This window comes from Delphinapterus leucas, chromosome 2 (assembly GCF_059928025.1).
Source record: "Delphinapterus leucas isolate spDelLeu-1000000601 "Yukka" chromosome 2, BTC_Dleu_Yukka2, whole genome shotgun sequence".
NCBI lineage: Eukaryota > Metazoa > Chordata > Mammalia > Artiodactyla > Monodontidae > Delphinapterus > Delphinapterus leucas.
This window is the reverse complement of record NC_143130.1, coordinates 64,906,057-64,975,818: the sequence shown is the minus strand read 5'-3', so window position 1 is coordinate 64,975,818 and position 69,762 is coordinate 64,906,057. Positions and strand designations below refer to the sequence as shown.

The following is a 69,762-nucleotide window of genomic DNA, read 5'->3' as shown; positions in this document are numbered from 1 at the left end:
GCTGGGAATGCCCTTCCGCCCTCTCTTGTACCTCGGCCTTCTGCTCAACGCAGGTATTTCATCTTGGAAGGCTTCCTTAGCGACTATGGAAGTCAGTCCTCCGGCTCCCTGCCCCACCCTAAGGTGAGCATACTGTGAAGGCAGCTTCAAGGAAGTAGTAGCCAGGATGGAGGGAGGTGTTGGCCCAGAGCCGAGCCCCATCATGCCCAGTGAGACCTTGCCCTGGGGAGGCTGCAGTGGGCTGCTCTGTAGTCAGCCCTGTCAGCAGCCCCCTCCTAGGTCCTGCAGGCAGGAAGGAAGCCCCTTGCACCCCATTGCCTGGAGGTGTGCTGAAATCAGCCGGCACTGACTCAGAAGAACCAAACTTGTGCATCTCTTCCCAATTCTGCATTCAGTGACATTGTGCTGGTAGCTTGGAATCAGCCATGGTGAGAGAATTAACACCATGGAAATTGGAAATGCTACAAGGCAAGGATTTCGTTTTCTTCAGAGAGCTACCACTGCCTTTGCCCCATCCCCACCCCCTGCCACCTGTGGCTCCCAGGTGTAATGGAATCCTGAGTGTGTTTGTGGGTTCGTAGCACAGGTTCTGACTCTGATTTCCCTCAAGAGGCAGGACAGAGTCAGCTAGATGGAGGGAGGTCAACTGGGCAGCATGGTGCCAAGGAGCCAGGGACCAGCGTACAGCTGGGAAAGCAGAGCAGGGAGGAACTGGGGCTGGAAGACAAGGCCAGGTGTGTGTGTGTGTGTGTGTGTGTGTGTGTGTAAGTGTGAGAGAGAGAGAGAGAGACTCCAAGAGGAACAGAGACAGCAAAGGAGAGACAAGGAGGGGAGAGACATGGAGAGATAAAGCAAACACAGACAAAACAAACAACACAAAAGAAGGGAAGAAGACAGAGTGGGACAAGGCGAATGGAGACAGAGGCAGAAAGGCGAGGAAGACAAACCAAAATGGAGAAAGCCAGGGGCCGAAATGGAAGAATCTAGAGACAGAGGTGAAAATTGGGAAGTGATGAGCAAAGACAGCAGCACGAGAGGACCCAGGAGGGCAAGCAGGCCCAGGCCTAGCTGACGATGAAAACTGCTCCCACCGTGTTGGACTCCTGGTGCACCGTAGGGGGTGGGGGGGCAGCTTGCTACCGAGGCCCGGAGAACCAGGTTCCCACGCCGCCCACCCCAGCCAGGTATGAATACCTCCTCAGGTGTCAATCAGCTCCTCGATTCAAAGATGCAAACGTTTGGACTTCGTTGGTGGCGCAGTGGTTGAGAGTCCGCCTGCCGATGCAGGGGACACAGGTTCGTGCCCCAGTCCGGGAAGATCCCACATGCCGCGGAGCGGCTGAGCTCGTGAGCCATGGCCGCTGAGCCTGCGCGTCCGGAGCCTATGCTCCGCAACGGGAGAGGCCACAACAGTGAGAGGCCCGCATACCGCAAAAAAAAAAAAAAAAAGATGCAAATCTTTGACTGCTTCTTCAATTTAGGCATTAAATCCCTCAGTAATTCAATAATACATTGCCCAATTACAGGACACAGGACGGGACGAGCGATTTTTAAATTAGGTGAAAAAAAATATTTAGGCAATTAAATTGCTAAGTGATCTGATTGTTGCTGAAAGAAATTCCCTCAGAAATGCACCCTTGAGTTTTTTATTCTCCCCTGTTAAATTGACCTGTGGATGGGACACGCTGATTTAGGAGTATGCTTGCCGGCTCTTCCCAGCTGAAACCAGCACATCCTTGAGGTTAGGGTCCCTGGATTCATGCCCTTCCCCTTGCTGGGTGGTGTGCTGAAGTCAGCTGGTGCTGGCTCAAAACAACAAATTTGCGCACCTCTTCCCAGTTCTACATCCTGTGTAGCATGTTGAGAGGCTGACATTGGTCATGGGGCCGGGGGGGTGGCGGTGGTACCATGGAAGTTGGCAGCTGCTACAGGCCAGGGCTTCCTTTTCTCCTCAGAAAGCCACCATTGCCTTCACCCACCTGCTCCACGCCCAGCAATCTATGGCTCCCAGATGAGCTGAACTGCGAGCCCTCCCGTGGATTTATAGCATTTGCCCCAGGTCCTGGCTGTGAGCCCCCTCGGGGGCAGAGCAGAAGCCCTGTGGAGGTGGTCAAAGCGGGCAGCTTGGTGTCTATGTGGACCTGCTGGGGCCTGTCCCGGGGCAGGCCTGTCCCTGAGCCTCCCCTCAAGGCAGTGCGGTCTAGAGGGAAGAGAACTCAGACAAGGAAATCCAGGCCCAGCAAGGGAAGTCACTGGCCATGTGTCGTGTGCAATGTGGCTGGGTGTGGGTGGGGCACAGGCAGGTCTCCTGTGCTCCAGCTTCGGGGCCTCTCTTGCAGCCTCAGCTGCTCAGACTCAGTCCCAGAAGGTTCGTGGTGCTACTTCTACATAGAAAAGTATTGTTGTTATTTATATCAGGAAGGTGTGCCCTGGTGCCTGGTGGCCCTTTGTGCTGCCCACCTTGAAGGATGTGGTGGGTAGGTGAACGGGGGGACCTAAGTGGGGAGAAGGGTGGAGAGAAATGTCAGAAAAGCATCTCAAGTGTTGCACTGGGGTGAGAGACCCTCCCTCTTCTAGGTCTTTCCACCCACATTGTCAGTAAACTCCAACTTGTTCTCTGAGTGAGTGAAACCTGAGGGGGAGGGGCAGTTTGAAGAGAAGGATGAGGGACCAGCCGCATCGGTTACACAAGGACGGGATAAAGTGGTTGAGGAGGAGGGCAGATGGGGACAGAACCACAGACATGTGAGAAGAAGGCAGGAACTTCTCTCTCTATTCCTCTGGGAAGCAGAGTGCTTGGGAAAACCAAGCCCAAGGCACATCCACAGCAAGTGCCTCAATCTTCCCTTGTGAGAAAGAAGAGGGATGTCTGGGCCCATGAGGAGGGGCAACTGAGGTCACGTAACTCAAAGGGGCCTAACCCCAACCCTCCAGCAGGTGGCTGCAGTGCTTTGGATCTGAGCTTTGCCAAACATTGGTCTACAGATCCCCCGCCTCACCCCCAAGCTGGAATGGCTCATAGGCCAATATCATGTATGTGGAGAAGACAATCGGAAAGGCCTGGAAGATTCTCTTCTGCAAGCCCTGTTCTCTGTCCCACCAGCTGTGATATAGTAGGGACTCCCCTTCAGAAAGAGACCCCCAACCAGCCATGGTTCCATGCAAAGCTGGCCACAGAGACCCAACCCTGAGGGCGAGAAGCCAGGCCAGTCAGGTGGGCACCTCACTCCCATTCATTCATATTCTCTCTCTCTCTCTCCCTCCTCCCAGCCAATCTGGGTCCTCACTCTCCATCAGCTAACTAGCCCATAGCAAACAGCTAAATATAGTCCCTTATTCCCTGAATCCCAGAAACCGCCACTGTCCATCAACATTCATTTCTCAGTCATTCCAGCCACGAGCCAGCTGCTGCTCCTGGAACCTCACTGGCTGCTCTCAAGCCCATTTTTTTTGGGGGGTGGGGGGGTGTCTGCATGTAACGAAAACACAAGTTTGAGAGGGCAGCTTTAGAAGGTGTGAAACCGGCATGGACTTTGGAATCAGGGAGACAAGGGTTCGAATCTTACCTTCACCACTTCCTAGCTGTGTGACCTCAGGCAAGTTACTTAACCTCCCTGAGCTGCCTCAGCCTCATCTGTATAATGGGACTAATACTGCCTGGCTCACACGACTAGGACAGAAACTAGAATTATAATGCCTGCCCAGAAAATGGTGTTATTGAGGTCTGTAAAATCAGTGGCTTTGTTATGGACAGAGTATCTCTCCCTATGCCCTGATCCGGGACTTCCTCTTTGACACTGGGAGAACCAGACACACACACACACACACACACACACACACACACACACCCCTACACACACACGAAGGCATGTGCACATTTATCGGCTCCGAGTACAGGCGCACAGAGGACGGGCTGACTGAGGCAAGAGGAATGGTCAGGGAGCATGCGGTACCCACCACCCTGCCAACCTGCCTCTGCTCTCCCCTCCAGGGCCGGGCCTGGGCCCTGGATGTGTGAAGAAGCTTTGGCGCCCTCTGCTGACGACGGTGCTACCTGCAGCCCACATCGGACCTAGCTAGAGCCTGTGTAACAGGCCCTGGGTGCCTGGGGGAACTCCCCTCCCTCTAGTGCAGGAAGAGGGAAAACAAGAAGGGAGAAGAAAGAAAGGCGATTCAGGACAAAAGGAGAAGGGAAGAGTGGAGCCTGGGCCCCTTCTGTCCCCAGAGCCATCAGGATGGAGGATCAAGCTATGCAGCCCCTCCATCAACCACAGCAGTTGCTCATAGCAGAGTCACCTCTTCAGATGCTCATCACGACCTTCTGGAGACCTCATGGTGACACAACAAGTCCCTAGGGAGTTTCTCAGGCTCTGTCTGTGATGCCCGAAAGTCCATAACGGGCCATGAAGACTTTTCTACTTTCTCTGGAAATGCCAAGGCTCAGACCTTCAGTCTTAGAGGCAGGAGAGCTGAATGGTAAAAACTTGTGGACTTGGGAGCCAGACAGACCTGGGCAGAGGGCCAGTACTGGCCCTCACTAGCCACGTGCCCTTGGGTTCCTAATCTTTCCAACTTAACCTCTGCACCCTCATCCTCTAAATGGATGGAAATAATACAGCTGCTGTGATGATTCAATGAAAACTCATATAGAGCACAGCCCACGGCCTGGCTCATAGTAAGTGGACAATAAATGCGAGCTATTATGATTTCTGTGATTGTTCCCCTTGCCATGGGCTTCCTGAGGGGTGAAGGCCACTGTGTCATCAGAGCTTCTGCAGCTTGTGTGGCACACTGGCAGGTGGAGGGCTGGTGGGGTCGTCAGAGCCCCATCCTTACACAAGACCACAGTGTCGAAAGGTCAGATGCCTGCCGGGAACACCAGTTGTGAATGCCTGACGGCACCGATCCTCTTCTTCCTGGGATGGGCCTTCCCTACTCCTCTGCGGAGCTGCCCTCCCCAACCAGGCTGACTGTCCAGGGTGTGAATCTGGCCTGACCCGACCAGTGAAGCCGTCCTCTGGGATTTTTAGACTTGGGACCACTGAGAGTCAGTTCTCTCTTGGGACACAACCTCCACGTTACAACACCTGGAAGCCGTCAGTGGCCATATTTTCTGTCTTCTGGACAAAACCTGTGTACAGTGAGAGGAAAGAACGAGGCTGACCTGCAGCAGGAAGGAAAAACGAAGGCTGGGAGAGGGCTGGTTCCAGATGTCACTCGTGCCCACCTGCATCACCAGCACTCCCCTGACTCAACTACTGAACTCTTACTTAGATTCTGTGAGATGCTCCGGGATCCCTCCAATAAGTCCCCACTTCTACATAAGCTAACATGAGTTGGGCTCCTGTCCCTTGCAAGCAAAAGGACAAGACATGCTCCTTGACCCCCTCGGTCCCCGGCCGATGGGCCTCCCCTCTCTGTCTCCACTCACAGAAGCTCCCATCCCCTTTTATACATTCCTTACCCCCCAAATGTTCCCCTTTTGCTTTTAAGAAAGAGTTTTTCAAGTGTAACACATTCATTGCAGAGTCTCGATTTGTTGGGGTATAAACATGAAATTGTTTTCTAACAACTAACCCCCCCTCACCCAGCTGTGTCCTGCTGAAAGCCCCTTTCCCGCTGGGTGGCAGGGCTCTTAATGACATCTTGGTTATATCGCACAACTCCCCTACCATTTTCATCTATTGGAACAGTCTCGTTTCAGCAATCAACACTCAGTCCTGTTCATCTCCCCCGGCAGAGCTGAGACCCCAGAGTGAGAGGGAATCCAGCTCTAGAGCCGTCTTCCTCCTCTCTCTTCTAGGGATCTCTGGGACTGGGGGGCCAGGAGAGGGGTGTGGAAGCAAATCTCACAAGCCTGTCCTCTCCTGGCTGCATTGCCATTGCTTCTCTGGCTACTCCGACCCATCCTCTGTTCAAAAGCTGACTCTCTAGGAGGGCCCGTGCATTTCTTGAAGCCTTAGAGCAAGGCCCTCCTGGGTGAGGCACCAGCATGTCAGCTTGAGCCCAGCTACCTCCCACAGTGCTCTGTCTCCCCGCCCTGCCATCTGTCTCCTATTTCCCTTTCCCCTCCCCAGGCAGTCCGGAGGTATATCACAGAGTCCACAGATGAAGCAGACACCCACCTGGGGATGACAAGCTTGTCTTGCCTTACAAGAAATTCCCTGTGGCTTCAGGGAGGAAAAGCACCTGGCCATCACCCCCCAAGAGGGGAGAGAGTAGCCTCGGCCATATGCACTGCACTCCCCACGTGGCAAATGACTCTCTCCCACCTGGCTCCTCTTCCAGTCACTGTGACACTCCCCACGTGGCAAATGACTCTCTCCCACCTGGCTCCTCTTCCAGTCACTGTGGGCCATCATGATGCCGAGGAGAGAAGAGCCTGTCCAACCCGCTTGCGAGCCCTGCGGAAGAGAGATGGTGTGAGCTCCCGGCACTCACTGGTGACTCTCTGAATGTAGGGACACAGGGTCCCTGGTGTCTTTTGTTCTCAGTTTGGGGTCTTAGCTTCATCTGGAATAAGACAAGTCCCACACAGCGGCAGGTCATGCTGTTGCAGGGCTCTCCTCCCTCCCAGAGCCCAGCTGAATTGATCAAAAGAATATAAAAGAAGGGAAAGCCCAAATAAATAAATATATAAATACATTATTTTAAATTGAATTTTAAAAAAGAAGGGCAAGCCTGAGTCGGCTTGGAAGCCAGGGGAAGCACATTCCCATGGCAGGAATGCTGAGGATGTGCGGAAAATATGTACGATCCGGATTGAAGGGAGACCCCGAGGGCCGCTTCACAACTCCGGTTTCTGAGAAACTGGAGAAACTTCCTTCATGAGAAATAAGTAGATGAGATCCTGGCAGCATTTGTCAACTGCCTCTGAATTTGGAGGGCAGGTGTGGGACGTGGGGCTTGCAGAGAACATGTCATTCGGAAGCCCTTTCAGTGCTGCGGGTCAACAGCGTTTGGGAGGAGCTGACTGGGAGGCCTTGGGGTGCATGTGGTTGCTAGGCCAAGTGGACAACTAGGGGGAAGCTCTGAATCAGTGTCTCCCTGATACCACGTTTCTCCTTCCCTGACGGGGTGGGCGCAAGTCTTATCATGGCTGCATCAATTACCTAGAGGAGTAGCCTAGCGTATAGCTGGCCCCCGGTGCAGAAGCAAGATTCCCCACTGGGTCTGCCCCCAGCCAACTCCCATTCTTCCCCCCAGCTAGATCCCTGAGCTGGTAATGGCCCTTGGAAGGCTCTGCTTGAGTGGAGAAAGAATAGGACACACACAAACACACACTACAGCCAACAAGACCCACAGGTCAACTCTGGAGATGAGTGGGGGACATAGGACACGGGCAATTTGTGTTCACAGCCAGTTGGTGACATGAGTTTGCATTTACCAGTCCTTCAGCCTAAAAGATGACCAGACAGCTGGAAAAACATCCAGGTGGATGGTGAGCTAAAGAGAATCCATTTCTTTCCCTCTTGTTTTGGGGAAAATAATAAGATTTGACAAAACATTCATTTTTTAAGGAGGAGTAAAAGCAAACACCCACCCACACGCGCACACATACGTTTGCAAACACACAGAGTCTTTGAAAAGATTCTGTATCATGAAGGGAAAAGAATGAGTCCCTCAAAGGGCAGAGGAAAATAATCCCTTTGAAAAAGATTTATCACAGACACATAAATAACTTTCAGACCACATCTGCTTTGTGTGCACTTCATTTAAATAAAATGTGAACTCTAAGTAAGGAGAGTGGAAAAACAAGACGGAAAGAATGAAATGAGAAGGCTGCTGGCTGAGAGGTAGGTGCAAATCAGAAGCAAACCATATAGGAGAAAGAAAGAAAGGCTGTAAAGAGACTACAAAGGCAGCAGCAGGATTTAAAATTGCATTACGATGGTAAAGAACAGAACTGAAACGACAGAAGATTGAATCTGTAAACGTGGAGACAGACATAAGTCCTCTGACAAGGCAGAGGAAAAGCCCAAAGGGATAAAAACAAAGGGAGAGACCACAGTAGACATCGAGACCAAAAGAAGAAACCAAACGGATGAAACAAAAGCAAGAATCGCAAAAGAAGAGGATACTCCTGAGCTGACGGGAAGCCTGAGCCTATACATTCAAATGGTTCCTTTTTATCTAAGTCAAATTAATTTTAAAAAAACAAAACAAAACTTAGAAATACCATGCAGGATTTGGTCCATTTTAAGGGTAAAGAAATAATCCTATAAGCACCCATGCAGAGGGGAAAATGGGAGAAACATCTACAACATTCCTGAATAATGTTTAATTGGAAGAGAGTTTCCATTCCATGGAATGTTGGGAAGTACTTATGTTGGAGAAAAAAACTTCTGTCATAAAACAAACTTGGGAGATGCAGAGTGAAGCAAAACAAGACAAGATCCTATACTGAAGCTTTCTCAGGGCTTTTAAAGCATTTGTCAAATTAGTGATATTAGCAAGCACAGTTTTCCAAGCTTATTTAACGATAAAACCCGTTTCCATTGACTCTGTGGAAAGACAGGTGCTCTGTGGAACACACTTTGGGAACCGCGCTTCTACAGAATTTTGAGAGATCACAATGTTGTAACCTAAAATTCCAAAACTCTGCCAGGGGCACTCATGCACGAAGACAACAGAAAAAGACTTTCCTGCACTCCAGAGCTTAGGATACATGCCACGTGTTGTTCTACCTTTCACGGGGGAGAACCCTCAGGGGTGCCCTCTTAGCAAGCAGGAAAGAATCAAAATAAGCAAAATCATAGTAAACAAACAAACAAAAAATCAGTAATGGGGAAGCTGTTGTATAAAGATGTGGAAGTGAATATTAAAAACTTGTCAGACATATGATTATGTATGTATCCGTCAGAGGCCAGTCACGAGACAGATACCACAGCAGAAGCCACATCCTTCCCTGTCTAGTCCCAGGCCCCAGGGGGCTGACCCCACAAACCACATTCATCCCCCAGGCTTCCTGATCCTCCAGCTTCTGGTTGGATTCTGACAACAGGGCGCAGGGCAGGAGCCTGGAGGGCGGAAGGCGAGAAGCATTGCTATATTCTTCTTGCTCCCTCCCCACTTTAGTGCCCTCTCTCTGGCAATAGCAGTGTCCCCAACCTCAGCTCTTGCCTGGACCTATTCCCCAAGGTGCCAGCTCTCTCTGGGTTCCTCCCTCGTCCCCGCAGCCCTGGGGATGGTGGTGTCTCCCCACTAGTGCTAATTTCTGGGTGCCTCACTGTCCCTTGTTTGTTCCCTTCACCTTATCCACACTTCTATAGGGAGTCCCTTCATTAAAGTCTCTCTCTTTAAACCATTTGGGGGGAATGTTTCTTGCCAGGACCCTGACTCACACACTTCGCAACTCTTCTGTAAACCCAGAATAACCCTAATACTAAAACCTGACAAATGGCACAAAGAAAAACAGAACGAATGAATGAGTCATACACTAGTCTCTTTTATATAGATATAAAGTCCTAATAAAAATTTAATCAAAGTCCAAAGCAGTCCAAGAATGTATCAAAAGAGTGTGTCCAATGCTTTCACCATAAGCATCTTTGTCACAGAAATCTTTGCCGAAAGCATTTTTGCTGTATAACTAATGGGCCGTAAGGCGATTTTGCTGAGAAAGATCAAATAACTGGTTGACAGTTTTTGGTTTGACAGTTTGCTTTCCACGGGTTGAAATGTGTTAGCATTTCTTCCACTTAGCTACGTTATTGACAGCTTTATGGAGCTGACAGATGACGATGATTTGCACCAAGAATTGGTTTCTTATTCTGAAACACACTACACTGGAGGAGAAAGAGGGCTCGAGGGCCTTTGAAGGTGCAGAGTTGAGCCCACTTTTCCCCACACAAGCCTGGAAGGATGATCAACGGACAGGGGACATTATGGCAAGAACTAACGACAGTGTAGAGGCTTTCACGGCTCAATACAGGGCTCAGGTACAAATATGACTTGGAAACGGATACCTCTTCTAGTGAAGGAAGAAATTTTAGCCAGAAGGAAAAAGAGCGATGCCAAATGAGAAGTCAATAAGTGAAAGTATAAAATATTATGAATGAGGGCTTCCCTGGTGGCGCAGTGGTTGAGAGTCCGCCTGCCGATGCAGGGGACACGGGTTTGTGCCCCAGTCCGGGAGGATCCCACGTGCCGCGGAGCGGCTGGGCCCGTGAGCCATGGCCGCTGAGCCTGCACGTCCGGAGCCTGTGCTCCGCAACGGGAGAGACCACAACAGTGAGAGGCCCGCGTACGGCAAAAAAAAAAAAAAAAAGCTTAGTGGTTTAAAACAACAGCATTTATTATCTCACAGTTTCTGTGGGTCGGGAATCTGGGTACGGCTGAGCTGAGTTCTCTGTCTCAGGGTCTCATCTGAAGGTTCAAATGGGTGAGCTCACTCACATGGCTGTTGGGCTGAGGGCCTCAGTGCCTTGTTGCACGGGCTTCCCATAAGGCAGCTCACAACATGGCAGCTGGTTTTATTAGAGCAGGCAAGTGAGAGAGCCCGAGAGAGAAAGAGAGCTCCAGCAGGACAGAAGTCACAGTCTTTTACAACCTAATCTCAGAATTAACATTCCATCACCTTTTTCCACATTCTATTCACTAGAAGCGAGTCATTAGGTCCAACCCACACATAAAGGGAGGGGATTATACAAGGGAGTGACTACCAGGGATCATTGGGAACCATTTCAGAAGCTGCCTACCACAGATGCCATTGCCATGTTTCACGAAAAGAAGCACCAAACACATATATTCATCTATAAAACTTGATTGAAGAACAACAATTAAAAAGACCTTAATAATAGAAAGATACACCATGTTACTGAATGGAAACACTCAGTGTTGCGAAGAAGTTAATTATCACTACATTAATCTATAAATTTAATCCAATTCCAATTCCCAGAGGGATATTTTGTTTTATTTTTGTTTAACTTGGCAACAAAAAAAAATCTAGAATTCACCTAAATGACAAGCGCAAAAAGTAATTTTTGGCAGTCCAGTGGTTAAGATACTGTGCTTCCATTGCACGGGGCACGGGTTCAATCCCTGGTCTGGAAACTAAGATCCCACATGCTGCACGGTGTGGCCAATAAATAAATAAATAAATAAATAAATAAATAAATAAATAGGACTTGTGCTCTCAGTTAATAACCCTTGTTCAAAAGTCACAATTACTAATATAGGGCATATCAGTGTAAAAATGATCTGATAAGCCAATGGAACGGAGTAGAAAGCCCAGTCAAACAGAAGAATATTCAGTATGTGATAAAATGGACTTTCAGGTCACTAGGAATTCATTTATGGATTAATTTATGATTCATGTTGGGACAGTGGCTTAATTTGTTTTAAAGTTGTGTTCTTACCTCTCACCACATATGAAGATAAAATAGATTAAAGAGTTAAATAAAAAAGTGAAATGAAATTATAAAATCTTGAAATTTAATCGAAAATGTATACATACTTGATGAAGGCAAAGGTCATACAACGATAAAGTCTGAGATCATAAAGGAAAAATCAATAATTTGACAGCTTAAAAATGAAGCACTTCAGTATATCAGGAAAGTATTAAAAATACTGATGCAAATGACAAACTTCAAAAATTACTTGCACAATATGTGACAAAGTGATATACAAAAGGATGCTAAATATACTACATTTTATAAATCAATACTAAGCAGATGAACGTTACAACAGGAAACAGTCAAAGAAGAGGAACAGGAAATTCACCATTTATTCAACAAATGTTTATTGAGTGACTCAAAGGTCACAGAGTCAGCACGATGATTCACCTTTATTCAGGACAGTCACTCTGTTCTTGTCTGTTTACGTGTATCACTCTCACTAGACCGTGAGCTCTTTGGGGATCCCGCAGCCAGCACGGGACCTGCAGGCAGCAGGCACCCAGGGAACATGCTGACTGAATGAGCGGACAAATGGAGGAATAATTGGGAGAAACAGATGAGGCGGAGTAAGAGAGATGTGAAAGAACAGAAACGAATAGTAGAGACTGCAAGCCACTGTAACGGAGGGAGACGGAGAAAATGAATGAATGAAAGAATGAATGAGGAAATGGGGAGTATTGAAAAAAGAAACAATAAAAGGTAGAGTAACCCAGAAAGACCCAAATGGAAGTTAAAGATATAGAGGCAGGAAAACAAAAGCAGAGAGACAGAGAGAGAAAAGAGAGCTTCCCTTAACCTTGCCAGGCTGCTATTAGAAGGACTGGGTTCCTGCCTCAGTTTCTCTGCCAGTTCTCCAGAGTTTGCCACGCAGCAGCCCAAAGGACTGGCATCCTGCTTGGTCTCACCAGCTCTCTCCTTCGGGCAGGGGGCTCTGTTAACTCCTCCCTACCGCATGCTGGCTGAGTGCTACCCACCCCCCAACCTTGACATAAGGGGCTCTCCTACCCAGCAGGCCACACCCAACACCTTCGGCAAAATCCCTCCCTGCAAGGAAGGCCCCTGGGACGATATCCCCTCTCCTGTTCCTGTAATAATGATCTTCCCTGCCTCTGCCAGCTCTGGACCCTGGGATGGAGGGATGGGGGGTGGGGGTGGGGTGGAGTGGGGTGGTCAGGGAATGTTACCATTCAGCAGGCCCCGGAGCCCCGCCTGCCTCTCCCGAGGGGGAGAAAGTCAGGAAGGGGAGAAGCTGGCTGGGCTGGTGGCCGAGGGGATCAGGGGATCGAGGAGGCTTCCTGCCTCACAGAGCTTTGCCTCGATGCCCAGACGATTTTATCAACGCTGGTATTTCCAATTCCCCAGGGAACCTTGGAAGCTACAAGGAAAAACAGAGTAGGAGGTGGCCAGAGCCACCGAATTCCCCTGCGTCCTAGAGAAGGGTGGGTTCCTTCCTTCCCCCCCTCCCCTCACCCCATTCGTCCCTCAAAAGACTCTGACCTCACCTCCCCCATTTCCGGGCTTCTCCAGAGTTCCAGCCCTGAAGAGAGGCGCTTCCAAACCAAAGGCCCCCAGCCCCCTCCGAGGGCCCTTCCACGGATGCCTTCCTTGGTTCTGGGGACCAAAGCCCCCCTGCCTCCCCGACCATTGCACCAGATGTGGCTTCGGGGGAGGGGTGGGCACAGGGCCCAGCTGGCAGTGGTCACTTGGTGGTCCTTTCCCTGCAGAGTCAGCGTGTTCTGTGCCAGCTCGCCAGGCCTCCTCACTCAGCGCTTCCTCCAGCCCAATTCCTAGAGGCAGCGGCTGGGGCCTACACGGTCCAGTGCTGGCTGGGCTGGGGCTTCCGTCCCCAGTTCAGCACAAATCCCGTCAATGGCCTTTCCTGAGCTGCCCACCCAGGTGCCGGGTACCGGACCCAGCAGCCAGGGATCAGGGTGGGTGGAGGAGACCCAGGCCTGTCCCATGAGGGGCACAGAGGGCAGGGGCTCCCCGGAGCTTGTCTCATCGTTTTCCCCCAGCCATAGAAACATTCTGACCCACGGTGGGCCTCCTGGTCCTTTCCTCTGCAAAGCAATAAGGCATCCCACTGCTCCTGTCCTTTCTCGGCTTCCCAAACCCTCTGCTGATTGGGTCTAAGGCCTCCTCATTCCCCCACAGATTTTCCAGAGCCTAGAGTTCTAGCACAGGGCCAAAGGACACTGGCTGTCCCATGGGAAGCCCAGCAGCAGAGCAGCCCGGTCCAGAACATATTAGATTCTTAATAAAGTCACACACTACCAACAAACTCTTTCAGCCCTATACCCCAGCCCTCCAAGAACGCCTGAACCTGGCTCCTAGTGCCAGGGACTGGCAACAAGCCTCAACCACATGGCTAGGTCTTAAAACTGTGGGTGTGAACACAGCCTGTAGGGACTGGGCCTAGTAAGGAGCTGCCCACCACCCCATCACCTCCAGACAGCTCAGGCCCAGCCTAGCCTGGTGACTGGAAGCCCTCATTTGACCTTAGCTCTGCATCCTTTACAGCCTGCCCAGGTCTCTCTCAGACCCCCACTCTGCAGCTTCCAGTCAAAGGACGCCAGGACACCTCCAGCTCCTTGGGCAAGGCCTTGCCCTGTGCGGGGAGAGGTGGAACCAGGCAGGCTCCCCTGGGCTCAGAGATCTGAGGGGGTGTTGCCAGCAACTTTGGGAGACCCAGACTGGAAGAGAGAAGGAGGACGAGGGAGGGAGTGGAGAGGAGGGAAGAGGACAGGTCCCAGGGGTTCACCCTGAGCTGGGCACAACGAAGGATGCTGAAGACAGATAAAACATATGAAAGGGACAGAGAAAATGGGGAAGGGGGGAACACCTTTGAGGATGAACCCCTCCCTTCTCTCACCAGTCCAGAGGAAAGAAAAAATAGTGGCCACATGCCTGGTACTGTGCTGGGTAGTTTTCATAAAACCTCTTATTTCATCCTCCCAAATATACCACAAGAAAGGTATTATTACCCCCAAGTTATAGATGCAGACTGTAGCACCGAGAGCCTAACGGGCTTCCCCGGGGAGCATCTGGAGGCCAGGCCAAGACCCCAGGTCTCCAGTCTCAGCAGAGATGGCTGGCAGGGCCGCAGCCCTGGCCCCAGGAGCCTGCGCAGAGGCCCAAGCTATGCTCAGAGCAGAGTTTATTCAAACAGAGCCTAACAGGAAACTTGGCTCCTCTGACTCACTCTGATTCGACCTTATTAAGAAACAAGAAAGAGCAGCAGGAGCCAGCACTGGGTAGGGTTTCACGCCAAGAGCTGGCTCCCAGGCAGAGGCCGGCTGAGCACAACAGCCTGTGCCCTGATCTCCCCACAGCTCCAAAGCCCTGAGGCAGCCCCTGTCCCCTGCCTGGCTCAGGAAGAAGGGTTCTGCCTGCTCCACTCTGCCAGTGGGGCTCCCCTACCTCACAGCCATCCCATATCCTTCCTCTTCCTCCTCTTCCCTTCCCCTCCCTGCCTGGGGGGTACCCTGAGGCCTGTTTCCACTGCTCCTCCTCCTTTCCTGGCGCTGCTGCCCATCTGGCTGGCGGGAGGGCCCTACAGGACCCCAGGGATTCCAAGCAGCTGAGGCCAGCCCTGCAGGGGGCAGGCGGGCGGGAGGGAAAGCTTAACCCTCCTGGTCCCGGACCTCAGCATCTGGTTCGATGTCCTGAACCAAACCAGTTGCTCTTTGCAGGATTCCTGTCTGGAGTCTGAGATCAAACCCCATACCGGGGAGCTAAGGGGCTTGTGTTGAACTGTTGCTGGCTGGACTATGAGGGTAGACAGATGCACCGAGTCACCTGACCCGAGCCTCATCCTGAAGCGCAGTGCGATGGGGGAACAAATGCCGGCTGGCAAGGATGAGGAGGCAGGGGTCCAGGGTGTCTGAGGAATGTCCACTCTGGCTGTCCCCTCCCAAGGTGGTCTCCAGGCATTTCCAAAGTACAAGGGGAATCTGGAGAGACCAAGTTAAGGGCAGGTTCTTCCTCCTTAGCGTATAAGCACAAGAGGGAAATTTCTGTCCTCCAGTTCCCATGACCAAGGCTGGAGAAGGCAGTCCAGGGGAGGCATTCAGAGTGATTTCTTGGATACCAAAGTGTTCAAACTTCTGAGGCCCCTCTTATTTCTGCTGAGAGAATAGAGAACCTGCCAAAGCACTCTTGGGGACCATCTGGTCTAATCCTCCACTGATCAGATGTGACTGGATCAGAATGGGGAAAGGACTTGCCCAAGATCACCCAGCAACCTAATCACAGCAACTGGACTAGTCCCATTCTCCTGACTCCCCCTTTCTGCTATGTGCTTATAGCACATAGTGCCTCCCAATGACGCCTATCCCATATCAAAGGCAGCCCCTGAGTTTCACTTTATCCATGTGCACACTCAGGTTATTTCTAGGTTATACAGGACAGAAACCACACAGGATGGGCAGGAAGTTGATCTCCCCCATGATTTCACAAGTTCTGTTCAGCACAGGAGCATACTTCCGTTCTACAGACTGGGAGAGTTAAGGCCCAGGGATGTGCCAAGAGGGAAAAAGCTGAAGCTCCATATGCTTTGTGCTCAGGCCCAATGAACTAAGGTACACCCGAGGTCCAGAATTAGAGAATGGCTCAGCTGGGATTCAGCATCTTGCCCAAGAAGGCCCACCAACAAGGAGGGTGTCTGATCACTGGCTTTGGAGAATGGGAGCCCAGGAATCCTGGGGAGAGGCTGGAGTGGACACGAGTCAGGGGCTTATTCAAGCCCGAACAAGAAGCCAGTAAGGTGAGACCAAGGATGCTGGGTCCAAAGCAGAGAGAAATGGTCAGAATGGTGCTGACACCTCAGCCCCGTTATACCTGCCAGGGCCCCACTCACCGGGCCTGAGTCCCCAGAGGCCCCGTCCTACTCCCTTCTTCATTCCCTTCCTCAGAGGCAGGTCTGGGGCTTGGCTGGGAGCTCCAGGGACTGAGGGAGCACAGCAGCTGTGGGACAGGCCACATAGCTAAAACCCGGCGGGCCATAGGGCCCCGCGGAGGAGGCCCCAGCAGGCGGACCAGGCTGCCCGAAACCTCCCTATGCTTCCAGCCTGTTGCTTATTCATTCAGAGTGGGAAAGCGCCAGCCCAGCGGCCAGCCAGTGCCGGGCTGGCCATGTAAGGCCCCCAGGCGGTCCTGCCTGCCCGGTGCCCTGCAGAGAGCCTCGTGCAGCCCTGGGCACCGCCCCTGCCCTGCCCTGACCCCTTGGCCTCGAAATGCTGTCATCGGAGGAGCCGTCCCGCTCGGGACAAGGCCAGGATGGACAAAGCTAGAGCTGGGGCAGGCAAGGAGCCGTCCTGTCCTCGAGGCCGTGGGAAGAGAAGCACGCACAGGGGGCCACTCCTGAGAGCCTCTCAGTCCACCAGGCCTCTGCAGAAGGGCCACCATGGCTCTGGCCCGAGCCGGTTGGCAGCTGGGGGCCCTGGTGTGGGGCGCCTGCGTCTGCGTCCTGGTGCACGGGCAGCAGGCGCAGCCACGGCAGGGCTCGGACCAGGGACGCTGGCGGCAGCTGATCCAGTGGGAGAACAACGGGCAGGTGTACAGCCTGCTCAACTCGGGCTCAGAGTACGTGCCTGCGGGGACTCAGCGCTCCGAGAGTAACTCCCGGGTGCTGCTGGCGGGCGCCCCCCAGGCCCCGCATCGGCGCAGCCACGGGGGCCTCCGGCGTCGGCAGGCCCCGTCGCTGCCCCTGCCCGGGCGCATCGGCTCGGACACCGTGCGCGGCCAAGCGCGGCACCCATTCGGCTTCGGCCAGGTGCCCGACAACTGGCGCGAGGTGGCCGTCGGGGACAGCACGGCCATGGCCCGGGCCCGCACCTCCGTCTCCCAGCAACGGCACGGGGGCTCCGCCTCCTCGGCCTCGGCCTCGGCCTCGGCCTTCGCCACCACCTACCGCCAGCCGTCCTCTTTTCCGCAGCAGTTCCCCTATCCGCAGGCGCCCTTCGTCAGCCAGTACGAGACATACGACCCCGCGTCGCGGACCTACGACCAGGGCTACGTGTACTACCGCGGCGTGGGCGGCGGTCTGGGCGCAGGGACGGCGGCCGTGGCCGCGGCGGGGGTCATCTACCCCTTCCAGCCCCGGGCGCGCTACGAGGAGTACGGCGGCGGCGAGGAGCAGCCCGAGTACCCGCCGCAGGGCTTCTATCCGGCCCCGGAGAGGCCGTACGCGCCGCAGCCGCAGCCAGCCGACGGCCTGGACCGCCGCTACTCGCACAGCCTGTACAACGAGGGCACCGCGGGCCTCGAGCAGGCCTACCCCGACCCGGCCCCCGACGCCGCGCAGTCCAACGGTGGCGCCTACGGCGGCGACCCCCGCCTCGGCTGGTACCCGCCCTACGGCAACATGCCACCCGAGGCCTATAGCCCGCCGCGGGCCGTGGAGCCGCAGCCCCCCTTCCGCGTGGTGGAGCCTCCCTACCTGCCGGTGCGCAGCTCCGACGCGCCCCCGCCGGGTTCGGAGCGCAATGGCGCGCAGCAGGGCCGCCTGAGTGTGGGCAGCGTGTACCGGCCCAGCCAAAACGGTAGAGGTGAGTACGTCCCGACGCCCAGGCCCTCCTCCATCCTTTACCGAAGGCCTCCCCCAGCTGCTAAGTAAGGACCCCCACCCTCCTCCCCATAGGCAGCCCCAGTGTTTCCCACCTCCCGGCCTTCGCCCTGTCCACGCGTCATCATAGGTGCCAGGATTTGGCCAGGCAGGCCGGGGCTCTGACTTGCGGGGGTAGGGGGTGGAGGGACTGGACAGGCTTTGTAAAGAGACGCCTTCCAGACGTGGCTTGGGTCATCTGAGGACAAAGCAAAGGAGCCCCCCTCCCCGCCTCTCCCTCATTCCCATCAGGGCATGTCCTGCACGCTTGGAGGTGCCCCTCTGCCAGCCTCACAGGGTGAAGCAGGGAGCATCGGGGTCAGAAAGGCCTTAGGGGACGCCTCTGGAGGTGTGGCAAGTTCCCGGTCACTGGGCATCTGTGAGCTTGGCCTGAATGAACAGGAGGTTAGAAGAGAGAATCTGGGCTGACAGGAGTGCAGACTAGATAACCCAGAGTTCCTTCAGGGGCACACTGCAAGGCCCAGACTAGAGAGGCGAGTGGGGCACCAGCCTGGGCACCGAAAAACTTACTAATCGAGAGAAGTAATATTTTAATGTATTTTTAAATCAAAAATAATGCAAAAAAAATGAAAAAAATTTTAAATAGAATCAGTTATGGTGCCATGCCAAACTGTATTCAAGCCCGAGGCAAACTGAAAAATCAGCAATACTGATCATCTTTATTTGAAATTTTGATGTTTTGTTCATCACAGATATTTTTGTGTGTTAATTTTGATTTTTAAAAATATTGCCTGAAATGTTACTTCTCTTAGCTACTGAGTTTTTAGGCGCCCTCTTAAATTTTGCACCCCAGGCCAGGGCCTCAATCACTTCACTCAGTTCACCCTAGTCCTGGCCCTGGGGGAGAGTCCCAGGAGGCAGCTGTGGACAGGGGTGCAGGGGGTGTTGAAGATATGACCTAGTTTTGGGAAAGCCTAAGCCATCTACACACGAGGACTCAGTGGAAGGGGCAACCTTCCTTCTTCAGATGAGCAACTCCACATATGCTGATAGCAGGCGGACTACCTTGGCAAGGGCCCGCTAGTGGTCTGGCCAGGGCTGAACGGCCATTGGTCCTGCTGTCCTAGAATTCCCCTTCCTGCTCCTGCCTCTGCAAGTCCAAAGTCAGCTTCGGTCAAGGTTTTCCATTCAGTCCCCAATGCATATGCGTTCCACCCCAGCCTTGCCTCTTTCAGGCTGCGATTAATACCATGATTCTTTACTCGTGACTCTCTGCTCCACAACAGCGTTTCTGTGCCAGGCGCACCAGGTGAGGGCTGAGCACTGCAGGTCTCAGGGGCACAGGTAGCGTACCCCCAGCCTTTGCTCCCCTGCCTCTGTCCGCACGGGGACGCTTCCTTGTCTCCGGCCATAATGACCTTGGGTGAGAGAGGCTGCCGCTGGGGTGCAGGGGTGGGGACTCCCGTCTCTCTAGGGGCTGCTGGAGCCCAAGGCTAGGGGAGAGGAGTGCCCACACTGGCAGTACTCACTCCCTCATATTCAAGGCGTAGCACTCAAGTTGGGTGCTGAATCCCACTTTGAGAACCTGCAGGAGCTAGGACAGGAGCAAGATGGAAGGCCCTTCTGTGATGTGATGAAGGATGCATCCTCCTGCCACCGTGGCCTCACCCGGATCTGATCCGCACCAGGGCTTGCAGCATCCCTGCAGCAGGGTGTGTTACAGCTCTGCATCAACAGCTCCCAGAGCTCCGTGGAGGAGAGCATGTTTTACCTATAAGCTAAACTTTTGTGGTAGCTTTTCTTAGAATGCAAGACCACAGAGTGGGGCTCAGCCAGAAGCACTCCACCTCTGGGCAGTGGAGAAAACCGAGGCCTCAAATAGCAGTGCTGGCAGAGCCAGGCCTGGGACTTGACATCTACGCCCCAAGCCAGTGGGTTTTCTAAGGTCCTTCTTTAGCCTCTCAGTTCTTAAGGCTCAGAGGGGGATTGGCCAGAGCAAGGCTATGTTTGGAGCGAGGGGTGCTTGGTGCTTAGCAGGGCCTCTGGCCATTGCCCCTGAGCCCCAGTGTTCAATTGGGATTAAAGACATTTCTCCCCGGAACGCAGTATACTAGATGCCAAGCTGAATCCAGGCCCTGCCCTGAGGAAGGAATAGAAAAGGGGGCACCTCAGTGCTGTGATTGGGCAGGCGCTGGGGGAATGGGTTAGGGGACCCAGGGGAGGGGCCTCCCCAGTCGGGGGCACTAGGAACTCAGGGAGGACTTCCGAGAGGAGGAGGTGCCCAAGCATTGCCGCAAGCTGTCAGCACCCTCCAAGTGCCCCTTCCCTCGTCACGGGGGGGAAGGTGTGTGTGGGGCAGTGCAGGCTAAATCGGGGCTCACAGAGAGGCCAGAGAGGGAGCAGTACCTTCTCCCCCATCACTTGTTCCCCTTCCCACCCTGCTAGGCTGGGACCATGGAAAATCCCGGTTTGGGGAAGGCCAAGCCTTGTGCTTGAGATCAGACCCCCAGGCCTGGTGTGGGAGTCCAGAGCGGATTCTCCGAGACTGACCTCATTCCTCCTGGCCGCACACCCAGGGGTCTGAGGCTGGGCGCTGGCAGCCCGCGTGCGTGTGGGCGTGGACGTGGACATGTCCTCACAACACCAAACACATGTGCGTACCACCCACGTCCTCCACGTTTGGGCAGTTTCCAAGCGCCTGTCCAGAGCCTGGTTTCTTCCTTGGGTGCCTGCACCCCCTTCCCTCCCACCCCGGGGAGGGGGGCTGCCCAAGGCCTCCTGCAGTACCGTTGTCTCTGAAATGTGTAACGGGAGGGAAGGCGAGGAAACAGAGGCCCAGGTCACATACCTGGTCTGCCTGTCACAGCAGATCCGTGCAGAGGCCTGGAGGGTGGCTGCCTGCTTCCCAGGCCCTTGTGCTGTGCCCCTCCCTCTCCCAAGCCGGGCCCTCTTCTCCTAGCCTCCTTGTCCCTGTTCCTGCCTCCTCACAGCCTCAGCTTCTCTGAGCTGGTGGTACCGGTGCAGGCTAAGATGACTTCTGGCCCTAGAAGACCACGGCTTTTCTCTCAGGGCCTCCCCCTTACACCCTCAGCCTGATTCACTGCCTCTGGCCACCCTATGAAAGTAACGTGGAGCAGCCACCCTGGCTGTCCTCCCAGGGCATCTCTGATGGCTATGCCCACCTTGCCTGGCATGGGTCCTCCTTCCCTGTCCTCACACAACCAATCGGAGCTGTGACTGCCTCCTCCCTGGTCCCTTCCAGTCCATCCTACGCATGGGGCAGATACACCCTTTCATTGCTGACCATATTACTCTCCTGCTCAAGAAGGCTCTGTGGCTCCCAAGGCCTTCAGGACAAAATCTCAGCACCTTAGCCTTTTGCACCAGAACTTGAGGCACCTCCTTCCTCTCCCCTCCTCCTTCTCCCTCTCTCAGGCCTCCACAGCCCCCACGAGGATCGTGCTGCTCCTAGGCCCAGGTGTTTCATGTCCCTGCACTCACACAGCGGTGTTTCTAGGGTACGTCCCTCTCCATCCAGCCTCCTGCACCCAAGAGGCCAGACGGGGCCCCTTAGTCCTTGAGAGCAGCCCTGGCTCCCTGCTGCTGCAACCCCTACTTCCTGCCCCCATGACTCAGGTCGCCCACCCACCTCCACAAGGCTTGGAGTAGATGCAGGAGGCCTGGCCACCCAGAGCATCCAGAGTTAGAGCCTCCAGGCGAGGATGACGATGACAAGTTCAGCCATTGCAGAGGAGCACTTGCTGAGCTTTGTGGCTTGAATGTGCAACTTCATTTACCCGCACAGCCTCCTAGAGAGGTGGGGATTATGGTCCTCTGGTACAGATGAGAAAACAGAGACCTGGGGAGGTCTCACAGCTGGATGCAGCCGAGCCACAATTCAAACTGAGCCTGTCATCTCTGCATTGCACTCAGTTGACCCAGGAGGACCCTCACACCACCTGCAAGCCAGCTGGGGCAGGACTTGAACCTGGACCTCAGTTCCCCCAGCCACCTCCAGAGGGATAATTCTGTTAGCATACGTTGGACATTTTATACATCATCTCTTAATTCCCACAGCAACCCCACCAGCCAGATGCTGTTATCCATCCCGTTTCATAGATAAGGTGACAGGCTCACTTGCTGATTGTCACATGACCTCTTAGTAGTGAAACCAGAATTTGAGTCTGCATGGCTCTCCATCCTGAGTTTTTAACCCCCATGCATTATTTTTTTTTTCTAAATTTTCATGTGTTAAGGCTTACCTTGCACATCCATTTGGTCATTCAGCAGATACTTGACTCCTACCATGTTCTGGGCACTGGTTGCGACAGAGTGAGATGAACCAGAGAGAGTGCACAGCTTTGAGCACCTCCCCAGTGAGGTGTTAGCGTGAAGCCTTGTCATTCCCACTCTATAGACTCCAGAACATTTGTTTAACAAGCACATCTACAGCACCTGACACTGTTCTTGGAGCTTTACAACTAGTCGCTTAATTCTCATAACAACCCTCGGTATTGTTATTACCCCCATTTTGCAGATGAGGAAACTGAGGCCCTCGGAGGTTAAGCCCAAGGTTGCATAACTGGTGACTGGTGGAGGCAGAATCACAGCTCAGCATCCCTCCTTCCTTCCCAGAAGTTGTCTCAAGTTGCTCCTTCAGAAAGAAATGGAGTCTTCAGGCCGAGGAACTTGGGGTAAAGGGTCAGACTACTATGGAGATAGAGGGACCTGGGTCCTCTTGTTACTCCCCTGTTTGGCAATGGAAGGTCACTAGTGTCAGAACAAACAAGTCGTGTCCGAAGCAACCTCATCGCAGGCAGATTTCCCGTCTCCTCTCGTATCATTTAGTTGCAAGGCCACATCCTCTCTCCCCTGTTCTCAAACTGGACCATCCCTGCAAGAAGAGACAGCTCCCATTTTAAATAATCATAATAGCCACTGCTATTATTGAACCCTTAATATGCACCAGACACTATGCCAAGCATTTTGGTTTTATTTCCTCGTTTAGTACCCCCAGCAAGCTTGTGAGGTAGATGATATTATACCCCCATTTTACAGAGGAGGCAACTGAGGCTAGAGAAGTTCAGTAACTCATCCAAGGTCTCAGAATTCATCAGCAGCCAAGCTCAGACCTAGGCTGACTCTCTCCCCCACTGAACCATCCCAGCCTTCCCTCTGCTTCTGCCCCTCAGGGAAGGGCATGTCTCCGCGTTCATTGTTTCTCTCAGGTCTAAACCCCCTAGGACACAAAAAGTTGGATTTTTTTTTGCCTTGAGTTCACAGGCCCCACAGAGCCTTTTGGGATGGTGGCTGAGCAGGGTGGGGAGTCCTTCGGGACTTACAGGCACCAGGCTACTGCCGCACTTGGCCCAGGAATTCTGGCCTTTCATCCCGGCCTTTCGTCTCCTCTCCTCCCTCTCTCCCCTCCCCAGGGACCCCCATCTCAATCTCCTGTCACCTCCAAAGGGGCACTTCTCCCTAGTAGTCCCAGCCCAAGTCCACCCCACTCCTGTCCAAGCCAAGAGCACATGGAAAACTCCCCAGGGCAGTGGCTGGAATGGCAGGACAGGAAGGGGTGGGGGAGGAGCGGGTGGTCCGCCCAGGCAGCCCACACCTGCTTCCAATTCTGTGCCCGGCATTCCTGTGGAGTAGCAATCCGCTTGGGAGGAGGCTGGAAGGAGAGGCTGGGTCTCGTGCCTCCCCTGCCCTGACCTAACAGCTTCCTCACCACAGGCGGTTGGACCCAGAGGGCCTTTTTGTCTGGATTCAGGATTACAGGGCTGGGGCTGCACCTGGGTCCCTCTCTCCCTTACTCATGGACACCCAGAAACTGGGCACTTAGGTATCACCTGAAAATGGGAAGAGGGTGTCAGAACACCAGAGCAGGAAGGTACACAAATGCGGAAGTCGAGGCCTGAGGGGCCTTTGCCACCAGTCTCAGGAGACAACCCACCCTTCCTCCCCCTTGTGGGCCAACTGGAACCATGGGTTTTCCAACCCCAAAGCTAATCCTTTTTCAAAAGAAAGGGCTTTTGGAGCCTGTCCCAGCCTCTGCCTGATAATGAAGTCTGTGCTCACACAGGCAGTGCCAACAGACCCTTTGTGGGGTGCCAGTATTTGTGCTTGTGCTCGCTGAGGGCTTACAGGTGCCAGGCCCTGAGCTGGGTACAGGGATTCAGGGGCGCCCTGGACCCATCCCTGTTCTCACCGAGGTCTCAGCCCAGCAGCAAGAGACCAGGCAGGCAGGATGCCGCGGCCCAGACCCACTTCCATCTCACCCAACTCGCCAGCTCTCAGAACACGCTGTGCAGCTGGGCGGCAGGCAAAGGACAATCCCACCCTCCCCTTCCCCCAGGGGCTCTCGCCTGGCTGAGGAGAGCAGATATCATCTCATGAGGAAGTTCAGCCATTCAACAAATATTCATGGAGTGCCTTACTTTGTGCTGATGCTGGTCTAGAGCTGGGTATTCATTAGTTTTAGAAAAGAGACAAAATCCTTGTCCTTGTGGATCTTGTATTTTCATGGGTAAACATAATAAGTAAATAATAGAAGGGGTAAGTACTGTGGAAAAAATAGAGATAAGTCAGGGAGATCTGGAGTGTTGGGAGAGGTTGCAAAGGTAGTCAGGGTGGGCCTCATGAAGGTGGCATCTGAGCAAAGACTTGAAGGAGGCACATGAGTGATTCATGCAGCTATCTGCAGGTGGAGCATTCCAGACAGAAGAAACAGCCAGTGCAAAGGCCCCAAGGCAGGAGTTCCCTGGGGCTTTCAAGTGTGTTCCAGTGTGGTTAGAGCAGCACGGCATGGGTGTGGGTGAATTACGGGAGACAGGTCAGAGAGGCAACTTGGTCCAGACCATGGAGAGCCTGTAGGCCACTGTGAGGACTTTGGCTTTTACTCTCCATGCATTGGGGAGCTCCTGCAGTGACATTTAAACAGGGTCTCTGACTGCTATGCTGGGAATGGACAGTGCGGGGGCAGGCAGGGGGAGTCCGAGAGGAGGCCTGTACAGAGATCCAGGCGGAGATATCGGTGGCCGGGCCAGGGGTAACAACAGAGGTGGTGGGCAGTCAGTTTCGGGCTATATTTTGGAGGTAGAGCTGATGGGATTTCCTGATGGATTGGATGTGGGGTGGAAGAGAAAGAGAGGGGTCAGGCATAACAGAAAGGGTCATGTCCTGTGCAGCTGAAAGGATGAAGTTGCCATAAGCTGAGATGGGAAGGCCATGGGCCGAGTGGGTTTTTTAAGAAGGATAAAAAGTTCAGGTCACTGTGAAGGGTCTGAGGAGCAGGGAGGGAACCCGGGAGACCATACGATCCTCAGGGGCTTCTGGAGGTGGAGAGAGGGGCACTAAGCAGGGCCTGCAGGGGTGGGCTGGCGGGAAGGTAGGGGCTGTCTTCACACTGGGAAGAGTGCGAATGAGTGAGGTGTGCAAGGAGGTGGCAGAAGGCTTGAACAGAGAGGAAGGTAGCTTACCTCCGCAAAGGTGAGCGGCAGCCTCCTCCCAGCCCAGCCCCGGCTACTTCCTGGGCAGTTTGCTCAATTGAACAAACACACATCCCCTCCCCTGACTCTGGTCCTGCCACTCAGAGGAGCAAGGCCATCGCTGCCCGTGAACTGCCTCTCCCAGCCTGGTGGGGGCAGCAGGCCCTTGCTGGAAGAGGGAAGAGGGAGGAGCACCGGGTGGTGGCAGAGGAGGGCCTACAAGGTAGGCTTTGGGGCCTAAAGACTGTACCCGATAAGGGTGTGTGTGTGTGTGTGTGTGTGTGTGTGTGTGTGTGTGTGTGTGTGTAGCAAGGAATTCCAGGACAAGGGCACTAGGGGTCAGAGGCCAGGGGCAGAAAATGTCAGTTGTGTTAGGAGCTGCCTACTGATCCTTAAGGTTAAGAGATCTGGAAGGCCAGACCACAGAAGGCCTTAGCTGCCACTCTGAGAAGTCTGGGCTTGATTCCGTAGGTGATGGGGAGCCAATGAAGGTTCTGGGCCAGGCTTTATGACCATCCTAGCTCCTTTGCCTGGGCTGTATTGCCCTTCACGGTGGACCGCAGCAGGTCCTGCAGCCACCTTGCCTGCCAGCTCGTCACTCAGGTGTGGCACTGCCAGGCTGATGCTGACAATTTAATGTCCTGATTATTAGATAATAATTTCTCAGGACCCAGAGCGCTGGCTCCCGCCCTGGAGGCCCTCCCAGCTCATCTTTATTCAGGCCATGTTCTGCGAGCTTTCCGCTTTCCCCACCTAGGGGCTCCTCTGGAGTCTGGCCGCTGGAGCCAAAATATCCCGCTCTGCACATATTTCACAACCCACTGACCGGTTCCTGCTGGACATTGTTTATCCTCCAGCCCCAGGCTCAAGAGATTAGGGCTCTTTTGCATTCTGTTTTCCTTCATCTGCTTCTTGTGAGCAGGAGGCCTGGGGAGGAAAGATTTCAAAGGAGACGAGGTTTAAGGAACCCACAGGCAAAGGGAAGCCAAAGGGAAAACAGGTGAGGTGTGGGCAAAGCAACAGGAATGTAACCTCAGACCCTCCACTCCGGGCAGCTTCCAGGAACGGCTGAGCAGAAAGGAACAGATTCCTCCTAAAGCAGGAAGGATTTAGGTCAGACGGTGGGAGAATTTCCTGGCAGCGAAAGTATCGTCTGCAGAGGTTGTGAGAGGTCTTGGGCTCTTGCCCAAGGCTGGGGAATGGACTGAATAGCTCCTGAAAGTATTTTAATCTCCAAGTGTTTATGGAGCCATCAAAACTGCGCTCAAGGGGCAGTTAGGCTGATCTCCCCATCGTCCACATGGGAGACTGAGCCTAAGAAAGGGAAGGGACCTGGACAGTAGGGCGTTGGGCGAGATGGCACAACGGCCTGCTGGAGTCTTTCCCCACAAGAAGGCCCCGGCTGAGTCCTGTCAGGGGAGGGGAGGACAGTCCTCGGCTTCCCACGGGCTGGCACGTGGGCCAGCTGGCAGCTCCAGGCCCAGCCTGGGTGAGGTGGGAGGACATCGGCCTTAGGAGGGGGCCCTGGATCCCCCACAGAGGAAGCTCCAGGGGCAGAGTGGGAATGCAGAGTGCTGGTCCTTGTCCTGCAGCTCGGTGTCTTCACTGCCCTGGAGGGTCTGATGGGGCCCCCCAAGGTTGAAGGGCTTCCTCCAGACCAGAGGCTGCCTGCAGAATGGCCTTGGGACCCGATTCACTCACATCCAGCCCCTCCCCAGCCAAATAGCCTGGCTTTGGTCATCCCAGGGGTCTTTGCTACCCTCTGACTCAGTGTGCCCCCAATCCTGGTCCAGGCTCTGTGCAGCCTAAACCCCCGTGGTCAGCACATTGCTTCTGGGGAAGAGTTCTCACAGCAGGCCGGCCCCAGGCTCTAGGGCATGAGTGAGGTAGAGAACAATCAGTCTGCATCGATGGAAGCAGTGAGGCCTAGAGGGGGGCCAGGCCAACCCAGGGCCACGCAGAAGGTCCATGACAGCAGGGTAAGAAGTATGGCTCCTGCCTACCCCCTGGGCATGGAAGGCCGGATGCTGATGGTGACCAGGCCTCCCTGGGTAGCCTGAGCAAGACCGTCCACCCAGCCTTTGAGTGGTCGGCCCCATCCGCAGGGGTCCATCCCCGGGAGACTAGCTAGATGGGCCATGGAGGTTGCATACTGTGGAATCCCACTAGCAATGACAAGCAATGAACTTGACATATCTTAAAAGTTTACATTGGAAATCAAGAAACAGAATGATACTATGAGACAATGTCATTTATATACTTCAAGGATACATACCCACTTCCAACACACTGCAGATTTTACACAGAGACACAGATGTTCAAAGATATGTCTGAGGGTCAGGGTAAGGATAAAGGTTAAAAAAAAATAATGACAAGAGGGGCCTTGCATAGACCAGTTTAGTTTGTTAGTTTGCTCTGAAATGAGAATTATGATAAATTCAGTTCTCTGCATTTACGAAAACAGGAGTCTCTGGGAAAACTGCCCACTGGAACCTACTTTATAATGTCTCCAGTGCCAGGTCCAAGGGCTGCGTGACTCCGTATACTCTGGATAAGAGATCGCAGCCCCCCAACACACAAAATTATATCCCATGACTGATGGTTCTCCCTGCCTTTGAGTAAGCTTTATCCTCTCTCCAGGATCTTCCTTTAAAATGCACACTTCTTGGGATGGTGGGGAGGGGAGGGGAGCATGGGTCTGGTTGTAACCAGACTTCACCCAACATTGGCCACCCTGCCTGGAGGGCCTGGTTGTACCCCACAAGCCAGAGACAGCAAACTGGTACCCTACATCCACAAGCCCCCACTCAAGCCTTCCCTTATCCTCCTTCCAACATCACACAACCCACCCACACACCCAAGCCCCTATGGAGGGGCTGAAAGCCCAAGCCTGCAGGCCTGGCTGCTAATGGAATGCCTCCTGGGAGAGAAGTGGAGAAGGGGGCATTGTTCCTTCCTGGGAAAACATACCAGCCGAGGGAGGGGGTCTGCTGTTCCCAGGGACCTCTGCAGGGATCCTGAAGTGGGTGGGGGGGACCCAGCCTGAACTGCCAAGGCTGCTCTCTTTTCCAGCAGCTTATCCCAGGGCAGTGAGGGTGTGACAGGGAGGGGTGGAGGGCGGGCCAGGGGGAGCTGGTTAGGGGAGTCACAGGACCTCTGATGGTCAGAGATGCAGAACAAAGAACATAAAATAATGATCAGGGTGATTCCATTCAAGTTCTGGAAAAGGCATAGCATCTAAAGTGATTAAAAAAAAGATCAGTGGTTACCTGGGAAGGAGGGAGGGGGGATTTACTGGGAAGGGGCTGGAGGGAACTTTCAGGGAGGATGGAAACAATCCATAGCTTGATTGTGGTGGTAGCTACACCGTGTATACATTTGTCAAAACTTATCAAACTGTATGCCTAAAATCTGTGCATTTGACTGTATGTAAATTATAACTAAAAGAAATTATTTTTATAAAAAGAAGAATAACAAGTAGAGTCCTGGAAGGAGGTTGGGACCTAAGAGCTCCTCCTGGGGCTTCCCTGACTTGCTGTGTGACTGTGGGCAAATTCATTGCCCTCTCTGAGCCTCCGTTCCCTCCAGCACCTCTGTGTGCCCTGGTGTCCTGAGGGAGACACAGGGTGAGGAGCATGCTCGTGGATGATTGGAACAGTAAAGTATGAAGCCACTAATCATTAAAGAAGCCTGCCTGACAGAGACTGACCGCCTAACGGTCAGGCAGCCCTGAAGCACGGTGGGTTGCCCCACTGAGGGGGTGAGTGGGGCCCAGGCCCTGCCCTCAGAGAGTGCATAGTCTGGAGGGGAGTAGACACAGGTAAATACGATAGAATCTAATTATAGATCAATACAGATCTACTAGTGAGAAGTGTGTGCAGCTTGGAATGTCACTGCCAATCAGGGAAGACTTCCTGGAGCAGGAGGCACCTGCCGGAACCTGAGATTCCTCCACAGTAGAAGGAAGATGGTCATCTTTGGCTCAGTATAGGACCAGGATCAGGACTCAGTATGTGATCATAGCCGGGATGCGGTCAGAGGCCAGGAGTGGTACCAGCCCTTGCTGGCCCTGAATACCCCTGGCCTCTTAGCTGGCTCTTCCAGCTTCCCTGGACTGCATAGCCAACTCATGAAATGGCCTAGAGAGGAAGGGTCGGGCCAGAAAAGCTTTGTAGAGCCATCTGTGCAGTGTTTATTGAAACCGGGCCCGGGGTGGGGGGTGGTAGGCCATCTGGTGCCAAATGCTGGGTGTCATGAAGCTTCAGGCCCAGCTGACCCACCACCACATGTTGCTGAGGGAAAGTCTCTCTGGTAATGGGAAAGGGGACCATTCCTGTCTTCTTCACCTCCCCCCTCCCCCCAACACAAGCTTCTAGGGACCAGAGGGTGAGAAACAGCTTGATACGGAGGTGGCCCTTGCTTTCAAGGCCTGAGGATCCCTTGGGAAATGACTACAGGCATTCCTGGGGGCTTGAGTAATGGGGCCTAGGCTGGCCAGGACAGCCCCCATCAGCCAGGAGCCACCTCATCCTCACCCACCCTTGTGTTCCAAGCTTCCTCTTCATTCCGAGTAGGTGAGATCACACCGGCTGCTCCTGCATGAGGCCGGAGCCCCAGGGCGAGCAGGGGTAGGGTCTGGGAACCCCAGGCATGTGTTTGTGAGGGGTGGCGTGTAGCAGACACCTCTGGGAAAGGCTTAGAAGCCAGAGTTCCCCTCCTCTGCCTCATCTTCTGGACCTATAAGCTGACAAGAGGGTTTTGGCAGCAAGAAGGGGCTAGAAGCCTGTCTGCATGACTCAAGCCCCTTCGCTGTGCCTGCCCCCCAAGAACAGAGGGCTTGAAAGAAGCTAAGAGGAACCTACAGCTTCATTTTATCATTTATCTGCCAGAATCCCTGCAGCCTGAGAGGGGAGGGTACATGGAGGTCCAGGCCCATTCGCGTTTAAGCTGGTGGCTGAGCTGAGATGGAGCCCAGGGCTCTGGAGTCCCCCTGCCCACCTCCCACCCCACCTCGTGCCCCACCCCTTCCACACACCCAACATCAAGATCTTTCCTTCTTTATTCCATGTGGATAGGGTCTGGACACCTGAGTTTGGTTTCTGCTTATTCCTAATCATTCTCACTGGGACTAAGTTATGTACGGGGACGGGGTCGGGGTGGGAGGCAGAATGGACAGACCCCTGGCTCTAGCATAACCTGGAGAACAAGTGATCCAGGGGCTGGAGCAGACTCCAGACTTCCCCTGGGCACTGGGCCCTAGGCCCTGCAGGGCAGGGAGCCAGGCCCTCCTCAGATTGGAGGCCTGAGGCTGCAGACAGGGGAAGGTGTGGTCAGGTCCGGGGGCCAATGACAGGATGAAAGGAATCCTGAGAAGGGCGGGCTGGGCGCCCAGGCTGAGAATCCTGCCCAGTCAGCAGCCTGCTCTGGGGACATGTTTTCCTGTGAGCCCCTCCCTTCCTCATCACCCCCACTTCTGCCAACCAGCGTTCACCTGGCTCTGCCCAGGAGCCTTCTGGGACCCACTCGGGGTCAGAAGCCCAGGGTTCTCTCTTGGCGGCTCACAAAGAATGCCAGCTGCAGGGGTGAGAGGAGCAGAGGGTGTGTGGGGTCTGGTGACCAGAGGCCTGGGAAATAAGGACACCAAGGGGAGTGTCTCTGTCAGGAAATTACTTGGGTCCCTCAGTCCTCCCTCCAGGCCCTTGTTCATGCTACTCCCCCTGCCGAGAATACCCTTTTGTCTTCTCCTGCTCTCCAAATTCCACCCAGTCTCCCAGATCTGACTCATGTCCCGGGAGACTCAGCGGTCCCAACAGCATGGAATTCCAGAGGTGAGCCCCTGCCCCCTGACCTCCCTGACCCCACACCTGAGCCTAGGGAGAACGGTTCAAATCACACAGACCTTGCTCACGCTGGGAGGTTTCCAGGAGGAAGTGACAGCCTGTGTAGAGGAAGGAGAACAGCACAGGGCGTTCGGGGTTGGAGAGGTCTCTGGGCTTTAAACCTGACCAGCCTGACCCTCCTCAATGCCAACTATTCCTCCCTCCTCCCTCTCTCCCGCTCCCCACTCCAGGTCTCCCTGACTTGGTCCCGGACCCCAACTACGTGCAAGCGTCCACTTATGTCCAGAGAGCCCATCTGTACTCCCTGCGCTGTGCTGCAGAGGAGAAGTGTCTGGCCAGGTAAGGAGATGAGGATGAAGCGTGGACAGTCCCCAGAACCTGTGTTCGTGGCAGCCGGGCTGCCTGAAGGCTGCACGACCCTGGCCTCTTCATCGGTGGGCCTTGCCTGCCCCAAGGCAGTCAGGTGGGGAGGGGAATGAGAGTGATCCAGCATTTCTGTATGTATCACTATATGAGGAACTTAATGGTATTTAATCTTCACACCAGCCCCAAAGGTCTGTGTTGCCCTGTCAGTAACTGAGGAGCAGTGAGAGGAACTAAAACCTTCAGATCTGAGGTGTCTCATGAGAAGGTTCCTCGTGGGGAGCCCACGGAAGTCTTATAGACGCCTTCAGGATAGAGGGCAGGATTATGGAGCCATCTCCACAGAGGACAGGTGTGGGTTGTCCAGCAGGGGCTGTGGGCATGGGTAACAATGAGGCCTCAGTTATGTGTTGCACTAGAGAGAAGGGAAGGACGCCAGTTTACTTGAACCCGGGAGGTGAGCACAGCCAACTCTCCATTATTCCTGGGTTATTCTGCCTCTTGCAGAGCTTGCTTCGGAATTTATTGACAGTGAATGTTCTGTTCAAATATGTATGCTTTGGGGACATCTCCCTGTGCCAAAAGAGCTAGTTAAAGATTATATTGACGTACTTCTTTTATTGACAGCTGTCTATGTTGAAAGCTCCTATTTTTCTTAATTATTTGCTTTTTTTAAACATTTGAACTCTATTTACTTTCACTTTTGAGTATCTGGGAAGCCCTTTAGAATCTCAACATTTTCTCACTAATGAAACCTCGTTCACTGCCACTCAGAATAGCTGACCACAAATTGTTATCCATCTGTAACAAGATAAGGAGCTTGCACTGGAATGTAACTCAACTCACTGCTTCCTTCATCGAGAAAGTCTTGCTTCAAAAAAAAAGAAGTATCAGCTGAACTAGACAGTGTGATTCGTGATGTAGTTGGTTTACACGCTGGTGCAAGTTCCTTATCTCACAACAGACTGGCAACAGACAGTGTGCGAACTGGCACCAGTCCAGGGACCACATGTGAGTTCCACTGAGTCGGCCTGCCCACTCAGGTCTCGTCTCTGGGAAGAGAGCATAATGTACTTACTGCTCCTGCTACAGTTCCTCCAGTGGGGAGGAACTCAGCCTCCACAGCCGTCCGTGGAGGCTGAATTTTGAGGAGTTTGAGTCAAAACCAAACTGTTATTCCGTCTTCATGGAATACCCCGTGTGCCCACACCTGAGCTCCCAGATGGGCTGGGGCGGAGGCAGTGGGGCTCCATCCCAGGGCTATCCTGGTCTAGCTGGAGAAAGTGGCCTCTTACCCAGAACCAAGTGACAGGGAGTGGAAGGAGAGCTAGAAGGAGCGGTTGGCAGGCTGGAACTGTGGGCGGCCAGAAGAGGGAGAGGTTGGCAAGGGCTGAGGCGTAAGCGGAGGTTGGGTGTGGGATACAGACCTAGAAAATGCAGCAGAACTGAAGCCCTGGAGCAGCAGGGCCCTCGGAGATTATCGAAAGTGTGGGCTGCGGACCGGTGCCAGTTCACAGACAGCAGGCAGAACTCAGATGAGGAAAGGGACTTGCTCCAAGTCTTACCACGAGTTTGTGGCCAAGCTGGGCCTAGAACCCAGACCCTAATGGTTTCCCACGGTGTGCTGAGCCCGGCAGAGGGGTAGGATTTAACTGAACAGAGGGAAGGAGGATGTTTAGTTCCAACACAGACAAAGACAGATTCCAAGCCTCCCTCAGACAAGGCCAAGGGCCTTACGTCCTGGCAGACAGGAGCCTACACTGCCTGTTGTCCAGACATCCTCTCAGAGAGAGCTAATCCCCATGACTGGCCACCTCCTGCCTCAAGCCTTAGGGCCCAGACCTTAATGATTGCCAGGGAAGTGCCCCTGAGTCTGGCCAAGACAGCTGTCCACAGTCAGCTGAAGAGGAAGGAGCCTTCAGCTAGCCCTCGTTCCTACCTATGGGATGTGTGATGTGTGTCCCCTCACTGCTGCCCCTCAGTTTTCTCTCTTTTCCCTTCTCACCTCACAAGGCCCATCTCAGCTGGCAACTGGGGGTCAGCAAGTGAATTGTGAACAGGCAATCTACACCAGACCAGTGCTTCCTGAGCAAAAAAGGGCAGGTCGCTGGCCCTGAAGCCACACAATCAGGGAGAGGTGGTCTGCTCACACTGACCCAGCTCAGGTCGTGTATGGTATCAGGGTGTGTTGTAGGCAGCACTGTTAGATCTCATAGGCAGTCACGATTCCTCTAAGTGGGGCAATCAAGGCAGACTTCCTGGAGGAGAGGACCTGAGTTGGGTCTAGGAGGCTGGGCGAGTTCTGGGTCAAGTGAACGGCACAGGCAAAAGTGCAGATCAGTGAAAGAGTTAAGTCTGTTTGGGAGACAGTGTTTGAAGCTGGAACCCAGGTGTAGGGGGAGGGAGAAGGTCAGAATCTCCTGGATAGGGCTATTTTATAAAAGCCCTCTGAAGATTTTGATTTGCCCCCACCCTCAGGGGCTGTCCCCAGCTGAGAGTCACCTGCAGGCATCAGGGACCCTCAGAGGGTCATTATCAAGCCAAATGCTTCTTTAGAAAGACTCCTTTGGCAGCTGCCAGCCACATGGCAGAGGCCAGAAAGGAGGGGATAGCCCGCAGAGAGGAACAGAGGCCTGAGCCTTGGCTGCAGGGCAGGGGTCAGATGTGAGAATCTTCAGGAACAAGCCGACCTATGCTGGGTGTTTGCGTCTGGTACCCAAGCCCACTCTGGTCTCCCCACAGCACAGCCTATGCCCCTGAGGCCACCGACTATGACGTGCGGGTGCTGCTGCGTTTCCCCCAGCGCGTGAAGAACCAGGGCACCGCAGACTTCCTTCCGAACCGGCCGCGGCACACCTGGGAGTGGCACAGCTGCCACCAGTGAGTGGGCTGCCTGGCCCGTCCCCCGTTCTGGGCCAGGGCCCTGGGCCTGAGTGCCCCTCCCCAGGAGCACTCCGGAGGGGCAGTGCTGGTGGGAGGGCCCCGTGAGTTGTTTTCTGCCAAGGATCCATCACTGGGGCAAGGATTTCTCAGAGGAGCCTTAGCAAAAGCCGCAATGGAAGATGGGACACAGAAGGATCCGTCTTGATAGGGGACAGAAGTATCTAGAATACAGGGCATCACCCAAGGGAGGCCGGTACAGGTGGGAGCCCAAGAGGAAGTGAGGGGTCCTGAGGAGGTGCCCTCCTAGGGTGACTGGCTCGGTGAGGACACTAGAGATGCTGCCTGTGGGACACAGTGACCAAGGAGCCCCAGGAGCCCTCAGGAGGTGGTGTCACAGCAGGGTCACCTGGGCCCGTCTCAGGAGGGGAACAGGCTTGGAAGCCAGGTGTGACTAGGCCCTCTTCTCCCTCTTCTTCTCCTGTCCCCAGGCACTACCACAGCATGGACGAGTTCAGCCACTACGACCTGCTGGACGCAGTCACAGGCAAGAAGGTAGCCGAGGGCCACAAGGCCAGCTTCTGCCTGGAGGACAGCACCTGCGACTTCGGCAACCTCAAGCGCTATGCGTGCACCTCTCACACGCAGGTTGGGCTGGAGAGGCAGGGCAGGGGCTCTGAAGGACGGGGGGAAGCCCACCCGGGATGGGGAGGCTAAGCCAAGCTAAAGACGGGCTAGTGCCAAGGCTCCTGGCCGCTCAGCTCAGAGAGTGCAGGTCTTCTTGCCAGTCCTGAAGCTGCCAGAGAGCCCCTCGGGGCTACCCTCCACCTCCATTCCCAGGGGTGTCTGCTCATGGAAGGAGCGGAACATTCCAGCGAATTCTGGATGGCGTGATACTCCATTTGCCTAGCTGTCCACCCGAATCCATCTTTCTGTCCAAACATCCAGAGAGTGTCCATCTATCCTGCCTGCCTGTCTCTCTATCCATTCCTCCATCCATCTCTCCCAGGCATTCTCCCACCTTCATTTCATCCCTCCATCTGACTATTATACCTATCATCTCTCTGGTCCATCCACCCAGTGGGCTTAGGACGGGGCAGACCCACTCTGAGCAGCTACCCCAGGCCAGGGTCAGGACGAATCACAGAGGAAGGAGGGCCCCAGGCTGCTGAAGTGGGCATGGGGTGGCTCTGAGGAGTGCACAGCACCCCAACCTCTCTTCCTGTCCCTTTTCCTAGGGCCTGAGCCCAGGCTGCTATGACACGTACAATGCGGACATCGACTGCCAGTGGATTGACATAACCGATGTGCAGCCCGGGAACTACATCCTCAAGGTGGGGCCCCTGGTTGGAGGCACTCCTCCAACCTGATGCTCACCCTCGGTGTCCCCGCCTCTGACATAAGCTTCACCCTCTGGGCGTATCAGCTGATGAGGTCCCTGAGGTCTGCACTTCCCACCTGAAGGTTTTAGCCTCAGGCAGACACAGCCTCTTCCCGTAAAAACACCGAGGAGCCTTCGGCCCAAGTGTGGTGATCCTAGAGGAGGCGGTGACTCTGTCTTCCCTAAGTGGCAGAGGACTTGGAGAGCCATGGGGTCCATTCCCCTGTCTGTGAGCAGGGCAGGCTCTGTGCCATCTGGGAGAGGACACTGCCCTCCCTGAGAGAGACCCTCAGCTCCTCATAGGACCCCTGCAAAGCCAAGGGCACTTGTGACCATGGCTTTTCCATGTGGCCCGAATCCCTCCTCCATGTACACTCACTCCAGTGCCCCGTCCCTTGCGGAGACAAGTAGAAGAGCACGTTAAGGACACACAGCCCAACATGGAACATCCATGCAGGCTGAGCGGGGGCCGGTCATCATGACCTCACCTGGGGAAGACAAATCTTAGCCTCCTCTTTACAGGTGTAAAGCGAGGGTAGGGCTCACTCTACGAGGCCCCCTGGGCCCACCGCTCTATGCTGGAGTAAAGGAAGAGCAGAGAAGGTGGGCCTGGGAGGCGGCTTTAACCTGCATGAGGACGGGCCGCTGGGTGGCTGCATTCAGAACACGGCAACCTGGAAGCAGTTGGTTGCGCCCCATCCTGGGCACCTCTCCGTGGGCTCGGTGAGGCCTCTGCTCAGCCTCACCCAAGGGCCAAGATTGTCAAGGGTGTTCTTTTCCTTCCCTTATTCATCCACTCTCAACAAACTCGTACAAAGGCCTTTCTGAGTTCCAGGTTCCGAGGATTCAAGACACATAAGTAATGCACAGGTCCTGCCCCTAAGGAATGTAACTTAAATATAACATTGTTTCGTCTCTTCTTAAATGTTCTGCAGTTAAGGCTGGGTGTAGCCCACCCCAGCGAAGCCCTTCCCTATCAATCCAGCATTTAAATGATTTCCTTGTGTCCGGACAGCTCCTCTTCAGACAGGTTATGCTTGGGTCATCTCAATGAGTGTCAGGTACCTTGGGCTCCAGGGCAGGAGATGCTACCTGGCATCAGACAGGCCTTCCACGGGTCACCTAGACAGGCATGCGAGGCGAAAGGGTGCGAGCCTCGGAGTCAGGGAGACCAGGCATGGGATCCCTGCCCGGCCTCTCACTCACTGCTGGGTTCCCTGGGGCAGTGGCTCTGAATGCCCCATGCGAGGCCCCCTGGCCTGGGCTCTGACTCTGGGGAAACCTGTCTTCCAAGAAGGATGATCCAGTGATGCTTCCTTTGACTATAAGCTGCCCCTCTCTTCATTCCTCTCTCTGTCTCTCTGCATCTTCCCCCGTCTCTCCATCCGTGTGTCTCTGTCTCTGTGTCTCTTGGTCTCTCATGGTCTTTCTCCATCTCCCTGTCTCCCTCTCTCTGGCTCCTCTGTGTCTGCCTGTCTGCCTCTCCACCTTCCCTGGTGACCAAGTGAAGCCCAGCCTCATGACCAGATCCCTTTTCCTTCTGTTCCTTTCCTTCTTCAGGTTCACGTGAACCCAAAGTACATTGTTTTGGAGTCTGACTTCACCAACAATGTGGTGAGATGCAACATCCACTATACAGGTCGCTATGTTTCTACAACAAACTGCAAAATTGTCCAGTAAGTGCCCTTCCTCCAACTCTCCGTACCCCAGCCCCTCTCCTACCTGAGGAGCAGGCAGGGCCACGTGAAACACGTAGGATACCTGCCCTGTGGGTCACCTTGATGGCCGCACACAGCTGCGGCTGGACCGGCCACCCCAAGCGGAGTGCTCAGGCTGCGGGCATTGATCCGGGGCGTGATCTCTCCTCAGGTGGAGACCAGCAGCAGGCTGCGTCGTTGGGTGGAGGTGCATGGGCTCTGCACTCCTACTTCTGTGACTCCCTCACCCTGTGACATCGGGCAGTTCACCTCACCTCTCTGAACTACTTTTCTCTTCAGCACTTCCCACGCAGACTTGTGAAGAGGACTTAAAGGCCTGGCATCTGTGTGTGTTCCAGGACCCTTCACACTGCTGCTCAATGAATGGCAGCTGTGTGATCATTAGCGTCCGTATCAGGTGGATTGAATTAAGCAGTCTCAGATTAGAACTGATTCTGGTTGGAATCACTTCTAACAGTCATCAGTCCCTGGGCCCAGATGTGGAGGGAGTTGATAAACTCCCAGGCCTTTGGCACGTGGCGCCTCAGCTGTTGCTGCCCTGCACTGGCTGTCCTCAGCCTCTCTCCTGATTCCTCACGTGAAGTACTTTGCAGAGACACCCCCTGCTTATGAACTCATTAAAAACCCCATCCCACTCCATGTGAATTTTAAATGCTTGAACAGGTCAAAGCAACTCCTTTCCATTTAAAAAGTAAAGAAAAAAAGAGTCGTCTCCTAGAGCTTTAGTCCATCAGCTGAGGAACAAATGGCAGGGATTCCAAGGCCCAGAGAACCATCTTTCCCCGCTTATTAATGGTTGATAGGTATGAGAGGTTTAGGCTATCACCAGGGTCAGGGCTCAGTGTGTGACCAGGATTAGGGCTCAGCATGCGACCAGGGTCAGAGCTTGGTGTGTGAGGGCTCAGTGTGTGTCTAGAGATAGCCCTTGCACCCTTGGCTGCTACCACTAAGCTAATGTTCACAGCCCTCCACCACACCGTGAGAACAGTAGCCTCTGGTTCAGTTCAGAGATTAGGTTCCTCATTCGCAGAATTCGATCAGAATTATCCAGGTCACAGAGTGTGTTTGAAACGACTGACTCCCGCCCCATCCCTGGCAACTTAGCCCTTCGGCAGGCCTGGGTTTGCAGCACCTTCTCGCTCCTCAGGACTTGTCTTGTTCAGCCATTAAAAATCCAGGAGTCACCTAAACGGTAGAGGTTTTCTGGGAAGCAGTTCTAGGGAAGGAGAAGGAGGGCAGGAGGAAGGGAGGCAGGGGCATACAAGGGCTGAGGGGTGCAAGGAAGGTGGGGAGCCTACATGCCCTCTTGTACCCCCTGCTGCTGGGAAAGGTACATCCAAATAGCCTCCCACTTCCCCAGGTGGCACCATGAGCTGGGCCCCTCAGCAGGGCAGACAGAGAAGTTGCCCTGCGCCCCCCTCCAGCTACCCTGGGGCCTGTGAGCGCAGGGCATGCCGAGGCCCTTCCTCCCGAGCCCTTTACATAAGTGCTTGGAGAGGCTCAGGTCTCATTAGTGCGTCTCCTCGACCCTGACCACAGGCGGGCAGCTGGGCCAGCGCGCAGGAAGCCGGACGGAGCGTTCCCAGAAAGGCCACGGGACTGACGCCTGTGGGTTTCAATCATGTTTCTGAAGAGGAAAAAGGAGGCCTTTTTTTTTTTTTTTTCAAAAGTACTGAGTTAGAGAAAACAAGAAAGTATTTCCAGACAGTAGCAGCTCTGCTAATGGCCTAGAAAAGAATCTGGAACTCAGGGCATGGGGAGGGGTGGTGCCGAGACCGTGCCCTGCATGGGAGTCCATGAAACCCCTCTTTATGGAGCCCCCTTTCCTGAGCCCAGATTACTGATGGAAATGGAGGCCCGTGCCTGCCCTCCCACTTGGGATCCAGGCTGTGGAAGGGAAGCGCTCAGCTGGGGAGGCAGTGGGCGCCTTGCTGACAGTTGAACGAGGGGCCCACGCCTCAGCCTGCCTTTGACCTCCTCTCTTTCTTTCCTTAGATCCTGATCTAGGAGAGGGTGTGCAGATGGCCAACCTCCCCACCTCCCAAAGCAGGCCCTGCTCCCCAGGCAGCCTCCCGCCAGGACAGGCCCGGCTCAAGGGGCCCAGCCACCACCCACAGGCAGGGGCAGCTGGACGCTGGGAGCATCCTTCCCTGCCTGCCTCAGGGAGCGAACGTGGACCAAACCCACAGGGATTCCAGATGCCAGGCCCAATTGTGTACTTAACTTTCACCTACAACGTGATTTTGTTGGTTTATATTTTTTATATTTTGGCCATACCACAGAGCAAGATTGCCCAGGCCTGGGCTGAATAAAACAAGGTTTTTCTACTCTGTGGTTCTGCACGTAGCCTGCCGGCCAGGTTGACCAATGCTAAGTTGGGCTCAGAGGACATCCTTGGGCTTCGTCCTTCCCTAGCAGAATGTGGAAAGGGCAGCCACCACCGTCTGAGGACCACAGCTTGACCAAGAGGGCATCAAACCCACTGTGGAAACCCCACAGGGTTTATCTCAGGGCCCAGCCTGCTGCGTGGGAAGAAGCCCACATCCTGCTGGGGGAGGGGCCCTGGGTATCTTACCCTCCATTACTACCCACCCTGCAGCCTCCCGCTCCCGCCCCCCCGCTCACTCACAGTCACCAACTCCACCTGCCACCTGCTCCCTTACTCTCCTATTGAGCACCTACTGAATGCCAGGCCTGTGGCGGGACTGAGCACACACAGGAGAATCAGACACATTTCCTGCTCACAGCGGGGCGGGTGCACCCACCAGTGTGAAGCCCATACCTAGTGAGACAGCCCCTGGGGGCAACCGTGGAGCCTTCATCTGGGAGGCAGCGTCTCCCAGGAAAGGAAGGGAGAAGAGTTTACTTGGGAGAGGCTGATGGGGGCGGTGGCCCTCTAGCCCCTGTCCTGGCAGTGGTACCCCGAGCTCCTGGACACCGGATCGGGGCAGGAAGAAGAAGAAAGAAGGCACCTCTCCTGTTCCTTCCCCTCCCAGATGCCCTCAGGACACCTTTGCACCCACCTGCCTCCTGCCAGCTCCCTTCCTTCCCAGGGGAGTAACACTAGTGAGAAAGGCAGAAAAACTTGGTCCAAGAACCAGGGCACTGGGTTCCAGGGCCAGTTCTCCTGCTCACTGTGTGAGCTGTGTGACTTTGGCCAAGGCATACTACACCTCCGGGCCTCAGTTTCCCCATCAGTAAGACAGGAATGCTCTCCTGCCTGGCCCACATGCTGACCTGGAGAGCCGGTAAGCTACTCCTGCAGAGTCAGGTACTGGGTGAGCTGCTGGGTGTTGGACCCACCCCTCCACATCACTGTGGTCTCCCCAGCCCATTGCACTCAGCACTCAGAGTCCTCCAAGGAGAAGGGGGTCCCCCCTTTTGGCTCTCACACGATTCATGCCTCAGGGTCCCTGGCAGCAAGTAGGTACTCTGCCAGGGTGGAGAAGGAGGGCTTCTTGGAGCCGTGCTGTGCCTCCAGAAGGACCTGGCCCCAGCCTACTGGAGCCCCTGGGCCACTCACCAGCCCAGGCAGGGGATGGAGCGGAATGTGGCTGCAGCCCCTCTAGCCTTCCCTCACTGAGTCTGTGCTGGCATGGGGTGAGTGCTGCGGCTCTGCCCCTCTCCATCTGGGGCCGGGTGGCAGGGCTGAGAAGGGGTGGGGGCAGAAGCCTGTCATCCAGAGGTCCCCGTTCTGCTGCACCCTGTACCCATGTGTGCCTCAGAGGTGCTGTCCTGATTCCAGCCCCACCTCTCTCCTTTCTAGGTGCCCCCAGGAGGGAAGGGGAGGGCTGAGACAAGGTCACCAAATTCCAGACTGTCTACCTAGGAGGTAGAGTCAAAAGTCCCCAGTTCCCAGGTCAGAAAGCTGAAGCCTAGAATGGGAGCCTATCCCACTGAGGCCACAGGCTTCTGCAGATGCTCAAGGGAGGCTCCTGGGGAGGCACAGTGCTCTTGGTTCGGGGAGGAGGTGCTCTGGCTCTGGAAGGGCTAGAGGGTGGGGATGAGCGAGACCACAGCAGGAGGAACAGAAGGGGAGGAGAAACAGACCACCTTCGTGCCTGAACCAAAAGAGGGTTGTTCCTTGGAAGCCGTATTCCAAGAAAACAGTATGGGGCTTTCCTGGGCGGCGGGGGGCTGGGTGCCAAAGAGGCTCTCTCTTGGTCCACGGCAGTGCCTGTGCACCCAGCCCCTCCCCTCTGCGCTGGAGGTCCCTCAGCCTGCTTCCACGGCCCCTGCACCGGCCCCACACCTGATGCCCACCCCTTGGGCCAGCCTCCTGAGGAAGGTTCCTGCTTGCCCTGCTGAATCAGGCTGAGTGAGCTTAACAACATCTGCCCTTCCAGCTTGGGGCAGGGGGATCACTCCCCAGCTCCCACCGGGCATCTCCCCTCCATGGTCAAGATACCAAGGCCGTCCTCCAAAGCCTCTGAGCCCTGCTGGTCACGCCCAGGGATGGGGCCTCCCCAGCTGCTCCACACTGTGGCTGCATCAGGTACACACCCAACCACAGCATTTGTTGGGAAGCCCTGCACGCCTCCCCACCAACCCCTGCCGTCCCCCAGAGTTAGTCTTACAGGCAGTGTCTGCGGGCAGGGTTGGCACCAGCTGGCCAAGGAGAATGAGAGGCAGTGCCCGCACCCTGGAAACCTCACTGAAGTCCGGGGATTTGGGTGAGGAGAGCAGCCAGAACCGGGGACCCAAGGGTGCATCTGACACACATCACCCTGGAAATAGCAGTAGAACTTTCTAAGAGTGAGAAAGTCCTGAAAAAGCTTTAACAAAGAAACTCAGGTATGGAAGGCAGGGGAAGCAGGTATGGATTTTGGTTCCCATATGCCCTGGCTATGTGAAATCACTTATTTTAAAAAAATTTCTAAATAAAATTTAATCCACTTTGAGCCACTGGCTATCAGGTGGGAAATTCAATGTCCTGAGTAATTTTACTCCCACCCTGGAGGCCTCAAAAGGCCCAGAACATCAGAGAGGGGCCCTGCGGTCTTCGGTCCCATCTAGTCACTGCATGCAGGCTTGTTGACTGAACCCCCGAGGGCGGGTGTCTCCACTTCCTGCAAAGCTTGGGCACAAGGACACCCAAGCAGCGTGTCCCTCAAGGTTCATACCTGCTCAGGGCATGACCAGGAGCAGGACACCCTCCTTGCTACTAGCAGAGCCATGGCCCCCATGTCCCAAGTCTGGGGGAAGCTGTCTCGACCTCTTTCCTCTGCCTGCTTCCACCACAACCTCCCTAACTCCTCACTCCTTTCCTCCTCCTAGTTGGGGCAACCTTCCATCACCCCACAGTGTGCCTTGGCTCACCAAAGCCACCTCAGATCTGGCCCTTGGCGTGGGGAAGCACAAGTACGTCCTGGGGGTGGAGGGAGAAAAAGAGCCAGCAGGAGATACCACTAATGATGATGACGACGACGCTTAACTTCTTGAACAGTTAGCCATGTGCCAGTCTCTACCCTAAATGCTATACAAAGGTTATCCTATTTAATCCTCACAATGACCCTACGAGGAAGGCACTGTTATTATTCCCATTTTGCAGATGGGGAAGCTGAGGCATAGAGAGTCATGTAACTTGCCCCAGTTCCCTCAGCTAAGTAAATAGGAGAGCCAGGGTTCAAACGCAGGCAAATTTCTGGAGACAGGGGCGTGGCTTCCACCAGATCCTCAAAGGCATCTGAAACCAGACAAAAAGCCACATGCCAGTGCCTTGAAGCACAGCCAGGTCACTGTTCAAACTTTCATCTCCTTCCTCCTCAGCTCTCTGGATTCATGACTCCTGGAAACAGCAGCTCAAAAAGTGGCTGGGCAAGGAGAAGCATAATTCCTCCTAGAAGTAGTGGAATTCATATTCAGACTGTTCTTTCTGGGAAGAAGCAAATTAAAATAGACAACCCATCAACTGGTCTAATCAAGAAAAATACTACAAAATGTAAGGTTAGAAAGGAAATATTAACACAGCTATGGAGATGACTTTTGTTAGTGTACTTTTTTTGTTGTTGTTGTTAATGTACTTTTTAAAAAATATTTATTTATTTGGCTGCGTCGGGTCTTAGTTGCGGTACGCGGGGTCTTAGTTGCGGTACGCGGGATCTTATTTGCCCCGCGGCATGTGGGATCTTAGTTCCCCGACCAGGGATCGAACCCGTGTTCCCTGCATTGGAAGATGGATTCTTAACCACTGGATCACCAGGGAAGTCCCTGACTTTTGAAATTTAAGAGAATAGTACATACATTCTCCATGCTTATTAATTAGTGTTTCAACATTAAATAAAAATATTCTAGGAATATATTTGTAAATTGCCAAAATTGACTCAGTGAGTGAAACACCTATAACTACAGAAGAAATTTTACAGGTCATCTCTAAAATGGATCCGAGATGCAGAGAGTATTCGCATGAATTCTTTCAAACTGGAAAAACAGGTCATTTCTACTTCTCTATTTAAACTTTTCCCAAGCATATGGAGGAAATGATAGATGGATTTTATGCTTCCGAATTGATTTTACGAAGCTCACGTAATCCTGACACTCAAATCTGACAAAGATAAGCATGCTACCCTACCCACCTTCGTGATGATAACCACAGACCAGTTTTACTTTGGCAATGGATACAAAACGCTGGATAAAAGGCCAGCAAATGGAACCCCGTATTATGGTGTTGCCTAATGCAGTCAGCGTTGCCCACAATTGTCCAGCACCCAGTGTTTGGCATGCTTCCCCGTGCCCCAGATCTGTGCTGGGGCAAAACTGGACCCGATATTTGGATCCAGGCAATTTGGACACAACATTCCCTTTTTATGGTCCTAAGTGCCCCTCTCAGGAAGCAGAGAAAATAAAATGGAGCAGGTGTGCAAAGCTTGCAAAAATACAAAAAGGCTACAGCTTGAATAATTGCCACTTGTTGGAAACTTGCGGTCAGCTAGAATACTCTGTTAGGTTGATAATTTGTCATTTCTTTTCCTTTTTGAGAAGTTCTTAAGTGTTTGTTTGTTTTTAAATGTTACATTCTCTGCTTTCTCCCTGCTGGGCTTGGCAACGTCTGATTAAATAGTTAAGTCCTGGCGGAATTCCCTCTTGGCTGTATCAATATGCATCCCCCAAAAAAACTTGGGGACAGTGACTGTGGGGACCTGGGCAACAGAAGCCTGGGCCCAAGGGGCTTGATCCAGCTGGCAGCGCACCCCTGGCAGACAAGAGAGGTGGGTCCTTGGCTTCTGTCTGGGGTCCCAGTAGCCTGGGAGTTTCTCAGCCAGCAAATAGGATTGTCACTGCCCCTGGAGGCCACCAGATAGCACAGGACTCTATTTCCAGAATATGTGACATCAAAGGCCATTTTATTTCTTTTTTTTTTAGAAATATTTCTTTAGGATAATTTTTTTAAATTACTTTATTTATTCATTTATTTTTGGCTGCGTTGGGTCTTTGTTGCTGCACGCGGGCTTTCTCTAGTTGCGACGAGCAGGGGCTACTCTTCGTTGCGCTGCGCGGGCTTCTCACTGCAGTGGCTTCTCTTGTCGTGGAGCACGGGATCTAGGTGCACGGCCTTCAGCAGTTGTGGCTCGCGGGCTCTAAAGCACAGGCTCAGTAGTTGTGGCACAGGGGCTTAGCTGCTCTGTGGCATGTGGGATCTTCTCGGACCAGGGATCGAACCCACGTCCCCTGCTTTGGCAGGCAGATTCTTAACCACTGCGCCACCAGGGAAGCCCCAGGCCGTCTTATTTCTGATTCACAGCTATTGTCTCTTTCACTTTTGCAATATAATTCAGGCATTTTAAAGAAAAATCCGCATCCAGTAAAATTCACCCATTTTAGGCATACATTTTGACGAGTTTTGACAAGTATGTGCAGTTGTAGAAAACCCCCCACAATCAAGATGTAAAATATTCCATCACCTTGTTTTCTTATGCCTCTTTGTAGTCAATTTTCTCCCCTCACCCACCATCCCCTGGCAACCATTAATCTGCTCTCCGTCCCTACAGTTTTGTCTTTTCCAGAATCTCATATACATGGAATCATTCAGTATGTGGCCTTTTGTATCTGTCTTCTTTTTCTTAACATAATGCTTTTGAAACTCCTCCATGTTGTTGTATGTACCAATAGTTTGTTCACTGTGTGTCCACTGTGTGGACCACAATTTGTTTTTCCATTTATCAGAAGATATGTCTTTGGGTTGTTTCCGGTTTGGGGCCATTATGAAAAAAAAAAAAAACCTGCTGTCAATATTCACCTACAGGTCTTTGAGTGGACATACATTTTCATTTTTCTTGGGTAAATACCTAGGAATTAGGTTCTTAGTCATATAAGTGTTATGTCTAACTGTACAAAAAACTGTTTTCCAAAGTGGCTATTGCTCCACGAAGTGGCTGTTGCCAGCACTTCGCATCCTGTGTGTGTTTTCTAAACCATTCTAGTAAGTATGTAGTGGTATTTCATTGTGGTTTTAATTTTCATTTCCCTAATGACTAATCATGTCGAGCATCTGTTCGCATACATATTTTCCATCGTATCTCATGCTTGAATTAGTTTCTGTTCAAATCCTTTGCCCATTTTTAATTGACTTGTCTGTCATTATAGAGTTGGAAGAGTTATCTATTCCGGATACAAATCCTTTATCAGTTATATGTTTTGCAAATATTTTTTCCCAATCTGTGGTTTGTATTTTCATTTTCTTACCATTACCTTTGGAAGAGCAGAAGTTTTTGATTTTGGTGAAAGCCAATATAATCATGTTTTTTTATTTCTTTTATGGATTGTACTGTTTATCTTATCTAAGAAATCTCTACCTAAACAGTCATATTCTCTTCTATTTTCTAATATAAAGCATGTAACGCTATAATTTCCCTCTAAGTGCTGCTTTAAATTTTGATATGTTGTTTTCACTTTAATTAAAATGTTTCTAATTACTCTCATGGTTTTTTCTTCTTTGAATCATGAGTTATTTAAAAATGTGTTGTTTAATTTGCAACTATTTGGGGTTTTTCCAGATATCTTTTGGTTATTGATTTATAGTTTAATTTTATTATGGTGAGAGAACAAACTTGCGTGATTTTAATTATTTTTAATTTGTTGAGACTTGTTTTATGGCTCAGCATATGGTCTAACTTGGTGCAGTTCCATATGCCTTGAAAAGAATGTGTATCCTGCTGTTGTTGGGTGGAGTCAATCCTATAAATGTCATTCGGATTAAGCTGGTTAATAGTTTTATTCAAGTTTTCCATAGGCAGGCTGATTTTCTGTTTAGTCACTCATTCTAACAAATATTGAGAGACAAGTGGATTTGTCTATTTCTCCTTGAGTTCTATCAGTCGTACTTGTATGTATCCTGATGGTCTGTTCTCCAGTGCATATACTTTGAAGTTGTTTTTCTTCTTGATGAACTTGACCTCTTTATCATTATGTACATATGCCCCTCTTTATTCCTGGAAATACTCTCTGTTCCGTAGTCTACTTTGTCTCGTGTTAATATGGACACTTGAGCTTTGGATCAGTGCACGTCTTTTCTTCATTCTTTTACTTTTAACTAGCTCTTTATATTTAAGATGGGTTTCTTGTAGACAGCCTTGGGTTCTGGAGGGCTTTTCCCCCGCTGTTTGCCTGCAGAGGTCCCTGCCTGCCTCCACCTCGGAGCGGGTCCCTCTTAGATGCTCTTCCTCACCCCTTGGTGGTAGACTGCTGTTGCTGTCCCTCGGTCCTCCTGGCCCAGTCTCACTGAGCCTGCGCACCTGGGGCTCAGAGGGTGGGCCTTGGCAGTGTTCCTGACCGTCGTCTGTGGGTCTTGGACAGGAGAACCTTTCCTGCCCCTCCCACAGGGACAAGTGGGTGCGTTGACTTACCCTTCCCCCAGAAGCAGTGGATCTTAGTTTCTGCCTCTCTTTCAGCAGCCCTGGGACCAAGTCTGCTGTGGCCTGCCCTCGACCCCCTCTCACACAGTGGCTTTGGGAGAACTTCCTTCAGGAAGAAGGTGAGGTTGTGAGCCTGCCCTCCAGCAGCAGCCAGTCACCTCTTGCACGTCTGTGCCACCAAGGGGGTCTCTTCCCTCTCCTACTACTGCTCTGCCTCCAATCCTCCTCCTGGGAAAGAGCTGGGAGGTGGGGAAAACTCCCCACCCCCATACGTGCTCTCCCCAAAGCAAAACCCTGGGGCTCTTTGGAATTCAGTTCTCTTGGTTGTCTGTGATGACCTCAGTTCTCTGATGGGTTTAAAAAATTTTGCAAATTACCTGGCTTCTTCTTTTTGTGGGAATGGGAGTAACATTTTCTTGTGGTTTTCGACATCCTAAGAGGAAGTGAAACTCCTCTCTTTCACTTCTACGTGCAAATAATCAAAGGGGTTTCTGTACACTAAGTGCCCTCTGAGTGATTCCTAACGCTTTCTCGGGCGACATTTGTGGCATATATCTCACGAGTTTTTTAATTTCCCCACGGTTTGGGTTGTATTTGCTGTCACTTGTGTAGCTGACTGACATTTACTGAGCCCTTACTATGTTCCAGCACTAAGTGCATTAGCCCATTTCAAACCACCCCTCTCTTTTTCTCTCACGCCCACATCCAATCTATCAGGCGATCCTTTGGCTCTATCCTTAAAATATACCCAGTTCAAAACTAAAAACAGACCTAACAAGGGCCCAGCCATATGCCAGAGAAATGAAGACTTATTTTCATGGAGGAACTTGTACACAATTGTTCACAGCAGCTTTACTTGTAATGGCCCAAACCTGGAACTTACCCTGATGTCCTTCAGAGGGGCAAAGGTGAAACCAACTGTGGTGCATCCACACCACAGAATAGCACTCGGCAATAAAGGGGGTGAACTGCTGACACAGGCAACACCTAGGATGCATCTCCAGGGAATTATGCTGAGTGAAAAAGCCAACCTCAAAAGAGTACATGCTGCATGATGCCATTTATGCAACAATCCTGAGTGACATAATCACAGAGACAGAGTGCAGATTAGTGGCTGCCAGGGTTAGGAACAGGAAGGAGGGGTGTGGCTATAAAGGGGTGACACCAGGGATCTCATGGTGATGGTACCATCGAGCATCTTGATTGCTGTGGTGGTTATTCCAGGCTACACACGTGACAAAATTGTGTAGAGCTACACACACACACACACACACACACACACACACACAAATAAGTGCACGTATAACCAGTGAAATCTGAGTAAACTCGATTGATTAGGCCAATGTCAGTTCCTTGGTTTTGATGCGGTTCTGTGGTTATATGAGATGCTAGGATGGCTGGGAGTGGGGCACATGGGACTTCTCTGTGCATTTCTTTGCAACTGCTAGTGAATCTATAATTTCAAAATAAAAATAATAAAATATGCATAACTATAATCCAACCCCTTCTAATCGCCTGCCCTACTACCAGCCTGGTCCAAGCCACTATCATCTCTTGCCTGGATTATTACAACGGCCTCTTAATGGATCTCTGTTTTTTCGGAGCTTGCAAGGGAGTCAGCCACTATCGTTCTGTTTTGGCAGAGACTCAAAGACAGGCAGAGGAGTGGAAAGCTCTATAGTGGAAAACACGGAAGGCTTCAGGTGTGCCCTGACCGGGGGCTGCGAGCCCCAGGAGCTGGAGGCGGGCTGACCAGAAGGGGGCAGCCTATGTGATTGGTTAGGGATGCATATTTGGCTTTCTCTGGTTGGTCCCAAGTTGGAAGCAGGGACAAAAATTAGTGAAGCTGTGAGTTATTAATCGAGTCCTGACCACTGGGGGCTGATTGTTACGGAAGTTATTGTTTTGCTTCCCGGATCGTCACTCGAGATAGCAGGCTGGCTTCCTGCGAGTCTGACTTCCGGCAGGCTGGCTTTCGGGGCTGACTGTTGCATATAAGGGGTTGGTTTCCTGGCAGGTTGCTGCAGGTTGAGGATCAGAGTTGTTTTTATATGTGGTCTGGCCCTTGTCTGTTTGTACAGTCAGTCCCCCACGTTCCTCTTCTAGAGCTCTCCAGCAGCATCCCACTGCACAGAGTCCTTACAATGGCTACAAAGGCTCCACGTGAACTGGCCCCATTTTCACCTGTAGCCTCATCTCCCACTCTCCCCCGCTCTCCACTCCAGGCACACTGGCCTCCGTGCTGTTCCAAAACATGCCAGGCCCTCTCCCAAGGCACCGGTGGCCTTCTAACATACTGTATGACTTTTTTTCTTTTTTTTTAATAATGTATATTTAGGCGAAAGGGCAGTGATCAGGGGAGCTGGTATCAACATAAGCTGCCCTCTGGAACCTTCATCCTCTGTGCCTGAGTCGCAGACTCGGTTTTTAAGGTGCCAAAGCTGAGTTTGGATAATCGAGGCTGTTTGCAGTTCCTCCCAGCCCAGTATCCCGATCAGCATGGGTGTAAAAATCGGTTCCGGATGAGCAGGCCCTCATGCGGTACCCATGTCCTTTCTTACTCTTAACGCTTGTTGTTTATGTCTGGCTCTCCAAACTGGAATGTAAATTCCACAAGGATTGGCATCTTGCTTTATTCGTTCACTACCGTTCCAACACCTACGACAATGCCTTGTCTGGCACAGAGTGAGTGCCCGATACAATTTTTTAGAATGAATGATTAAAAGAATAGGGGATTATGCGTGTGTGCAGGTATACTTAATGACATCTACTAATTCTTATTGGGTGCTTGGAGTTTACTGGGCACTGTGCTTAATGCTTTCATATATTATCCCATTTTTATTCTTTTTTTTTGCGGTACGCGGGCCTCTCACTGCTGTGGCCTCTCCCGTTGCGGAGCACAGGCTCCGGACGCGCAGGCTCAGCGGCCATGGCTCACGGGCCCAGCCGCTCCGCGGCATGTGGGATCTTCCCGGACCGGGGCACGAACCCGTGTCCCCTGCATCGGCAGGCGGACTCTCAACCACTGCGCCACCAGGGAAGCCCCCATTTTTATTCTTTATAGCTCTCCTACAGGGTAGGTATTATCAGGGCCACTTAATTGTTCAGGTAAGGTAGTCCCAAGGGACACAGTGCCCAGCGTTCCAGAGCTTCTCAGGAACCTACATAAATGATTAAAACCTGAGAAGAGTCTGACTCCAAAATACAAAAACTACAGAATAACCCAAATTAATAAATGTTTAATCAAATGTCTACAAACTGTCATCAATTGTCAATTTATGTCATTAATTCTGTGCCAATTTCTTTAATCATTAAAGGTAGTGTTCGTAAGAATTTCATTCTATTTGAAAATGATTTGTAGATTGGATTTTTTAAAACTCTGCAAGGACTTCCAGAATGCAAACGGATGCCCGCGGAGTGCTGAGCACTTGCAGATAACTATACTGCGGATGGATTACTCTTAGCCAAATAACTTCCAAGGCAAACTTACGGAAATCACTTCATACTATTTTACAGTAATATATTATATTTCATGTAGCAATTCTGTGCATTTTAATAATTGACTTGGGGGAGGAACCTCCAAAACTAATAGCGCCTTAACCTAGGAAGGTCTTAAAAGGGCCTTTGATATAATTAGTCCCATTTGGCAGATTTAGCTCCATGATCTGCAGTTTCCTGGTTACTCTGGTCAACCTCCCCCAATTCTCCTGGCCAAATTCTCGCACTTTCCTGTCCCTCGCTTCCCTCCCTAACCCCATCACCGCTCAGCCCACCCTGGGCCTGGGTGCACACAGGGATGTGTGTATGTGTGAATGTGTATGGGAACTGTCAGGCAAGGTGAGCATCTCCTAGGCCTGCACCTCAGGCTCTGGTTCTGCTCTGCACTTTTTCTCCACAGTGGCAACTCCTCTGTCCCCAAGATCCTTCCCAGCCCTTGAAAGCACATCTGGAAAGAGAAAACCAGCCATCTCCCGAACTGCCACAAGATGGTGCCACAAGCGCATGACTGGGCTTCTGTGGGCTTCCCTTCGAGGAGAGGAAATTCAGACCAGGAGGACAAGCGCCCGGGAGACCACTTGAGTGTCCTCCTCACAAGCATCTTCTGCTCCTCAGGGGTGACTCTCAGGGCCCTGTTCTGGGCCCTGTGGCAGGCACAGTGGTTTGGCTCCTACTTCCTCTTGCTGTCCCTGTCTCCCTGTTGTTTTGTCTCTCCTTGTTCATCTTCCAGCCTCCCTCTGTCTGTCTCTATCTTTCCCTCTCCCTCAGTCTCTCCCTCCGTCTCTCCTCTCTCCCTATCCCCACCTGTCTCCCTCTGTCCTCTGTCTGTCTCTCTCTACCTCCATCTTCCTCGGTAAATCTAATGCTGCTTCATCTTATTCAACAAGTCCATTTTAAAAACCAGCTGCTGGGACTTCCCTGGTCATCCAGTGGTTAAGAATCCGCCTCCCAATGCAGGAGACGCAGTTCAATCCCTGGTCGGGGAACTAAGATCTCACATGCTGCGGGGCAACTACTGACTGAGCCCGCAGGCCGCAATCTACAGCGCCCTGGAGCCTGTGTGCCACAACTGGAGAGAGAAAACCCACGCGCCACAACTAAAGGGTAGCCCATGCGCCACAACGAAGAGCTCGCGCCACAACGAAAGATCACACGTGCCTCAACTAAGACCCGATGCGCCAAAAAATTTAAAAATAAAGGAAAAAAAGAGAAATAACTATTAAAAAAATAAAAACCAGTTGCTGGTGCCCATTATATGGCAGACACTGTGCCAGGCTCTGGAAAGTCAATGACAGCACAGTCCAGGGGAAGAGGCTCCCAGCAGAGGACTGTGGTGGGCAAGTCCCTTTTATCCTCAGCCTCCTCCCTCTCCTCGCCCCTCCCTTTCCTCTCTGTTCTTTCCCCGTCTTCTCTCCTTTCCTCTCTCTCTTTCCAGCCTCTCTCCTGGCTGAGTGGCAGAGAATCTGGGGCGGCAGATGGGGAACGTGCCCCTCTCTGTCTACCCCTACACAGTCCACACCCATCCCCATACAGTGGAGTAGGGCTTAGCAGAGCAACACAAAGCCCCAGGATCTTGAGACCCCCTTTATTCTAAGCCATTCCCACTGCCCCATGGCCCCCACTGACGTAGAGGAAGAGTCATGGGCTAGGAGGTATGAGACATAGGTTCTGGGCCCAGCCATGCCACAATCCCTCTGGGAAGGCTTTCTCTGGGCCTTGGTCTTCCCATCTGTGCACCGATCATCTCCTGCTCCCTTCCAGCTCTGCACCCTAGTTCTACGGGACTGTCCTTACCTGGCCACCTTCTAGGATCACCTCGCACTCCCAGTTTCTCTTTGTCAGTCTTGAAGACATTGGCCTGTGGCCATCACTAAACGACTTGCTGTCCTGGCTGGGGAGCTGGACTCCACTTGGCCTAGGATGGGAATCAAGAACCACTCACCACGATGAGCCAGAAAACTTCTCCTTCCAGCTACCCCTCCAACACGCAAATCTCCCCAAGTCCCCACCCCCTCAACACTCTCATTTCATGGTTTTTGGCTTGGAGGCCCCACCGAAAGGCTAACCCTGCGAGGCCTGTGTGAATGACCCAATGACTAACATTTTACCACTAGCACTTCTTTCCCTTGAAATTGTTACAGTTAATAAACATCCCGGAGCCGCACCCCTACCCCGCCCTGTCCCCATGTGCTAGGCTGTGCGTGGGGGGAGGGGTGGGGTTTGCCCCCATCCTTATTTCCTCCCTTCTTTCTCCAGGGTTGAGGGAGGTGTCAGTCTTCGTCCACAAGCTAATCCCTCCATCAGGGCTCAGGATACCATTCCCGTCTCTTCCTCTAGAGTCTCCCTTTCTCTCTTCCTACTGGATCTTTCCCCTCAGCATAATACCCTCTCACTTCCACCTTAAAAATACCCACCTCTGTGCTAACCAATGCAATTACCAAGAGAAAGCATTTTAAAGCACTGAAATGAGGTGACGTTTGCAGGTGATTGTATACTGAAGATGAAGTACTATGAATAAAAATACAGCTAGTAAGGTAAGAATTAAGTTAGTACCGTACAGAATTCCTACAGAGCAGTAAATTGCATTCTGATCAGATAATATAATGAAAGGAAAGACCTTATTTATAGTAATAGTATCAGAAAAGGTAAAGTACCTGGGAATAAGCTTGATAAGAAATGTTCAAGACCAATATGAACACTGTAAAACTTCTGAAGAACATTTAAAAAAAAGACATAAAAACATGCCAAGTTCACAGATAGGAAGAGTCAGTATCATAAAGATTGCGATTTTCTGAGTTACTTCACACATTTAACATGATCTCAATAAAGATATAAACAATTTATTTTAACTAGACTGGGTAATTCTAAAGTTTATTTTTAAAAAAACAAAAGAAGAAGAACAGGCAGGAAGAATTTTTTTTTCTTTTTCTTCTCTTTTCTTTTTTAATTTGGCTGGGCTGCGCGGCTTGCAGGATCTTACTTCCCCTACCAGGGATTGAACCCACGCACTCTGCAGTGAAAGCGTGGAGTCCTAACCACTGGACCACCAGGGAATTCCCAGGAAGAATTTCTTAAGAAGCATTAAAAAGAATCAATCTTACAGATATTAAACATTTTATGAAGCCTCAATCATTAAAACCATGTGGCCCCAGTGCATGGACAAACATTAGTCCAGTGGAACACAACAGAAAACCCAGATATGGACCCCAAGAAAAACAGAAATACATGGCATTGAAAAAAAAATGTGGTTCTATATTTTATGCTCATTTAAATCCCGAGTGGGTCAAACAGCTACATGTAAAAGATAAAATAATGGGAGTACATGGAATTCCTTTATGATCTCAGAATGGAAGTTTTTATGACTTTAAACCTAAAAGCCATAAAATAAAATATATGTCATTTCAAATACATTTGTCAAATTTCATGGAAAAGTATAAGCAAAGTCAAAATACAAACAACAAATTGGGTTAAAAAAATTTTACAACTCATGTAAAAAACAGCTAATCTCCCTAGCATTTAAGGAGCTCCCAGGTGTCAAAACAAAACTAGAAACAACCAACACTAAAAAAATGGACAAAGTAAAAAAAAAAAAAAAAAAATGGACAAAGTAGATGAAATAACAGTTCACAGAAAAAGAAACACAATGGCTCTTACACATATTACAAAATATTCAACTTCACACAAAATAAGAGAAATGAAAAAATTTAAGTTTCAAGGTAATTCAATGGGGAAAATATATCTTTTCAACAAAAAGTGCTAGAATAATTGGATACCCATGGGGGGAGAGGGCGGGGGGGGAACACCTCAGCCTTTTATCTCATACCATACACAAAAAGTAACTCAAAATGGATCACAAGCCTAAAAGTAATAGCTGAATCTATAAACTTTTAAACTTTAGAAGAAAACATAGGGGAAAATCTTCAAGACCGTGAGCAAAGATGAGCAAAGACATCCAGGAAATGACACAAAACCTCTAACCATTGAAAAGTTATAGGGCTTCCCTGGTGGCACAGTGGTTAAGAATCCGCCTGCCAATGCAGGGGACACAGGTTCGAGCCCTGGTCTGGGAAGATCTCACATGCCGCAGAGCAACTAAGCCCGTGTGCCACAACTACTGAGCCTGCACTCTAGAGCCTGCAAGCCACAGCTACTGAAGCTTGCGCACCTAGAGTCCCGTGCACTGCAACAAGAGAAGCCCCCACTCGCCGCAACGAGAGAGAGCCCACGCGCACCAATGAAGACCCAACGCAGCCAAAAATAAATAAATAAATTTAGGGAAAAAAACTGGATAAAAAAAAAGTTATAGACTGGACTTTATCAAAATTAAAATCTACTGCTTTTCAAGATAAAGCACTAAGAAGTTAGAAAGGCAAGCTACAGACTGAGAGAAAATATTCCAAATATGTGCTAAAAAACATGTATCCAGGATTTACTAGGAAGTCTTAAAGCTAATACGAATCTATACTGATAAGATAAATAAGCCATTTTTTAAAGTGAGAAAAAATATTGGACAGACACTTCACAAAAGAAGACATATGCCCAATAAGCACAAAGGAGGCTCAAAGTCATCAGTCACACCCAGTGAAAAAGACTGACAGCACCAAGTGTTGGCGCGACTATCTTGGAATTGGTTTGTTAGTTTCTTGACCCAGAAATTCTACTCCTGAGTATTTACCCAAATGAAAACATATATCCATACGAAGACTTGTACACAGACAGATGTTCAGAGGAGGTCTGATAATCAAAACTGAAAACTACTCAAATGTCCATGAACAAATGAATATATAAATTGTATACATCTATCCATACAACAGAATATCACTAAAAATAAAAAAGAACAAACTACAAATACACATAATAACACAGATGATTCAAAAACACTAAAGGGAAAGAAGCCAGACAGAGAAGGGTACACACGGTATAGTTTCACTTGTATGAAACTCTAGAAAAATGAAATTTAATCAAAGTTACAGAAAGCAGACCAGTGGTGACCTGGACTTGGGGGGGGCGGGGGCGGGGACAGTGAGGCTTGAATGGGAAGGGACACAAGGGAACTACGTGAGTTGATGGAAATGTTCTATATCTTGATTGCGGTGGCTGGTGGTTACACGGTGTTCACATTTGTCAAAACACATCAAGCACATTTAAAATGCGTGCATTTTTATCATATCATACTTTAAAAAGTAAACGCTGGAGAAAGACCCTTTGCTTTTGCTGGGACTGAAAATCCAAGTCTTAAAAAGCAATAAGCAATTGAACAACTTTAAAAAAATTATACTGAGATGCAATTTTTCACTTACTAGACTGTCAAAAAATCCAAAAGTTTAAAAACACATTGTGCTGGCATGGCTATGAGGAAAAACAGACTCTCACTCACTGATAATGGGAGTGTAAATTAGAATAACCCCCAGAGAAGGCATTTGGGCAATATTAAATTAGAAACGCTTTGACCTAGCAATTTCCTTTCTAGGACTTTATCCCACAGATGAACTTCAACCACAGGTGAAATAGCGTATGTGAAAGATTATTACTGCAAGATTGTTTGAAATAGCAAAACACACACAAAAAATCTGAATGTCCATCAATGCAAACCAGGTTAAATAAACTATGATACGCCCATTCAATGGAATCCTATGTAACTACAAAACTGAACAGGGAAAATCTAGGTGTGCTAATACGGAAAGATCCTCAACTGTAAGGTTAAGTGAACAAATCAACATTGTATTTGCTATGCTGCCATTTCTGTAAAAAAAAACAAGAACAAGCAACCCCCGTCCAGAGGATAATATATTTGGATTTTCTTGTAAATGTATTTTTTTTAAACCTCAACTTCTGGAAGAATAACCAAGAAACTAATACCATGGGATACCTGTTTGAAAATATGTGGATGGAATCAGGAGTGTGAGGGACAATTTTCATAGCATGCCTTTTTAAAATTCTCTATTCAAAATTAAATACTTATTTTAAAATAACATAATAATACATTATATATCAATATAGCATAATAATATAACTCTTTATCACTATTCATCAGGTTATCTTGAGGAAAACAAATATAGGAAGTGCCTAGTGCAGTACAGGGGCGTACTTGGCACAGCGTCAGTTACTACTGTTACCCGCTCCCCCAAAAATCCCTGCATACATCCCCCTTCAGACTTTAGGTTCCAGTTTCCCAAATCGGAGGTGCCCACTACCTCTTCCTGTGCTCTCACAGGGACTTTCCCCTCTACCGAATGTCTTTCCCCCATTTCCTTTCTTCTCTCGTCTCCATGTAGCTGTGAGTCTCAGGCATCATCTCCTCAGGAAGCCTTCTTTGATGGACACCCTTCTCCCTCCCTCCCCACACCCTGGCCCCATTAGGTGCCCCTTGTCCCCCACTGGGGACTACAAAGTCTGCTGGGTCCTCCGAAACTCAGAGGCCTTGAACCTGTGGGCTCCCTTTCCTGGAGTGCTGGCCTCCCCAAGGAATGAGTTCCCCTGGACAGGAGGGTATTAACCGCTGGCAGCAGGCTTTGTTCTCCACCCACACAGACATCTAGAAAAGTTTGCTTCCCCTGTGATGCTGACCCTCCAACAGCCACAAAGAAGATCTGAGTTTTGGTTTCCCTTAAGCTTTCATGAGGAAGACGCGTGGGGTTTCCCCTCTTCCCCCTGGGGCACTGTGTGCAGTAGCAATGGAGGGAACAGCGATGGATGGCTCGGGCATGTAGCTCATGGTCCAGCAGGGAGGGCAGGCACTTACACAAGAACAGTGACAGACACAGTGGGGAATAGGCACAACGACAGCGCCAAAGTAGAGGGGGAGCCCAGGCCAAGCAGAGAAGATCATGCCCCACCAGGGCTCACGGGCAGCGGGAGTGTGGCCGGTGGGGATTGGAGGGAAGGCTTTTGAACAGGCAGCCCTGGCTGGGCGGCCTCCAGGAGTGGAGAGGGGGACAGAGCAGGGGCAGCAACCTGGGGCTCTGGCCCTCCAGGAAGGGGCCCTGGGGCTGAAACCTGAACCCAATGGTGGTTTGGTCTATGCTGGGAGGACCTACAAGAGGCCAAGGCGGGCACTGGCAGGAACAAAAGGGCAAACTGGATGGAGCCTGGTGCCAAGGCAGCTGGAGAGGGCCCTGAGGGGGAAGGCCTGGTGCCAGATCACAGCCAGAGGCTGCTCCTCAAAGAGGAGCCTCAAATTTCTGTGGTTTTTTTGCTTTTTATAACAAGTCTCTCCAGGATGTGAGATTCATCATTTCTCAGAACCCGGAATGTCTAAGGCCCCCCTTCTCTGGGGTCCCTAAGGTTTGGGCCAGAACGGTAGGGAAACAGTGACCAGGGGTGTAACAGGAGGGGCAGCTGACAGCAGCTCCTACCCCTCTCTTGAATGTGATACGAGCCCCCAGCCCTGCCTTCATTAGGTTAATGTTTGCCAGACCAGCTCTGTCACACCCACACCCCCTCTTTCCTGCCAAACCTCTACCCTGACTATAAAGGGAAACAGAGTGCCCTGCTGCTGCCTGCTTTGAGACCCTTGGCAGGAAGTGGAACTGTGGGTGATTGAAGAGCACTGTCAGGGCTTGTGTCACCCTTCAGGGCCTGGGCCCCGGTCCGGCAGCAGGGGCATCGCCTCAGAGACCCTCCGACCCACCTCCATTACCCCTATTTCTCTCCAAATACATTGTAAACATCACATTTATTTGAGGTTTTCAAACCTCCGGAAAGCACAGGAACAGCAGGGCTCTCCTTCATGCTGCCCCGGGCTCCAGTCTGTCAGGCATGCAAGACCGAGCTGGGAGATGAGTCAAGACAGACGTCTTCAAGAGCAGAGCCGGGGAGCAGCCAGCCCCACTCTTTCCTGTCCCCATCCCCCCAGCCTGGGCCTGGACTGCGATCAGCAGGGCAGACCCAGCCGATCCCCAGATCCCTCCCACTGCAGGGACCTCTTCTCGGTGGCCGCCTTCCCTCTCCCTCCTCCAGCCTCTCTGAGCCCGCTTCTGGAGCTTGGAGTCTGAGCTGCACGCATTGCTCCCTCACACTGGGACCAAGCCAGCTGCTGTCAGGCTGCTTCTGTCAGCCCTGGCTCTCCAGTCAGGTAGGCAGCAGAACACAGCAGGCCTGGCTCTCCTGCCATCGCGCTGTGTACCCAGCTCAGACCGGGATCAGCAAAGGCTTGTCCAGAGAACCACTGTGGCTGAGAAGGGCAGGGCCGCCTGACTCGGCCTTTCCCAGTCTCCAGGGTCTCCCAGCCTCCACTCATTGGCTCTTGCTGGGCCTGAAACTTCTCAGGGCCTCAACAATCCAAGGTGCAGTGTCAATGACTCCTCCTCCAAGATGCCCCCCTGGCTTGGTGCCAGGCTCGGGACTGGGCTATGGACAGTCAGCCAAACCTGCTACTTCAAGGCCCTGAGGACAGCCTCCAGCTTCATGGCCACGGCCAGGTCGCCCTTCACCTTCAGCTGCCCGCTCATGTAGGCCCCCAGGGGCCGCAGCTCCCTGCACAACAGGGCCTGCAGGTCCTCCTCGGCCATCTCCACCACCACATCAGGGATGGCATCAGGCACCCCATGCCCCACCCTCCCTTGCCCTGTGGGGAGAAAGAAAACTGAGCATTAGTAGGGGGACGACTATGCTGCAGGGGGTAGAAGAGGTTAGCATGTCCCACTGGGAGGGGTGGAAATAGTGGTCAAGCGTTCAAATTCTAATACCCTGGGATCAAGTCCCATTGGCTGTGTGGCCGCTCAGAGCCTCAGTTTCCAAACTGGTGAAATGGGGATGATGATGATAACCCCTAAATCATATGGGGATGATGAGCAGCAGGTGGGATAACGCACAAAACACGCTCAGCGCTGAGCCTGCCACGAACAGGACCGCACCGTGTGTGGGGCGCTTGGTACGGGAAGCTTGGCCATCTGAGTTGTCCTGCTGACGAGGACAGGGCAGGGAGACCGAGGCCTGGGTAGTCACTGTCTGCAAACAGCATCTGAGCCCCTGACTGCTATGGGTTTGCCCTAAACTGGGGGCAGGAGCAGGGCCCAGTCTGAAAAAGGACCGTGGGTGGTTGGGGCTACGAGCAACCCAGGTGGAAGGAAGACAGCAGGGAGGGCAGCTGCACCTGCAGTGAGGTCCAAGAAGTAGATGCTCTGGGTGCCACTGGGCAGGACGACATTGAACTGGTAGCAGGCCCCGACCTGGCTGACCAGGGCCTCAGACAGGAAGGGCTTCAGAGCCGTCAGCAGCCCCTCGGCCACAGGCTGCTTGGGGCTGGACCCGGCACCACCATGAGGGGCAGACGGCTCAACCTCGTTCACCACATCCAAGGTATCTGCTGGGGGCGGCCGAGGGGATTGGGGAGGGAGGCAGAGAGAAGGAGGTCAATGTGCTGCCAAGGTCAACGTGTGGCCTCCGTACCTTCGCGGCAGTTCCGTCTTACACCCTCTTCAGGTCCACGTTCAGTTTCCTCCTCAGTTTCCTAAGAAGCTGCCCTTGAGTTTTTACCATAACCCCAAATGCCATTTCTAAGCTACTCCAGCCTTGAATCCGAAACCCTTTGCTGGATGCTGTTGCTTCCTCCCATGGAGGCTCCCAAAGGCCTCCACACACTCAGACACCTGGACTGTTCTTACTGCCTTAGCTCTGGTCAGCTCTAGAATCGGGGTGGCCTGAACAGCTGGGCGGGGTGTGCACTGCACAAGCTGCTTGGTTAAGGGAACAAGTAGCAAAGTTCAGTCTGTGCTGGACACCAAGCTGAGCGCCCTGGGGAGCACCCTCACTCTTTCCCCGAGGCTCCTTACCTGGCTCGGGGAGCGGGGCACCTCCTGCCACTGAAGACATGCCTCCTCCCAGGAAGTGGAGGGCCAGCTGCTGCAGGGTGCTGTCGAGGCTGGGCCCAGCTGGACTGTCCTGGGGCAGCTGGAGCACGGCCTCCACTGCCAGCTCCACACGGTCCACCTCCAGCCCCCAGGCCCTGGTCACATCGTTGATCTCCAGCTGGAGGATGGTGTGGGGAGAAATGGCACTCATTCAACAAACCTTTCCAGAGCACGTTCTTTAGGCAGGCTGGTATGGCCATGGTGGCACATGAGGCACCAGGCCTGCCCTTGAGAAGTTCCCAGCCTGGGACGGAGGCAGAGGGCAATTACAACCCAGCTGTGGGCAGCTGGTAGTGAGCAATCAGGAGAGGGTGTGGGGCAGGGAGGAGGGGGTGATGCCAGGAGGAGGAGGAATCATCCAGGTGAAGGGGCATCAAAGGAGGGCCTTTCCAGGCAATGGGAAGAGCAGGTGCAAAAATGCAGAAAGGAGCACCTCGAATGTTCGGGGAACCGTGAGGAACCACAGTTCCATTTAGCTGGACCCTCAATTGTGGCCTGGGACACCAGAGACAGCCGAGGGCTCAGAGGAGGTTGCTCCCGCTCACTTGGATTTATTCTGAGGCACAAGGAGTCCCGGAGATGAGCTTAGCAGGCAAGTGACAGGGCAGTCTTGCTTGTTGCAAAGATTCTCTTGGCTGCTATGTGGACACTGGATTGGAGGGGCTGAGGGTAGAGGCATGGAGACCAGGTAGGACATTGTTTCAAACCGCAGGCAAAAGTGATGCAGATGGACTGTCAGGCAGAGAGGCGGCTGTGAGCCGAGACACACCACGGGAGGGGCACAACTCTGTAAACTCTATTGAGCTACAGAAGGACACTAGACTTATCGGCTGCCCGGATGTGCGGAAACAAGGAGGGCGGTGAGGAGTTGGAGGAGCCACGTTTCTAGTATGGCTGCCTGCACGGATCAGGAACGTGGGCGTTTATCCAGAGAGCATACACAGAGGAAGACACAGATTTGGGGGTGGGTAGGGAAGGAATGGTGACTTTTTAAACACGTTAAGCTTGAGGTGTCTACGGGACGGCCAACCGCAATTGGATAAGTGGGGCCAGGAAGCAGGGCAGAGTGGGACTGGATCGGAGTGTTGAGAATAATTAGTGTCTAGAGTTAGCAGAAAGCCCCAGGTGGGTAAGCTCTCCTGGGAGGTCACAGGTGAGAAGAGACCACTGAGGGAAACCTGGAAACAGAAGGGCAGAAGAACAGGGAGTAACCAGGAGTGTGGAATAATGGAAGCAGAGGATCCAAGAATAACAGAAGGATGGGTCCATGGAGTCAAAGGCTGCCTCCAGGTGAAGTAAGGGAAGGACTGAGAAGTGCCCCTGTGCTAGCAAGAGGGAGGTCACCATGAGGTCGGCAGTGACGTCAGTCTTAGGAGCGTGGGGGGAGCCTAGATTAAGGACAGGAGGGGAGGAAGGAAAGGGGAGAGAGGGGTTAAGAGCTAGAGGGGGTCTGGGACAAAGGGAAAACGTGTGTCCTCGCAAAAAGGCAAGAAGAGGCTGAATTGAGGGAGGGAGCCGAGTCCTGGGCCCAGAGCACTGCCCGGTGCAGAGGAAGCAGAGGCTTCCAGTGAGACAGGGAAACAGCACAGACGTAGATGAGTTTGAAGGGGTGATGCTGGAGGAAGCTGAGAGAGTTCTCACCCTAGAGTGTTTTCTCCTGAGGATTAAGAGGCAAGGCCTGTGGCAGAGGGACGGGTGGGGTGGCAATGGGGGAGGCTGGCCTGGAGCAGCTAAGGAGGGCCCAGCAAGTGAGAGGTGGGGAGCGTGCAATCCCTCTAGAGGAAAAGTACGCAGAAGCAGGGGCGCGGTGAGAATGAGAAACGTATGCCTGAAACGGGCCTTAGGGAGGTGTGCTGGATTTCCTGAGATTTCATTTTAGCCAGGCAATGACCCCACTTTACCAGGAGCCAACTCAATCTGGGCAATGGCCCTACATGACTCTAATGTCCTGGTATGGGACTCACTCCCTCAGATGGCCTCTCCTGGCTTTGCTGCGCCAAAGCCATGTGCAACAAGGCCGAGAACAATTTTCTCTTCCTAAAGGTAGATCAAAACGGAATGTGGTTTCATGAAAAAAAATTATCAAATTGTGATCTGAGTTGTATAGGACTGAGCACTGGATTGGGGGCTGGGGGGCAGGTGACCCGGCTCTGGTCCAGCTCTGCCCTGACCACAGGTCTTAGGGGCAAGTCAAGTAATTTCTGAGCCTTAGTTTCCTTCCTCCAAAATAAAACAATAATACCAGCCTTTACAGCAAAATGTAAAGCAGAGATACACTGAGCCAGGCAAAATGCTATGCATATGAGAGCTCCTCTTGGGAATTTCACCCAGTTGATTTATTTCCTGAAGGGACTGCGACCTCCAGGACTGGCATTACCCCACTCCCCTTCCTGTCCTCTAACCCTGGGGAAAGCAGATCTTAGGGGAACGAGGGGAAACTTCACCCACGGTCCCCTGCCAGGACATGGGAGAAAGCACAAGGTGAACGTGAGGAGCAGAGGACACACCTTCAAACATGTATTTCAACCCCATCTTGTCACAGGAGGGATCTGAGGTGAATTCCAGGGTAACTGCTCACACTCAGAGAAGAGGCAGGAAAAAGGCCCAAACCCCTCATGTCCCTTTGTTCTCTTCAGAACAAAGAGCACAAACCCACAAAAATGCACATGCTGCCTCGGGGAGCATGGAATTCCCCTGAAGGTGACTGGGCCAGGAAGGCCCCTGCTCCTTTCACCCACCTGCCTGCCCCATGAGGCGGCTGAGTGCCCCTGAGGCCCAGTGTTGTCATGGCAATGCCTGCAGAGCAATGAAGAATAAAACCTCAGGCAGTCGGGGCAGGACCCAAGAATTTTTGTCAGGCCACTCCCCTGTCCCAGCCCCTTCACCTCTCAGGGATAGATTTGCCCAAGATTGCTACGGTCTGTGCCATCTTCTGTTCCTCAACTCACAGTCCCACCCAGACCACTGACTCTTCAAAAGTTGTTACACTCTTGGGACATAAGGCAAACTGAGGCCCAGAGCGATCTGGTGCTCTGCTAAAGTGCCCTGGCAGGCAGAGCTGGGCAGAGGTGCCGGCCCCCGAACTCTGCCGTGTGGAGCTGCCTACCAGGAGCTGGTCGCTGATCTTGGGCTTCTCCATCTGGATCTCCCGCAGAGGCCTCTTGAGCAGAGCCTTGGTCATGGCATTCTGGGCCGTCATGCGTGTGGCTGTGTTCAGGTCCTTCACTGTCATCACCGACAGTACCGGGTCCCAGATGCGGAACTGGACGTCAGCCCCCACAGACAGCACAGCCCCATCCTGAGAGGCCAACTGTTGGGGGAGGCCATGAAAGAGGGGCTGGGGGCGCAGGGAGGCCAGGCCCACTGAGACCACCCAACCTGACCCACTCGCCTGGTCACTAGCTCTTCAGAAGCAAAATGGTATCCCCAAGTGCGTGGGCTTAGGTATATGGATCAAGGATGTCCTCCCAGCCCCCTCCCCCCTTTTCTGGTATCTTCCTCATTCCTCACCCCTAATGGCTACTCACAGGCCAACACACCCAGCATAAGCCCCCACTCCCTCTGTCCACAGGAGCCAAGAAGCCCCTCACCTTGCAAGGAGGGACACTGAAGGCTCGTGTCCTCAGATCCACCCTCTGAAAGGAGTCAATGAAGGGCAGGAGCAGAACCATACCGGGTCCTTGAGGGGTGCGGATCCGGCCCAGTCGAAACACAATCATGCGCTCATAGGTGGGCACGATCTGTCCACAGCAGCAAGGGAAAGGGTTGAAAGCACTGAGCTGCTGCTGGCAATGATGTCTCGCCAGGTCCCTCCCTCACCTCTCTCCCTCTGGCCTTGTTCAGTGTCAGGTATCCTGAGCTCTGTCTTCCGATGAAAAAAACAAAGCTCTGAGAGGTTAACTGACGTGCTCAAAAATCACAAAGCCCCCAAGTGAAACACGCAAGATCTGAACGCAGTTCTGAATGACTCCAAAAGCCACGCTCTCAACTGCCATACTGTATTGACTTGATCCTCAGTGAAACCTTTCACCTGTGTGATCTGAAGCTAGACATGACTCAAACCAGGAAACTGTCTGCCCTTGTCTTAGTTAAGGGAAAAGCTGGGCTGCTCTAATAGCAGCCTCGAGCAAAGGGCTTTGCCAACTTCAGGTTCCTGGAATCCTCAAACAAGGAAATATGTCCAAATTGAGAAATGAAGTCTTAGAGAGGCAGTGACTTGCCCAAGGTCACATAATACTTGTTTCAGTGGCAGTTTGGGGACTAGGATTTAGGACCTTCTAAGGACTCCCTTCGAGACCACACCAAACCCCAAGCTTTCTAGAGACACTGGCTGTTGCCTGGGGCCGCACGAGGGTAGGCTTCCACCTTCACTGCAGCTCTCAGGTGCAATCCTCAACTCTAGTTCATCCTTTCCCATCTGCACCATCCCTTGTTGAAAACGAGGCCTGAACTTCCTATTACTCATCACCTGCTGGGCCAGGTTGAGTGTTTTTCATTTCTAATTTAGCCTAACCCAAAGGGAGGAAGATATTTGTGTGCACCTTAAAGCCAGTGTTCAGACCCCCAAACTTGGGAGTTTGGGAAGACTTGTTTCTGCCACTTATTGGCTCCCAGTATGACTTTGGACAAGTCTGAGCTTCAGTTTCCTCATCTGAAAGGTGAGAATGAACAATTATTTTCCAGCCCATTTCACAGAGCTGTGATAATATTTGGGGGAAGGGGGCAGAGGATGGGGAATTCACCCACCAATGCCAAAGCTCTCCACATGGCCCAACCATTCTGGGGGCTGATCCAGCCAGCCTTACCTTCAGGGCAAACCAGCCAGAAATGGGGAAGGTGATCAGCAGCAGCAAGAACCCCAGGAAACTGATGAGGCCATGGCAGAGGCAGGAAGGCCAGCTCTGAGGTGCATCTGGGGACAAGAGAGCAGAGGTAGTCAAGGAATGCCGACTGGGTCTGGCAGGACAGCTGCTGGCTGGGTGAACTCAGTCAAGTGTACCTTTTGCCCGCCTCCCCTTTCAGTGGCTCCTTCCTTTTCAGGGCTAAGATGTTCTTTCCTAGCTCACAGTTCTTCACTCCACTTTAGTGCCGTGCCCTAAGGACCATCAAATACTCGCCTTGCCTAATACTACTCCCATATCTTTGGGCAGGTGCTAGTTAAGGACTGTTCCTTCCTCCCATACACCAAAACAAATCTGTCCCAAGTCCCACCCTCACAAGGCCTATTCTCTGCAAGACAGTAGTCATTGGAATTGAGAAGCCAATCACACGATGCTCTCCTCACTGCGCTGAGCAGGAGTCAATCCTTTTGTCTGATTTATATTGCCTCCCATAGCTGGCAAAGCCAGGAGTACCTGGGCATCTGTAAGCACATGCTGGGTTGAACTGAATGCTGCTGGCATAACACCTCCTCTACTATCAGCCCCAGAAGTGTGCTTTCAAGGAGTCCTTTTGGAGACAGCCTAAGGCTATCTGGTGAGGGTGGCATCACTGGACCTTAGCTTAAAGGGATAAAGCATCAATTGCTCTTCAACAGATGCCAGAGATGAGGGCAAAGATGTTCTTTCCTAGCTCACAATTCTTCACCCCCCTTTAATGCCCTCTGGGCCATGCCTCGCTTGAAGCAGCTTCAGGTGAGAGGTGAGGGACGGAGAGCTAGGAAAATGAGATTCATCTGAACCACAGGTCCCTGCCCCCGTGAACCAGAAGCCCAGAATGGGAGTGAAAGCTGAGAAAACCCTAGAATCTGGGAGAGGTTATTTTCTGCTCTCTTTCCTCTCCCAACCCGGAACAGAGAGCAGACAGGAGCCTCGGCTCCACACTTCCAGGAACCCTATACTTCTGGGCTCTCTGAGCCCCAGAATGCTAAATCTCCTTTCCTGCCTCGTTCTGACCCATGTGGCCCCTGCAGGAAAGGAACCCTTGGATAGGGGCAGCTGTCATTAGAGGAGGATCACAGAGGGGCCACATCCTCTGGGGTTTTGGTTGTTAGGCTGTGGCATGTGGGATCTGGCCTATGGGCCAAGGGAATTACTCAAGGATTTGGAGCAAGACAGGGCCTGGAAGACATGACAGGCACCTGAGGGCCTACACATCTCCACCAGGAAACAGGGAGATGCTCAAGCTTAGGGAGTCTAGAGGTGCCCCCTGAGGTGAAGATTCTGCCATTTCTCTGCAGCCAAGTGCCCTTGGCGTGCTGGTGACCTCCTATGCCTAGACCTTAGTTTCTTTCTAGGCAAAATGGAAACCTGAAATCTCTGGGCTGATAAAAGCCGAGGAGAAACGAGGTGGGCCGAGGCTTCTTGGAAGATGAGAGACCTCTGGTGCTGCAGCCCCGTGGCCCTAGGAGGGCTGGATTAGCAGTAGCTTCCCAGCGCCTGATGCAAGCCCTTCTCCACATTGTGGAGACCCCCTCTCGGTCCCTCCTCTAAGGATGTGAGCGCGCAAGACCTGCTGACTCCCGAGAGGCAGAGGGTTCGGGCCCAGGGTTGCCAGCCGATCTCTCCCGGGTCCGCTGTGCTGGGCGGCCACTCACCGGCCCCAGGCCCCACGCCGCCCGTCTCCGGGGACAAGCAACCCTTCTGCGAGCCCAGGAAGCCGAAGCTCGACTGCTGGAAACGGTCAAAGTCCCCCAAGGGCAGCGCTCGGTACCCAGACCTGCCGAGCATGACTCCTAACGGGGGTACGCCCCGCGCCCCAGCACTGTACGCAGCCTGACCAGCCGGCCGCTACACCGCCCCACCCCTGCTGGTCGCCGTTCCCGGTTTCGCCTGCGCGGCCATGGGCGGTGGCCCTGGCGCAGAAGGAGGAGGCAGGACGGGCTCGGCTCTCACCGTCGCACAGCGCCCCCTGCGCTGGGAGGACCGAAATGCGGCCGTGGGGCAGGGAGGGAGGGTAGTCTGTGTTCCTGGAAGCCCGCAGGAGTCCGTCCTCCTACACCCTGCTCCCACTAGGCCTTAGAAAAGGAGCAGGAAGAGAAGTTGAGCTTTGTAAGGGGGTTTTCAGGAGCTGAATCTTCTCCAGAAGCAAGGAAATGCTACCAGCCTTCTCAGCACGAACTCAAAAACTAGGGACGGATTTTGGGAAGGTTGCCCTTATATGGAATTAGGTTTTCTCCAAGGCATGATAAACAAATTATTCCTCTTTGTGTCCCCTCAGCCCAGCAAGCAGGGCCTGGCAAAGAGTGGATCTCAGTGCTTATCTGTTGAATGAAGGAGTAGCCAGATCATTGTGGGTCAAGGTGGGGCAGGAGGGCCTGAACTTGGGCACAAAAAGAAAGAAATTTCATGTGCAGACCTCAGGGAGCATGGCAGAGTAAGGAAGGAGGGGATTGCACAGCACTAACCCAGGGCAGCCCTCCAGAGCATCACAGAGGTGAGATCCTCAGTCTTGCAGTTGCAGAAGCAGCATGCCCCTTGATCCAGGTACCCAGAGGTAACTTGTCTCTCCATGGCTTGAGAAAACCCAAATGCAAATGGTGAATTTACTCTGAGAAGCATTCATTTCCAGGGCAGGCTGTCTTCCAAAGCGGGCAAAGAAATTAATAAAGCTTTCCTTGTCTCACACATGCCAGCCCTCAGGCCCCTCAGTCCACTTCCAGGTCCCTTCTGCAGATGGCTGCTTACCACCTTTGGCTTTTACTGGTTTGATGGCCTGATTCTAAACCTCTGGGGGCACTGATCAAGCTGCAGGGTAGGGTAGGCTCCTGAGGCTTTGCACTGTCCCTGGGAAGTTAGTTCTCCCCGCATCCCCCCACCCCCACCCCAGACTATAAACTTTATAAGAGATAGGCCCCATCACCATCCCTCTAGTCTGTCCCGGACTGGAACTGAGCACAAAATGGGTACACGGGAGTCAGCACAATGACTGGGTTGCTTTGAAGTTTGAAGACAGGGGTATTGGCCCAGTGATGCCACCTGGAGTTGTGCTTTCTCCCCTCACCAGCTTGGAGCTGGGCTTCTCCTTTGGCCAAGAGCTAACTTGCTCTCTTCTCATTTTTTTTTTTTTAAATAAATAAATTTATTTATTTATTTTTGGCTGCGTTGGGTCTTTGTTGCTGTGCACGGGCTTTCTCTAGTTGCGGTGAGCGGGGGCTACTCTTCGTTGCGGTGCGCCAGCTTCTCATTGCGGTGGCTTCTCTTGTTCCAGAGCACAGGCTCTAGGCGCGGGCTTTAGTAGTTGTGGCACATGGGCTTAGCTGCTCCGTGGCATGTGGGATGTTCCCAGACCAGGGCTCGAACCCCTGTCCCCTGCATTGGCAGGAGGATTCTTAACCACTGCATCTCTCCTCACTCTTCTCATACCTGCCCACCAGCTCTTCCCATTCCCTCCCCACTCCCTACTGCCTCAGATTCACCAGCCCTTCCAACTGTCACACAAGGCATCATCTTGTTCCCCTCATCTCCACTCAGTGTCCTCCTAGTGTCTCTGACACTGGTCTCTCCCCACATCCCATGGCCACTATCCTAGACCAGGCCACCTGCCCCTAGGTTGTCAGAATGACTGTCCCAATATACACTACAGATCATGTTGTTCCTCGTTTCCAAACCCTTCACCGACTCTCTATCGCCCACAGTACTTGTCCATCTGCTTAGCTATCACCTTGCCCCAGTGCACTCCTGGGTCAACATTACTCATGGGTCCCCTCTTAAATCTGAAAATAACCAAAACTGAAACTGAAAACTAGTTGTTTTTTCTCAAAACTAGTTTCTAAACAACCTCTCCTGTTTCAAACCTCCATGCCTTTGCATGTGCTGTTCTCTCTGCTTAAAGTGTCCCTCCAATTTCTGAATCCCTGGCGAATTCCCACCATTCCTTCATGTCCCAGCTGAGGGATCTCCTTTCCAGCCAGTCTCAATACTGTGTGAAAATCTCCTTTTGGGGGCCTGCTCCTCCATTAGACCTGGGGTTCTTCCAAAGTAGGAGCCACGTG

At 52.4% G+C, this 69,762-nt stretch overlaps 2 protein-coding genes across 7 annotated transcripts; one reads left to right on the top strand and one right to left on the bottom strand.

Moving 5' to 3' along the window:
* Positions 1-16,477: 16,477 nt before the first annotated feature.
* On the top strand, positions 16,478-40,020 carry LOXL1 (lysyl oxidase like 1). Its single transcript, XM_022579989.3, has 7 exons — positions 16,478-17,944; positions 31,519-31,627; positions 34,394-34,531; positions 35,023-35,179; positions 35,770-35,865; positions 37,473-37,588; positions 39,626-40,020. The coding sequence occupies exons 1-7, from the start codon at positions 16,801-16,803 to the stop codon at positions 39,630-39,632; spliced, it is 1,767 nt and encodes a 588-aa protein (XP_022435697.2). The 5' UTR covers positions 16,478-16,800; the 3' UTR covers positions 39,633-40,020.
* STOML1 (stomatin like 1) lies at positions 39,368-67,597 on the bottom strand. 6 transcript variants are annotated; one of them, XM_022579992.2, is made up of 8 exons: positions 67,281-67,597; positions 65,636-65,742; positions 65,372-65,481; positions 64,421-64,570; positions 63,937-64,140; positions 60,753-60,948; positions 60,074-60,286; positions 39,369-59,545 (listed from the first exon to the last, which is right to left on the bottom strand). In XM_022579992.2, exons 1-8 carry the CDS (start codon positions 67,496-67,498, stop codon positions 59,352-59,354), a joined length of 1,392 nt encoding a protein of 463 aa, XP_022435700.2. In that variant the 5' UTR covers positions 67,499-67,597; the 3' UTR covers positions 39,369-59,351. The 6 variants fall into 6 exon arrangements, with proteins under 6 accessions (XP_022435703.2, XP_022435704.2, XP_022435705.2 ...); XM_022579993.2 differs by having other exon boundaries at positions 60,074-60,283; XM_022579995.2 differs by lacking the exon at positions 65,372-65,481 and having other exon boundaries at positions 39,368-59,545; positions 67,366-67,596.
* Positions 67,598-69,762: the final 2,165 nt, after the last annotated feature.

Coding starts and splice junctions, on each gene's coding strand:
- LOXL1 (XM_022579989.3), top strand. CDS start 16,801: ATGGCTCTGGCCCGAGCCGGTTGGCAGCTGGGGGCCCTGGTGTGGGGC. Junction 31,628..34,393: donor GAGGAGAAGTGTCTGGCCAG/GTAAGGAGATGA, acceptor GTCTCCCCACAG/CACAGCCTATGCCCCTGAGG. Junction 34,532..35,022: donor GAGTGGCACAGCTGCCACCA/GTGAGTGGGCTG, acceptor TCCTGTCCCCAG/GCACTACCACAGCATGGACG.
- STOML1 (XM_022579992.2), bottom strand. CDS start 67,498: ATGCTCGGCAGGTCTGGGTACCGAGCGCTGCCCTTGGGGGACTTTGAC. Junction 65,482..65,635: donor CTGGCTGGTTTGCCCTGAAG/GTAAGGCTGGCT, acceptor CTCACCTTTCAG/ATGAGGAAACTGAAGCTCAG. Junction 60,949..63,936: donor AGATCAGCGACCAGCTCCTG/GTAGGCAGCTCC, acceptor ACCATCCTCCAG/CTGGAGATCAACGATGTGAC.